Source organism: Rutidosis leptorrhynchoides, chromosome 5 (genome assembly GCF_046630445.1).
Source record: "Rutidosis leptorrhynchoides isolate AG116_Rl617_1_P2 chromosome 5, CSIRO_AGI_Rlap_v1, whole genome shotgun sequence".
NCBI lineage: Eukaryota > Viridiplantae > Streptophyta > Magnoliopsida > Asterales > Asteraceae > Rutidosis > Rutidosis leptorrhynchoides.
This window is the reverse complement of record NC_092337.1, coordinates 285,722,327-285,794,415: the sequence shown is the minus strand read 5'-3', so window position 1 is coordinate 285,794,415 and position 72,089 is coordinate 285,722,327. Positions and strand designations below refer to the sequence as shown.

At 34.2% G+C, this 72,089-nt stretch overlaps 1 non-coding gene across 1 annotated transcript; it reads right to left on the bottom strand.

The window, feature by feature from the left end:
* Positions 1-35,306: 35,306 nt before the first annotated feature.
* Positions 35,307-35,413, bottom strand: LOC139850771 (small nucleolar RNA R71). Its single transcript, XR_011760152.1, has one exon. It is a non-coding gene; the product is annotated as a small nucleolar RNA R71 (small nucleolar RNA).
* Positions 35,414-72,089: the final 36,676 nt, after the last annotated feature.

The window sequence follows — 72,089 nt, the reverse complement described above, 5'->3', positions numbered from 1 at the left end:
AGTACCGGATGCTTTAGTACTTTGAAATTTATATCATATCCGAAGGGTGTCCCGGAATGATGGGGATATTCTTATATATGCATCTTGTTAATGTCGGTTACCAGGTGTTCACCATATGAATGATTTTTATCTCTATGTATGGGATGTGTATTGAAATATGAAATCATGTGGTCTATTATTATGATTTGATATATATAGGTTAAACCTATAATTCACCAACATTTTTGTTGACGTTTTAAGCATGTTTATTCTCAGGTGATTATTAAGAGCTTCCGCTGTCGCATACTTAAATAAGGACGAGATTTGGAGTCCATGCTTGTATGATATTGTGTAAAAACTGCATTCAAGAAACTTATTTTGTTGTAACATATTTGTATTGTAAACCATTATATAATGGTCGTGTGTAAACAGGATATTTTAGATTATCATTATTTGATAATCTACGTAAAGCTTTTTAAACCTTTATTTATGAAATAAAGGTTATGGTTTGTTTTAAAATGAATGCAGTCTTTGAAAAACGTCTCATATAGAGGTCAAAACCTCGCAACGAAATCAATTAATATGGAACATTTTTAATCAATAAGAACGGGACATTTCAGTTGGTATCCGAGCGTTGGTCTTAGAGAACCATAATTTTGCATTAGTGTGTCTTATCGAGTTTGTTAGGATGCATTAGTGAGTCTGGACTTCGACCGTGTTTACTTGAAAAATGATTGCTTAACAAATTTTGTTGGAAACTATATATTTTTAACATGTGAATATTATGTGATATATTAATCTCTTAACGCGTTTGATATTATGTGATAGATGTCTACCTCTAGAACAAGTCCCATTGACTCACCTAATAATAATGAAGAGTCAAATGTAAATTGGAATGATTCGTGGACTGATTCACAAGTTCCCGAAGAGGAACCGGAAGAAGAGTCAGAACCGGAAGAAGAATCGGAACCGGAAGAAGAATCGGAACCGGATGAAGAAATAGAACCGGTGGGGGAAATAATAAAACGGTTAAGTAAAAGAAAATCCTCAACCAACCGACCAAGGTTAATTATGGTCAATGGTGTTTCCGCCAAGGAAGCAAAATATTGGGAGGATTACCAATTCTCCGATGAATCGGATTCCGACGAGAATTCCGATGATGTTATAGAAATTACCCCAACTGAATTTAAAAAGGCAAAAGAAAATAATAAGGGAAAGGGCATAAAAATAGAGAAATCTAATTCCAACCCCGATGAAATTTATATGTATCGTCAACCCCCGAAGTCCTTAAGTTGTAACAATGACCCGGGAACCTCTAAACCACCAGGTTTTTCTAAACCAATGTGGATAACGACGGCTCGTATTAGGGGAACATCATATATCCCTAGAAACTTGGCAAAACGAACCAAAACCGAAGAAGAAGAAACAAGCGAGTTGGAATAAGATAGTTGTATTCGTGTGGTGTAATATAAGTAATATAGTGTGCTTATGCTTTATGATATATGTAAAAATTGCTTGTATTAATAAGTATTTTTTTTATGAATCTAACTCTTGTCTATTTTACAGTATAAAAACACAAAATGGATAGACAACCCAATATTTTAAGAGACCTATCCGGAGACATGATTGATGAAATCTTGTCTAGAGTCGGTCAGAATTCTTCGGCACAACTATTTAAGGCGAGATCAGTTTGTAAGACATTCGAAGAACGTTCCAAGAATGCCTTGGTTTATAAAAGGCTTTCGTTCGAAAGATGGGGGATATCACATTGGGAAATCCATAAGTTACGATGTGTTTACTTTGACGCATATATTGCGGGGAACCCAAATGCTATTTTACGCAATGGGTTAAGAAATTATTTTGACTCAATATATCCGAATATTGGACTTCATGATTTAGAAAAAGCGGCTAACATGCAACATAAAGAAGCATGTTATGCTTACGGATTAGTAATGTTCGCTTCTCACCAAAGTGAGAACAAGAACATCGGGCTACAACTATTAAACAAAACTTTCCCACAAGTGACGGAGTCGGTAATTGGGGTAAGAAATGAGGTTTTTAGATTGTTACGGGACTGTTGGACATTACGTAACCCTCGTCCCTTTGACGACGTTACCACACGCTGTCTTATCAACGGCCATAACAGTTATGTTCCACAAGACCAAGGATGGGAAGTAATCCTAGTAAAACCAGAATGCATGACTTGTTTCTGGACGTATGAATTACGTGTCTTTATTGCCTTTGCTGAACGACTTGTGTACTAGCTAGAATTATCTTCACAACCATCTTGTATCAAATTTATTGTGTGCTATATTTCATGCTATATGTAAAATAAGCGGTATTGTAAGTTTGTAAAATATTGTGTAAAAGTTTGAACGCGAAATATTATTATAATCAGTTTTTCATATAGAATTGTAGTAGTTGAATTGTATATTAGCTACTAAGTATGAACTTAACGGGTAGGTACTACCCGAATTTAAACTTATAAAACGCTAATATGAAGAAAAAGCTTTTATAAATGAGTTCATATTATGCTACGAAATACTATTAACTACTCTTAATCTTCTGTATGATTAACTTGTTCCATTTGACTATTTTGAAGGAAATGGCACCGACTACTCGACACACCGTGAATATGAATGAAGAGGAATTCCGTACTTTTCTAGCTTCAAACATAGCCGCAGTACAGGCTGCGCTACATACCAACAATAACCTTGGATCTAGCAGTACAGGAAATCGTGTAGGATGCACCTACAAAGAATTCACTGCCTGCAAACCTTTGGAATTTGATGGAACCGAAGGACCGATCGGATTGAAACGGTGGACCGAGAAGGTCGAATCGGTGTTTGCCATAAGTAAGTGTACTGAAGAGAACAAAGTGAAGTACGCTACGCATACCTTCACAGGTTCTGCGTTAACATGGTGGAATACCTATCTAGAGCAAGTGGGACAAGATGATGCTTACGCACTACCGTGGTCAGCATTCAAGCACTTGATGAACGAGAAGTACCGTCCCAGAACCGAGGTCAATAAGCTCAAGACAGAACTTAGAGGGTTACGAACCCAAGGATTTGATATTACCACGTACGAAAGACGATTCACAGAATTATGCCTATTGTGTCCGGGAGCGTTCGAAGATGAGGAAGAGAAGATCGACGCGTTTGTGAAAGGATTACCGGAAAGAATCCAAGAAGATATAAGTTCACACGAGCCCGCCTCCATACAACAGGCATGTAGAATTGCTCACAAACTAGTGAACCAGATTGAAGAAAGAATTAAAGAACAGACTGCTGAAGAGGGCAATGTGAAGCAAGTCAAAAGAAAGTGGGACGAAAACGGTGACAAGAATCACCAATACAACAATAACAGCAATTACAACAATAATCGCAACAATTATCCCAACAATCGCAACATCAATCGCAACTACAACAAACGGCCCAACAACAACAACAACAACAACAACAACAACAACAACAACAACAACAACAGCAACTACAACAATCATCCCAACAACAATAACAACCGCAACAACAACATCAATCAGAAGCAGCTATGCCAAAGGTCTGAAAAGTATCACTCGGGGTTCTGCACCAAATTTTGCAACAAGTGTAAAAGAAATGGTCATAGCGCGGGGAAGTGTGAGGTCTACGGACCAGGGGTTAACAGAACAAAAGGAACAAATGGTGTCAGAACGAGTAATGGCGGAGCAAGTAGTGTCGGAGCAAGTTATGCCAATGTAGTTTGTTATAAATGTGGAAAACCGGGCCACATTATTAGAAATTGCCCGAACCAGGAGAACACGAATGGACAAGGCCGCGGAAGAGTTTTCAATATTAATGCGGCAGAGGCACAGGAAGACCCGGAGCTTGTTACGGGTACGTTTCTTATTGACAATAAATCTGGCTACGTTTTATTTGATTCGGGTGTGGATAGAAGCTATATGAGTAGAGATTTTTGTGCTAAATTAAGTTGTCCATTGACGCCTTTGGATAGTAAATTTTTACTCGAATTAGCAAATGGTAAATTAATTTCAGCAGATAATATATGTCGGAATCGAGAAATTAAACTGGTTAGCGAAACATTTAAGATTGATTTGATACCAGTAGAGTTAGGGAGTTTTGATGTGATAATCGGTATGGACTGGTTGAAAGAAGTGAAAGCAGAGATCGTTTGTTACAAAAATGCAATTCCCATTATACGAGAAAAAGGAAAACCCTTAATGGTGTACGGAGAAAAGGGCAACACGAAGCTACATCTTATTAGTAATTTGAAGGCACAAAAACTAATAAGAAAAGGTTGCTATGCTATTCTAGCACACGTCGAGAAAGTACAAACTGAAGAAAAGAGCATCAATGATGTTCCCATTGCAAAAGAATTTCCCGATGTATTTCCGAAAGAATTACCGGGATTACCCCCACATCGATCCGTTGAATTTCAAATAGATCTTGTACCAGGAGCTGCACCAATAGCTCGTGCTCCTTACAGACTCGCACCCAGCGAGATGAAAGAACTGCAAAGCCAATTACAAGAACTTTTAGAGCGTGGTTTCATTCGACCAAGCACATCACCGTGGGGAGCTCCTGTTTTGTTTGTCAAGAAGAAAGATGGTACATTCAGGTTGTGTATCGACTACCGAGAGTTGAACAAACTTACCATCAAGAACCGCTACCCACTACCGAGAATCGATGACTTATTTGATCAACTACAAGGCTCGTCTGTTTATTCAAAGATTGACTTACGTTCCGGGTATCATCAAATGCGGGTGAAAGAAGATGATATTCCAAAGACTGCTTTCAGGACACGTTACGGTCATTACGAGTTTATGGTCATGCCGTTTGGTTTAACTAATGCACCAGCTGTGTTCATGGACCTTATGAACCGAGTGTGTGGACCATACCTTGACAAGTTTGTCATTGTTTTCATTGATGACATACTTATTTACTCAAAGAATGACCAAGAAGACGGTGAACATTTGAGAAAGGTGTTAGAAGTATTGAGGAAGGAAGAATTGTACGCTAAGTTTTCAAAGTGTGCATTTTGGTTGGAAGAAGTTCAATTCCTCGGTCACATAGTGAACAAAGAAGGTATTAAGGTGGATCCGGCAAAGATTGAAACTGTTGAAAAGTGGGAAACCCCGAAAACTCCGAAACACATACGCCAGTTTTTAGGACTAGCTGGTTACTACAGAAGGTTCATCCAAGACTTTTCCAGAATAGCAAAACCCTTGACTGCATTAACGCATAAAGGGAAGAAATTTGAATGGAATGATGAACAAGAGAAAGCGTTTCAGTTATTGAAGAAAAAGCTAACTACGGCACCTATATTGTCATTGCCTGAAGGGAATGATGATTTTGTGATTTATTGTGACGCATCAAAGCAAGGTCTCGGTTGTGTATTAATGCAACGAACGAAGGTGATTGGTTATGCGTCTAGACAATTGAAGATTCACGAACAAAATTATACGACGCATGATTTGGAACTAGGCACGGTTGTTTTTGCATTAAAGACTTGGAGGCACTACTTATATGGGGTCAAAAGTATTATATATACCGACCACAAAAGTCTTCAACACATATTTAATCAGAAACAACTGAATATGAGGCAGCGTAGGTGGATTGAATTATTGAATGATTACGACTTTGAGATTCGTTACCACCCGGGGAAGGCAAATGTGGTAGCCGATGCCTTGAGCAGGAAGGACAGAGAACCCATTCGAGTAAAATCTATGAATATAATGATTCATAATAACCTTACTACTCAAATAAAGGAGGCGCAACAAGAAGTTTTAAAAGAGGGAAATTTAAAGGATGAAATACCCAAAGGATCAGAGAAGCATCTTAATATTCGGGAAGACGGAACCCGGTATAGGGCTGAAAGGATTTGGGTACCAAAATTTGGAGGTATGAGAGAAATGGTACTTAGAGAAGCTCATAAAACCAGATACTCAATACATCCTGGAACGGGGAAGATGTACAAGGATCTCAAGAAACATTTTTGGTGGCCGGGTATGAAAGCCGATGTTGCTAAATACGTAGGAGAATGTTTGACGTGTTCTAAGGTCAAAGCTGAGCATCAGAAACCATCAGGTCTACTTCAACAACCCAAAATCCCGGAATGGAAATGGGAAAACATTACCATGGATTTCATCACTAAATTGCCAAGGACTGCAAGTGGTTTTGATACTATTTGGGTAATAGTTGATCGTCTCACCAAATCAGCACACTTCCTGCCAATAAGAGAAGATGACAAGATGGAGAAGTTAGCACGACTGTATTTGAAGGAAGTCGTCTCCAGACATGGAATACCAATCTCCATTATCTCTGATAGGGATGGCAGATTTATTTCAAGATTCTGGCAGACATTACATCAAGCATTAGGAACTCGTCTAGACATGAGTACTGCCTATCATCCACAAACTGATGGGCAGAGCAAAAGGACGATACAAACGCTTGAAGACATGCTACGAGCATGTGTTATTGATTTCAGAAACAGTTGGGATCGACATCTACCGTTAGCAGAATTTTCCTACAACAACAGCTACCATTCAAGCATTGAGATGGCGCCGTTTGAAGCACTTTATGGTAGAAAGTGCAGGTCTCCGATTTGTTGGAGTGAAGTGGGGGATAGATAGATTACGGGTCCGGAGATTATACAAGAAACTACTGAGAAGATCATCCAAATTCAACAACGGTTGAAAACCGCCCAAAGTCGACAAAAGAGCTACGCTGACATTAAAAGAAAAGATATAGAATTTGAAATTGGAGAGATGGTCATGCTTAAAGTTGCACCTTGGAAAGGCGTTGTTCGATTTGGTAAACGAGGGAAATTAAATCCAAGGTATATTGGACCATTCAAGATTATTGATCGTGTCGGACCAGTAGCTTACCGACTTGAGTTACCTCAACAACTCGCGGCTGTACATAACACTTTCCACGTCTCGAATTTGAAGAAATGTTTTGCTAAAGAAGATCTCACTATTCCGTTAGATGAAATCCAAATCAACGAAAAACTCCAATTCATCGAAGAACCCGTCAAAATAATGGATCGTGAGGTTAAAAGACTTAAGCAAAAAAAGATACCAATTGTTAAGGTTCGATGGAATGCTCGTAGAGGACCCGAGTTCACCTGGGAGCGTGAAGATCAGATGAAGAAGAAATACCCGCATCTATTTCCAGAAGATTCGTCAACACCTTCAACAGCTTAAAATTTCGGGACGAAATTTATTTAACGGGTAGGTACTGTAGTGACCCGAACTTTTCCATGTTTATATATATTAATTGAGATTGATATTTACATGATTAAATGTTTCCAACATGTTAAGCAATCAAACTTGTTAAGACTTGATTAATTGAAATATGTTTCTTATAGACAATTGACCACCCAAGTTGACCGGTGATTCACGAATGTTAAAACTTGTAAAAACTATATGATGACATATATATGGATATATATATAGTTAACATGATACTATGATAAGTAATCATATCATTAAGTATATTAACAATGAACTACATATGTAAAAACAAGGCTACTAACTTAATGATTTTTTAAAAGAGACATATATGTAACGATTATCGTTGTAAAGACATTTAATGTATATATATCATATTAAGAGATATTCATACATGATAATATCATGATAATATAATAATTTAAAATCTCATTTGATATTATAAACATTGGGTTAACAACATTTAACAAGATCGTTAACCTAAAGGTTTCAAAACAACACTTACATGTAACGACTAACGATGACTTAACGACTCAGTTAAAATGTATATACATGTAGTGTTTTAATATGTATTTATACACTTTTGAAAGACTTCAATACACTTATCAAAATACTTCTACTTAACAAAAATGCTTAATATTACATCCTCGTTCAGTTTCATCAACAATTCTACTCGTATGCACCCGTATTCGTACTCGTACAATACACAGCTTTTAGATGTATGTACTATTGGTATATACACTCCAATGATCAACTCTTAGCAGCCCATGTGAGTTACCTAACACATGTGGGAACCATCATTTGGCAACTAGCATGAAATATCTCATAAAATTACAAAAATATGAGTAATCATTCATGACTTATTTACATGAAAACAAAATTACATATCCTTTATATCTAATCCATACACCAACGACCAAAAACACCTACAAACACTTTCATTCTTCAATTTTCTTCATCTAATTGATCTCTCTCAAGTTCTATCTTCAAGTTCTAAGTGTTCTTCATAAATTCTACAAGTTCTAGTTACATAAAATCAAGAATACTTTCAAGTTTGCTAGCTCACTTCCAATCTTGTAAGGTGATCATCCAATCTCAAGAAATATTTGTTTCTTACAGTAGGTTATCATTCTAATACAAGGTAATAATCATATTCAAACTTTGGTTCAACTTCTATAACTATAACAATCTTATTTCAAGTGATGATCTTACTTGAACTTGTTTTCGTGTCATGATTCTGCTTCAAGAACTTCGAGCCATCTAAGGATCCGTTGAAGCTAGATCCATTTTTCTATTTTCCAGTAGGTTTATCCAAGGAACTTAAGGTAGTAATGATGTTCATAACATCATTCGATTCATACATATAAAGCTATCTTATTCGAAGGTTTAAACTTGTAATCACTAGAACATAGTTTAGTTAATTCTAAACTTGTTCGCAAACAAAAGTTAATCCTTCTAACTTGACTTTTAAAATCAACTAAACACATGTTCTATATCTATATGATATGCTAACTTAATGATTTAAAACCTGGAAACACGAAAAACACCGTAAAACCGGATTTACGCCGTCGTAGTAACACCGCGGGCTGTTTTGGGTTAGTTAATTAAAAACTATGATAAACTTTGATTTAAAAGTTGTTATTCTGAGAAAATGATTTTTATTATGAACATGAAACTATATCCAAAAATTATGGTTAAACTCAAAGTGGAAGTATGTTTTCTAAAATGGTCATCTAGACGTCGTTCTTTCGACTGAAATGACTACCTTTACAAAAACGACTTGTAACTTATTTTTCCGACTATAAACCTATACTTTTTCTGTTTAGATTCATAAAATAGAGTTCAATATGAAACCATAGCAATTTGATTCACTCAAAACGGATTTAAAATGAAGAAGTTATGGGTAAAACAAGATTGGATAATTTTTCTCATTTTAGCTACGTGAAAATTGGTAACAAATCTATTCCAACCATAACTTAATCAACTTGTATTGTATATTATGTAATCTTGAGATACCATAGACACGTATACAATGTTTCGACCTATCATGTCGACACATCTATATATATTTCGAAACAACCATAGACACTCTATATGTGAATGTTGGAGTTAGCTATACTGGGTTGAGGTTGATTTCAAAATATATATAGTTTGAGTTGTGATCAATACTGAGATACGTATACACTGGGTCGTGGATTGATTCAAGATAATAGTTATCGATTTATTTCTGTACATCTAACTGTGGACAACTAGTTGTAGGTTACTAACGAGGACAGCTGACTTAATAAACTTAAAACATCAAAATATATTAAAAGTGTTGTAAATATATTTTGAACATACTTTGATATATATGTATATATTGTTATAGGTTCGTGAATCAACTAGTGGCCAAGTCTTACTTCTCGACAAAGTAAAAATCTGTGAAAGTGAGTTATAGTCCCACTTTTAAAATCTAATATTTTTGGGATGAGAATACATGCAGGTTTTATAAATGATTTACAAAATAGACACAAGTACGTGAAACTACATTCTATGGTTGAATTATCGAAATCGAATATGCCCCTTTTTATTAAGTCTGGTAATCTAAGAATTAGGGAACAGACACCCTAATTGACGCGAATCCTAAAGATAGATCTATTGTGCCTAACAAACCCCATCCAAAGTACAGGATGCTTTAGTACTTCAAAATTTATATCATATCCGAAGGGTGTCCCGGAATGATGGGGATATTCTTATATATGCATCTTGTTAATGTCGGTTACCAGGTGTTCACCATATGAATGATTTTTATCTCTATGTATGGGATGTGTATTGAAATATGAAATCTTGTGGTCTATTATTATGATTTGATATATATAGGTTAAACCTATAACTCACCAACATTTTTGTTGATGTTTTAAGCATGTTTATTCTCAGGTGATTATTAAGAGCTTCCGCTGTCGCATACTTAAATAAGGACGAGATTTGGAGTCCATGCTTGTATGATATTGTGTAAAAACTGCATTCAAGAAACTTATTTTGTTGTAACATATTTGTATTGTAAACCATTATGTAATGGTCGTGTGTAAACAGGATATTTTAGATTATCATTATTTGATAATCTACGTAAAGTTTTTTAAACCTTTATTTATGAAATAAAGGTTATGGTTTGTTTTAAAATGAATGCAGTCTTTGAAAAACGTCTCATATAGAGGTCAAAACCTCGCAACGAAATCAATTAATATGGAACGTTTTTAATCAATAAGAACGGGACATTTCACTATTCACATTATTACCATGGCTTCTGTGTCGAGTACTGGCCAAGAAAACGTTGAGGTTTCTACTTCAGAAACAACTGACCTCCCCGAGGTTAGCACGATAGCATCATCTATCTGAGAGTCACTTCGACGGTTTGAAGATTGCTTTTCATCATTTAAATCGATACAGCCCTATTCTTCCCACTACCAGTCAAAGGGCCAACAAACCTCCTGTTGGTAAAATTGCCTTATACGCTTTACAACTTACCCATGGTAATCTCCGTGTTCCTCTTACACGATTTCTTCTCCGCATCCTTAGATACTTTAGAGCCTGCCTGAGCCAAATCCATCCCCATGACCTTCAAAAAATTATTCTTTTTGAAATGTATTGCAATGCCTCCAATATAAAGCCACGCCTTAAAGTTTTTATTTCTCTTTCGAACAATTAGCCACTGCTGGCTCACCATTGACAACAAACCAAAAACACATTTCATAGGTATTAATAAAGTGTCAAACTTAAAAGGCTGGAAGAGTCCATTTTTCTTTGTTGATGAAATAATTATTCCGAAAGCGTATTCCGTTGTCCGGAAATGGAAGCCTATAGATGCCGGCGTAGGAAAGGCTGTTTCGGTAACCGCCGCAGAGAAGCGAATAGTGAATCATCTTAAAGATCTCCGCCTTCCGCCCAGATCATACGAGAAGTATGAGGGGATTCTTGTGTTGTGCAAAGTAAGCCAAGAATGGCCAAGTACTTCTGTGCCAGTACTCCGCCAGAAGAACCAGGGTAGGATGTGCTACGATCATCCTAATACATATATATGTCTATCTATGTTATATCATTATTGCTTATATTGCTATATTTGCCTTTGTTTAATATTGCAGAACAAACTGAGATGCTTGTCCGTTCTGCTATCATGTCCTTAGATCTTGAGGATGATGTTGAGGTCACTGCTCGTGACAAAACTCCTGCCGAGCTAGAGGCAGAAAGGGTTGATGCTGAAGCTAAGGCTGCTGCTGCTGCTGCCAATGCTAGAAAAGAAGGGGAAAGCAGCAGTAGTAGTGGCTCATAGAGTGAATCTGAATCTGAGCGTACGACGGATGACACCACTACTGAGCAAGAAACAACTGGCTCAGTTGATATTACTAGTGATACGGTCCCTAGCCCTCCGGTAACCAAAAAGACACCCAAGAAGGGTAAAGGCTCCAAGAGAGCAACAAATGTTGAGGGGAGCTCTAAGCCAAAACGCCGAAGATGTATGCCAACATTACCTTTTCTTGATATTGTATATATCTTTGTTTATAACTGTTATGTGTGTTCATAATGATAATTTATTTGTTATGTTAGTGCGTTTAACAGATTCAGATGACAACCAAGGAAAAACTGTTGAAGGTGGTGAACGGAGGATGGAAGAGATCCTCATAAGCGAAGAGGTGGAAATTCTAAAGACCCCTGACCGGAATTTCACTTCTTTTAATGAAACTGAATTTCATGAGCTGAGTGATTCTCAGAGGAGTCCTGAAAAGAGGCCGGAAGGTGACTCCTCTTATCATTCTCCGCCCCCACTACTATTATCCCCGCCATCACATCTACAAATGTTTCAGAACCACCAATCCCTGCTCATGTGAGCGCTCTGTAGGCGTTTATTGATAACCCTGCCACTAAGTGTGCAGATTTCTCGACACTTCTTCAGGTAGCAATGATAAAACAATTTGTATTTATGTGCTTGCACTTTATTTACATTAATTATTTATATTGATCATAACGTTCGTCCTTTGCAGGGTTGTGCTGTTCCCGAATTAAATCCTCACTTTGCTGCTCTCCGTTTTGAACAACTTAGGCAGTCAACCAATGTTGCTGCTGTGTTTTTGATGAACCACCTGAAAGCCTCTCTGCAACTGCAGAAGCATCAAGAGTCTATTCTTGAGATAGCCCGTTCTGAAAGGGCTGGAAGTGCAAATGCTCGCAAAAGAGCTACTGATGCTGAGCGTGCTTTGACCAAAACTCAAGAAGCTTTGAAGGCTAAAGAAGTTGAACTAAAGGGTGCTCAAGATGTTGCTGTGATCCTGCGAGAGGAGAAGGAGAGAATGGTGGAAGCTGAGAAGGAGAAGGTTGAGGAGGAGAAGTTTAAGGTTAGTGATTTGGAGAGTTAGCTGAATGCCTTGAAGTTAGATTTGAATGCTGAGAAAGAAAAGGCTGCTGAACTCCTCCGCAGGGCGGAGGCCGGTGAGAGTAATTTTGCTGAGCTGAAGAAAGGGATACCAGGCATAATAGCGAAGGTTCTTGGATCTCAACTTGTTGGGAATCCTTACAATGATTATGTTGACGCTATGGTCGCTCATTCCATTTCTGATGTTACTGACAAAGTAATCAAACGGCTTGTCCCAAACCAGCCTCTCCCTCCTGCTATTATTAACCTGATGCGTCCTGGAACCTTGGAGAGGGTTAATGAGACAATGGACAAACTGATAAACCTCAAGATTGACATCTTTGATGATGTGTGTAATAGGGAGGAATCGTCCGCCAAGGACGTTCTTGATGTTAATTTTTCATGAACTCTGTAATCAGCCTATAAACAATGTTTGTAATAAACTATTTGCTTTCTATGTTTCAAATGCATGCCATTCATATGATTATGCTTGTCTTTTATGCTCTCTTCAAATACTTGGATTTTTCTTGCTAAAAAATAAATCTGATGTACACCAAGCATATGATAAATTCTCTATGTACAATTGTGTATTGCATAACTTAATAAGACACACTGAAAAGTGTTTAATGTAATGCTTATGAAGATGCTTTCCACTGGTAACTTATTCTAAATTAACAGTATACAAAATATTGAAATCATGCTTTGCAAATATCATGCCTTTAAATAATTTGCAGAACATTAGAGTTCATCATATGATTTCTGTCATAGAATTAATGAAGAATAGTTATGAAGTATTTTTGAAGAGTGATTATGAATTAGTAACCTTTCCATCATACGCCTTCCATCATAAAGTTTATGAAGAAGAGTTGTGAAATATTTTTGCCTTCATATAGTATAGGAACTTTTTTTTTCATTTTGTGAAATAAGCCTTTATAATATTTGTCATGACAAATATCTAGTTTTTCATTTTGCCTCGGTGCGTTCTATTAAAACTTTAACGTTTTCTAGCCGATCCCTTGCGCCTTTCGCTGGCCGGCACAAAAGCATCCGCCATCGGAAGTATAAAAATACTCTCCTTCTGTGGGCAGGATATAAATGCAATGTTTTACATTTGTCACAGGCAGCACTTTGCATAAGAAAAATATAAAATTTTATTGATTGATAGTACGCATTACATAAACAATTCATTATGAATTTAGGTGGATCAGGCCTAATTAGTACATTATGAAAGTTTAATGCATGCAATTGTAAACATACGCATTGTAGCATAACTACAATGGTGTACAATAAAATGATAGAATTTGTTCTTCATAAAATGCTAAAATTTGCTCTTCATACGCCAAGCGCCTAGCGTTGTCCAGCCTGAATAGTTGATTACGGTATAAAAACTCTTGAACTTCATCATCTCTGAAAAAACCGATTATGCCTTTTCTGAGTTTCTCTTCCCTCTGGCATATTTGAAAATGTAGATCGTTCCCTAGTTGGCGCTATATACTGTGAATGTATGGCAGCCACTCCGTTAGGAGTTAGAAATCTAATCTCCGCATGAGCAGTAGATGTTATTTCTCCAAACTTTGCCAATGCTGTTCTTCCAAAAAGGACATTAAACCGAGAAGTACCTTCCAAAATAGTGAAATCATTTGTTTCAGTCCCCAGTAATGGGAATGTTCCCATAACAACCTCTAAACGGATTCGCCCCATTGCATTCACTGGTGTTCCTGTCAACCCTGAAACCTTCAAATTTATCCGCCTAGCCCTATCCTGTATGTGCGTTGGAAAAGTTCTCAAACAATGCCAATAGATAATGTCAGCTTCACTTCCTGTATCCGTGTAGATACGGCTAATGAACTTGTTTGCAATTTCTGCTGATATAACCTCTGGCTGGACGGATAAAGTCCAATTTTGAATTGGTTGAAAAATGATTAGAGCATGTCTCCAGCTTTCAACATTGTTGTCTGATTGCTCACCTTCTGTATAACGACTATCATTGAACCACACCATTTTGATTACCAAGCCCGGAGTTGGTTCACGCTCTGTTATCCGCTCTTAAAATTGATTTCTGTTGCCCCTTCCGCCATGCTCTTCCATTCTTCTATTCTCATCCCGATGTCCTCTTCTACCATCATTTTTCTGCCATGCGAATTTCTTTTTGGGATCATTTCTTCTATATTGCTTTCCTGGTAGCAAGTGATTCAGTTCTCCTGCCTTAATCTTTGCAATTATTTCCCTCATCAAAGACTTGCAATTATCGGTGTCATGACCCCATGCCTCATGAAAGTCACACCATAATTCGCTTTTTGGGCCATCTCTTTCCTCCATGGGCACTGGAGGATTAAAAGCAGACCGAATAGGTTCAGTGAAAAGAATCTCCTTAGGAGTTTTAATTAACGCCATTATCAACGGATGTCTGTCTAAGGGCCTTCTATTATGGTGAAAATCATTGGGATGATTGTTGCTTCTTCATCCGCCATTGGAATTGTCATTTCTCCTTTGATTTTGATCAAAGCACCGTCCTCCGTTGTGCTGTTTGGTACTGTTGTTACCATCAAACTTGCTTGGTCCTCGCTCGTCGGCCCAGACATGCTTTTGTGCAAATTCCAATGCTTGGTGAAGAGTTTTTGGTAGGTCATACCTTAACGCATGAACAAGTGCACTAAACCTTCGCCGATCCAAACAGAAAATAAAACCAGATACTAGTTGCGACTCTGGAAAATCAGGTATTTTTTGTGCTTCAAGCGTGTATCTCTTCATGAAATTACTCAAGGATTCATTATGATGCATCGTTATTTCATATGCATCAAGATGTGTCAAAGTGCAGCTGCGAAGATTTTGATACTGCATGACAAACTTTGCACGAAGGTCCAAATAACTTGTTATACTTCTTGACGGTAAACTAGCAAACCATTCCATTGCCATTTTCTGCAACACCATAGGAAACATATGACAAGCTACTTCATCATCCCAATGCTGCAACCTCATTTCACCTTCAAACATAGTGAGAAAATCTTCAGGATCTGTAGTACCATCATACACTCCAGTTGCCGGTATGCCAAGATTTATGGGTAACGGATAGTTAGCAATTCGATCAATGAAACACTGAGTAGATTCTGCCATAACTGGCGGCTTTTGTAGTGACCCGAACTTTTCCATGTTTATATATTAAATGAAAACTATATTTGTGTGATTTAAATGTTTCCAACATGTTAAGCAATCAAACTTGTTAAGACTTGACTAATTGAAATGAGTTTATGTAGTCAATTGATTACCCAAGTTGACCGGCGATTCACGAACGTTTAAAACTTGTAACAACTACATGATATATATGTATATATATATATATGTATATATATATATATGTATATATATATATATATATATATATATATATATATATATATATATATATATATATATATATATATATATATATATATATAGTTAACATGAGATTATGATAAGTAAATATCTCACTAAGTATATTAACAATGAGTTATATACATAAAAATGAGACTAGTGAATTCAGAAACTCGAAACGATATATATAACGATAATCGTTATAACAACGTCTTACTAAATACATATGAATCATATTAAGATATTGATACACTATGTTTAACATGATAAAATGATAATTAAATATATCATTAAGTGTGTTAATAATGAACTACATATGTAAAACAAGACTATTGAATTAAGTGTTTCGAAACGAGTTATAAATGTAACGATTATCGTTGTAATAGTATTTTACACATATATACATGATATTAAGATATATTAATACACCATGTTAACATGTTAACATAACAATTTAACATCTCATTTAAGTGTATTAACAATGGATCAATTACATTTAACAAGATCGTTAACCTAAAGGTTCCGAAACAACACTTACATGTAACGACTAACGATGAGTTAATGACTCAGTTAAAATGTATATACATGTAGTATTTTAAAATGTATTTATACACTTTTGAAAGACTTCAAGACATATTTCAAAGTACTTCTACTTAGCAAAAATGCTCACAAATACATTCTCATTCGTCTTCATCAACAATTTTACTCGTATGCACCCGTATTCGTACTCGTACAATACACAGCTTCTAGATGTATTTACTATTAGTATATACACTCCAATGATCAGCTCTTAGCAGCCCTTATGAGTCACCTAACCATGTGGGAGCCATCATTTGGTAACTAGTATGACTTATGAGTAAGGAAACAAAAATAAGAACTCATTTTAACCCCACTCACCACTCACCACTCACCATTCACTTCATTTCATTTCCAATTCTCTTTCTAATTCTCTCTCAACACACACACACACACACACTTATGAACGAATTTTTCTAGTAACTAATCATCATCTTCATCAAAAATTACTTCAAGAATCAAGCTATAATCATCATAGGAAGAACACTTCAAGAACACTTCGAAAATCCTTTCAAGTTTACTAGTTTACTTCCAATCTTGCTAATCCATTTCAAGTGATCATCCAACCTCAAGAAATCTTTGTTATTTACAGTAGGTTATCATTCTAATTCAAGGTAATATTCAAATTCAAACTTTGATTTGATTTCCATAACTTTAACTATATTAATTCGAGTAGAAATCTTACTTGAACTTGTTTTTGTGTCATGATTCTACTTCAAGAACTTCCAAGCCATCAAAGATCCATTCAAGCTCAAGATTATTTCTTGTCATTTCCAGTAGGTTTACCTACTATACTTGAGGTAGTAATGATGTTCAAAACATCATTCGATTCATATATATATAACCATCTTATTCGAAGATTTAAACTTGTAATCACTAGAACATAGTTTAGTTAATTCTAAACTTGTTCGCAAATAAAATTAATCCTTCTAACTTAACTTCTAAAATCATTTAAACACATGTTCCATATCTATATGATATGCTATCTTAATAATTCAAAACCTGAAAACACGAAGAACACCTTAAAACCGGACATACGCCGTTGTTGTAAAACCGGGTTAGATAATTAAAACCTATGATAAACTTTGATTTAAAAACTATACTTCTGGGAAAATGATTTTTCTTATGAACATGAAACTATATCTAAAAATCATGGTTAAACTCAAAGTGAAAGTATGTTTTTCAAAATGGTAATCAAGACGTCGTTCTTTCAACTGAAATGACTACCTCTACAAAAATGATTTGTTACCTGTAATTTCGACTATAAACCTATACTTTTTCTGTTCAGTTAAATAAACTAGAGTTATTACGATTTGATATATATAGGTTAAACCTCTAACTCACCAACATTTTTGTTGACGTTTAAAGCATGTTTATTCTCAGGTGATTATTAAGAAGCTTCCGCTGTCACATACTAAAGTAAGGACAAGATTTGGAGTCCATGCTTGTATGATATTTGTTTAAAAACTGCATTCGGAGTTTTATATCGATGTGCAATAGTATTGTAAACCATTATGTAATGGTCCTGTGTAAAACGTTATCTTTTAGATTATCATTACTTGATAATCTACGTTATGGTTTTAAACCTTTATTGATAAAATAAAGGTTATGTTTTTTTTTTAAAAATCGAATGCAGTCTTTGAAAAACGTCTCATATAGAGGTCAAAACCTCGCAACGAAATCAATTAATATGGAACGTTTATAATCAATATGAACAGGACATTTCAGTTGGTATCAGAGTGTTGGTCTTAAAGAACCAGAAATTTGCATTAGTGTGTGTCTAACCGAGTTTGTTAGGATGCATTAGTGAGTCTGGACTTCGACCGTGTTTTTTTAAAAATGATTGCTTAACATTTTTAGTTGGAAACTATATATTTTTACATGTAAATATTATGTGATATATTAATCTCTTAATGTGTTTGATATTGTGTGATAGATGTCAACCACTAGTACAAATCCCATCGACTCACCTAATAATAAGGAAGAGTCGAATATATATTGGGAAGATTCACAAGTTCCTGAAGAACCAGAAGAAGAGGAACCGGAAGAAGAGGAACCGGAAGAAGAAGAGGTTCCGGAGAAGGAAATATTAGGAACCACTGATAAACAGTTAAATAAAATAAAATCCTCAACCAACGGACCAAAGTTAATAATGGTCAATGGTGTTTCCGCCAAAAAAGCAAAATATTGGGAAGATTACCAATTTTTCGATGAATCGGATCCCGATAAGGATTCCGACGATGTTATAGAAATTACCTCGACCCAATTTAATAAAGCAAAAGAAAATAATAAGGGAAAAGGTATAAAAATAGAGAAACCTGATTCCAACCCCGATGAACTTTATATGTATCAGCAACATCCGTATTTCCTAAGTTGTAACAATAACTCGAGAACCTCTAAACCACCAGGTTTTTCTAAACCATTGTGGAAAACGACAGCTGGTATTAGGGGAACACCATATATCCCTAGAAAATTAGGAAAACGAACCAAGTCCGAAGAAGAAGAAACTAGTGATTCAGATTAGAGGGTTGTAATCATGTTGTGTAATATATGTATTAAAGTGTGCTTGTACTTTTATGTTCTATGTAAAAATTGCTTGTATTGTTTGTTAATTATTTTTTTTCCGAATCTAATCCTTGTCTATTTTACAGTATAAAAACACAAAATGGACGTTAAGGGTAGACAACTGAATATTTTAGAAGACCTATCAGAGGATATGATTGAGGAAAGTTTATCTAGAGTCGGTCAGAATTCATCAGCAGAATTAGTTATGGCGAAATTAACTTGTCAAACATTTGAAAGACTTTCCAGGAATGCCTTAGTTTATAAAAGGTTTTCCTTTGATAGATGGAAAATATCACATTGGGGAGACTTTAAGTTACGCCATGTCTTCTTTAAGGCATTGAATGCGGGGAACCCGATGTAATTTTACGCTACGGGCTGAGAACCTATTTTGACTCAACATATCCCAACATAGGACTTCGTGCATTAGAAAGAGCTTCTAACATGCAACATAAGGAAGCATGTTATGCTTACGGTTAGTAATGTTCGCTTCTCACCAAAGTGAGAAAAAGAGCATCGGATTACAACTGTTAAATAAAGCATTCCCACAAGTGACGGACTCAGTAGTTGGGGTGAGAAACAAGGTTTTTAGATTATTACGGGGCTGCTAGGCATTACGTAACCCCTGTCCTTTTGAAAACATTACAACACATTGTCTTGTCAACGGCCACAACGGTTACGTTCCACAAGACCAGGGGTGGGAGATTGTACTAATAAAACCAGAATGTGATAGTGCTCCAAATGAACATATATTTAGGCACAATATCCTTCCAATATGTAAAGCTTTTTGTTACTATTGTTCTATTTTTGTGTCATAATCGTTTAAATAAATAAGTAAGAAGACTGAAGACGCAAATGACGATTTGAAGACGCAACTGACCAAAAAGCTAAAAAGTACAAAGTACAATCTAAGTGGTTCAATTTATTGATGAGAAATGCCTAAAAATGACAAGAGTACAAGCCGCGAAACGCAAAGTACAAGATATCTAAGTGTACGAAAAGGCGTTCGAAATTTCAAAACTGAGACATAAACCGAGCATCAACGTACAACTCAACGGAGCTAAAATTACAAGTCAACTATGCACAAGAATATAATATAATATATATATATATATAATTATATAAAATTATATATTATTATATTATATATTATAATATTCAGCAGCCCACGTTTAACTCAATTTGTTGAGCTGGAATCCAAAGCTCCTAACTCGCGGAGCTGTAAGGCACAAAAGTACCGCACTCGCGGAGTTGTACAGTTCAAAGTGGGCATATAAAAGCTCACGCATTCTGCTCGAATTCTGCACCCTTTTCTAATCTATTTCTCAATCTATATTTATATTTATAATTTTAATTTTAATTAAAGATTAATAATAATAAGGTTATTTTTAGCGAATGTTTTAAGTTTGTAAGTCGAAACTCTATCCGTGTAACGCTACGCTATTAATACTCATTGTAAGTTATGTTTAAATTATTTTTATTAATGTCTCGTAGCTAAGTTATTATTATGCTTATTTAAATCGAAGTAATCATGATGTTCGGCTAAATATTAAGATTGGGTAATTGGGCTTTGTACCATAATTGAGGTTTGGACAAAAGACCGACACTTGTGGAAATTAGGCTATGGGCTATTAATGGGCTTTATATTAACTAAATGATACCTCGTTAATTTAATATATAGACTTATAATTTGACGTATTTATATTTAACCACATACGCTTGACTGGGTACGGTGGGCGGGATATCTATAAATACTGATAATTATTCATTTGACCGGACACGGGGATGAATTAATAGTCACTGGACTCATTAAAACAGGGGTGTATTACATTCAAGGGTAATTGGTGTAATTGTTAACAAAGTATTAAAACCTTGGATTATACGCAGTCGATAACCTGGTGTACTCATTAAACAAAGTATTAAGACCTTGTTACGGTTTAAATCCCCAATTAGTTTGAATATTTGACTTCGGGTATAAGGATAAATTGACGAAGAACATCGCATTTTATAATTATGACTGATGGACTATTATGGACAAAACCATATGGATATATCGAATAATCCAGGACAAAAGACAATTAACCCATGGTAATAAACTAAAATCAACACGTCAAACATCATGATTACGGAAGTTTAAATAAGCATAATTGTGACGACCCGGAAATTTTCGACCAAATTTAAACTTAATCTTACTATGATTCCGACACGATAAGCAAAGTTTGTAAAGTTGAGTCTCAAGAATTTTTGAACTATTTACATAGATTCAGTTAACCTTTAACTATTCCCGATGATTTACGAACAACTATTTGTAAATAGATCTGTGTGTGTATATATATATATATATAGATATAAATAATAATTGAAAATATAATTTGAAATATTATATGTTGTAAAATAAAAAAATATGATATTATAAAAATTATTATTTAAAACACATACATATAAATAAAATATATAGAATATATATATTTTGTGATTCCGAAGTTATTTAGTAAGCAACGGTAACACTCTATTGTCATATTGATTGATAATAAACGAGTTAAAAAGAAACTTATGTGATTTTAAAATAAACGGTGATCCAAAAATGAGTATTATCAATTATAGGCTCAACAATAATATACTTAGAAGTATTTGATAAATTTTAACAATAACTATATTTTACTTGGGGTTGAGAGTGAATAATTAATATAATTTTTATTTAATAAATTAATGATCAAATTTTTTACCATCATGACTGAAATAAATAAAGATGATTATTGTAAAAATTTTGGATTTTTTTTATATACTTTTATCCACCATTGATTAACCACGGAGCACGAAATAATACCCCTAAATATTATGTGGACAGAGTAATCAAATTATTGGACGGCGGCTATACTATTCTTAAAACACGTTTAAATTTCCTAACTACTTGCCAACTTGTAAGAATAAAATATATGTACTGTATATGTGACTTTATATATAGATGTGGGGAATTCTTTGATCACTAATTGATTTCTTTTCAACAAACTACATTCGTACATATATATAACATATACATAACACATACAATTACATATGCATATAGATCACCACATCCACCACCTTCACCTCCACCGGAGACCATCGTACCGCCACACCACGGACCACCACTCTCCCTCTACACTTGATCAAACAACCACCAAGACAATCACCATATCACCATCATCACGTTTATTTTTCTGTTTCCTGCTATGGTTCGAAAGCTCACAACCCACCATTCTTCTTCTTCTATCTTGATCGAAAATCACCCTGCAACCCACCTCCTAACACCTCAAGCATCATCTTGAAACACCACCGCACCTGCAACTCCACTGTTGCAGCTGGGTTACTTTTGATTAGCGAGAGTAATGATCATGAAGATGATGTTGAGCGTGTGGTGAAGAGTAATGATGTTTAACAATGATGAAGATGTTAGATGATGATGGCGATGATGATCACGAGAGTGATGATGATGATGACGAGTAAAGAAGATGATGAATAGTGATGGGTGTTGATGATGATACAAGAACGATGATGATGATTAAATGGGAGAATGATGATGAATGAAGATGATACGATGATATAATAAAGAAACGATCCATTATTTTTTTCCCTTCGTGTTCACTGTTACAGTTTCTGTAATTAATGATGAAGATGAACTGAAGCCTTGTTAATTAACTTGTTACTGCCATGTTTCTGCTGTTATATTCTTGCTGCAACAGTTCTTGCTGCAACAGCCGAACTTTGAAACCTGCAAACTAATGAAGATGATACATGAGGGAGACGATGATTAGTGTTACAATATAGTATGATGATAAGAGATAAAGATGATGGTATGTTGAATAGTTATAAAGATGAACGATAATGAATTGAGATCAAGAAGGATACGGCTGTAATGATTGGGTATCGACCGACACAATCTGTCATTTTCTTTTTCTTTATACAAGTTTTAAAATTTAATCATTGGGCTCATTTATAAATTGGACTAGGCTAGTAACAAAGGGCCGCATGTCACTAAAATTTTTTTTTTTTGCCAAAACCTTTTCTTTGCTCAAGAAGGTCGATGAGTTGTGTTTTGGGCTAAAAGTCCAGTTCATATTTTTCTATTGAGACGAATATAATTGGTAATGATGATGGTGAATGGCGATAGTAATGGTATTGATGATGTATAATGATATCGATAATGGAATGTATTATCATGATGACGAACGAATTTAATGATGATGATAACCGAAGTATGATGATGATCATGGAAGGTGATGTGCAGGATAAAAACGCTACATGATAATGATGTTTTCGGTTATGATAATGATGAGAGATGATCACGATGATGAGGATGATTCACGATGTTAAGATGAGGATGATTATGTTTATGATGATGATTTTATGAAGATGATGATTATGATTGAGAGTATGGATGTGAGATGACGATTCGGTAAAATGGAATTCGATGATGGTTATTAAATGATGATGATGATGATAACCTCCTGATGATGATGATGATGATGATGATGATGAAAACAATTCTATGATGTTTAAGAAAATGATCATGGTATAAATATTATTATTATTATTATTATTATTATTTTTATTATTATTATTATTATTATTATCATTATTATTATTATTATTATTATTATTATTATTATTATTATTATTATCATTATTATTATTATTATTATTATTATTATTATTATTATTATTATTATTATTATTGTCATAAAAATTATCATTTCCTATCAAAATTATCATTTTGTTAAAATCATTATTATTATTAACAATATCAATTTTTATTAAAATCATTAATTATTAAAGTTAACAATATTATTATTATTATTATTATTATTATTATTATTATTATTATTATTATTATTATTATTATTATTATTATTAATATCATAATTATTATTAAATTTACGGTTATTTTATCAATTTTAATATCAATATTAGTATTATTTTTAACACTATAATTATTATCATTATTAAATCGTATTATTATTAATATGATTATAATTACAATTAATATTAAGTATATTTACTATTATTATTATCATAAAATAATACAAATTTTATTTATTATCATTAATATTATCTTATCAAGTAACTACTAAGTTATATAAAACTTTATTTAATACCTAAAACATAAATATATTAATATTTTCTAATAAATATTAATTATCTATTTAATGTATATAAAAATAAATATATCTAAGTAAGTTATTAATGAAACATATAATTTATTAAAATAGCAATTATAACATTAATATGTAAAATTTGTTCGATTACAATTATATGTGTTAATATATATATATAACTGATATAGGTTCGTGAATCTGAGGCCAAACCTACCCTTGTTCAATGCCGTCATATGTATTTTTACTACAAAATACAGTATAGTGAGTTTCATTTGCTTCCTTTTTAAATGCTTTTGCAATATATATTTTTGGGACTGAGAATACATGCACTTCTTATATAAATGTTTGACGCAATAGACACATGTATTCAAAAATTACATTCTATGGTTGGATTATCGAAATCGAATATGCCCCTTTTTAGCTTGGTAGCCTAAGAATTAGGGAAATGGCCCCTAATTGACGCGAATCTTAAAGATAGATCTATGGACCTTGACAAGTCCCATTCGGGTTACGAATGCTTTAGTACTTCGATTATCATGTCCGATGAGAGTCCCGGAATGATGGGGATATTCTATATGCATCCTGTTAGTTCGGTTATCAAACGTTCACCATATGAATAATTTTTATCTCTATGCAGTTTGCGAAATGCCTGATACGAGATGTGTATTTATGGAATTAAAATCTTGTGGTCTATTAAAATTATGGAAATGATTGATTACGATAAACTAATGAACTCACCAACCTTTTGGTTGACACTTTAAAGCATGTTTATTCTCAGGTATTAAAGAAATCTTCCATTGTGCCTTTGCTCATTTTAGAGATATTACTTGGAGTCATTCATGACATATTTCAAAAGACGTTGCATTCGAGTCGTTGAGTTCATCAAGATTATTATTAAGTCAATTATAGTTGGATATATTATGAAATGGTATGCATGCCATCAACTGTCGATGTAATGAAAGTTTGTCTTTTAAAAACGAATGCAATGTTTGTAAAATGTATCATATAGAGGTCAAGTACCTCGCGATGTAACCAATTGTAATGTATTCGTCCTGATGGATTAGGACGGGTCGTTAGAGTTGGTATCAGAGCGGTGGTCTTAGCGAACCAGGTCTTGCATTAGTGTACCTAACTGATAGTTGTTTAGATGCATTACTGGGTCTGGACTTCGACCGTGTCTGCATGTTAAAAAGTTTTTTTTTATCATTTCTTGTCGGAAATTATCTGCTCATTATTCTTAGGGAATTATCTGCTTATCATTCTTAGTCTAGACACATCATAATGCAATGATTTCATGAATAGTGTATAGACAAAATTCATATCTTAGCGAATCTGCTAATTCATATCTTAGCGTATCTGTTATTGTTACCTTTGCCTGACATATTCCGTAGATTCCTCCGTAACTTATGAGATTTTAGTATTATATATGCATATGTAAATTGTGTATTGCAGGGTACTAATCTACATCCTATTCTATTTCTTATCGAAAATCCTTCATCTGATCGTACGAGATGAATCCCTCAACCAGTTCGAGTTCCTTAGATTCCGATAGCAATTCCGATAGTTATTCCGACAGCTATTCCGACATAGAGTTTCACTCGAGCTCCGAAAGCAGTGTCACCAGAATGAATCAACCAATCAGCCATCCCTAATTCATCTGATGGGTTCGTAGCCTACTCAATCATTGGAGACAATAAGAAGGTGATCCCTTCCATCCACCACATTGCCCTCTTGGCGAAGAACCTGAAGCACTTACCGGCGAACCTATCTGAAACACCATTTTCTCTCTCATTTCCAGGGTATCTCGACACGATTATATTCTATCCACAATTCTAAACCTTATTCATCCACTCGTTCCGACCAACAATCATCCCGGAATAATAGAAGAAGTCAACGAGCTTCGCGCTCGAGTAATCAATTTGGAAAACGTGGTGCAAAACCTACCAGCTTCAACAACAGCACCGGCAACACCAGTACCACCAACAACCCAAGTTTCAACATCACATGCCTCAACATCTCATTCTGTACCTCGAGTATAATCATCGTTCTATATGATGTTCTACATCATTGATCTTCGTTCGACATGATGATTATGTAATCTCTAATATTTTAGAGGTTATGTACTCTAAGTTTTAACCGCAAATCAGATGAGTTTAATATCATATTAACTCATTAAATCCATGATTACATCTGAAGAAAATATATATGTATATATGTTTTCATAAAGATTGTAATTAAAAATTCTTTTGTACAAACTGTTAATGGTGCAAATATTTTAACGGGTAGGTAATACCCGAGGAATATTTAGATTTCACCTTAATAAGTTACACTGTACATTCTTCGAAGCTGATTCAACAATCATTTACTATCCTACTTACAACCACCGAAATACGTATCCGTTCACCACAGAATAACTATTTACATTCAATTTCATATTTGGATTTTGACTTATCAGAATCCAACAAGTGGCACAATGAAGAAAACGTTGGACAAAATAAAATTTGTTAGAAACAAACAAATTAACTATGAGAAATTTTGTTAAGAATCCACGCTAACTGTTCCTAGCTAACTGATTACATTTTATTTATCGTAATTTAATTTATCACAATTTTAATTCTCGCAATTTTTTTTATTGTCATTTAATTTCTGTTATTTATTTTACGCACTTTATTTATCATTATTTACGCATTTAAATATCGGGATACGTACACAAGGTTTTGACATATCATATCGATGCATCTATATATATTATTTGGAATAACCATAGACACTCTATATGCAGTAATGCTGGAGTTAGCTATACAGGGTTGAGGTTGATTCTACAATAATATATATACTTTGAGTTGTGATCGAGTCTGAGACATGTACACGGGTCACGATACATAGTAATTAATTCGAATATTATATATTAAATTATATATGAATTATTGGACTGTTAACTGTGGACTATCGACTGTGGACTAATGACATTGGACAATTAAAATGAATTAAAATATTGATTATAACATATGAAACTAAACATCTCTTCAAGTTTGCCACTTGATTTCATCTTAAACCTCATTTGTATCTTGACGATTACAATCTGCGTTCAAACTTTTCATGATTCTTGAAAACACCTTAATCGGGAGAATGGACCAACTGCATCTCATCTATGGAAGGAAAGATTTATGCATATAGATATGCACCTGATAACACTCGGAATCTGAGTAAACGTTTAAAACGTATCTGTGCTAGCTCCTTTGGCATTGTTATTACCAAAAATAACTTTGCAATTTCTTTTCAAATTAGCCAATTTTATCACAGCTTCAGCAAATCAACTTCGACTTTTCATTCGATTAAGCTCTATTAGAACCTTGATATATAAGTTGCCTTTCATCATCGTTACCAGAGAACCTTTTATATTCCACCATATTACCATCAACGTTTAATCATCTAAAAACACAATTCTCTTGAAACCACCTCGGATTGATAACCGATGATTCAGATATGGTAGCATTAAATGCAGAGGAAATAGCAAAATTGTAGATGGTCTAAACGGCCAAAACTTTGATGATAAAGAAAGGAGTGTTAGGAACGCTCGATAGAAAATTTGGTACTGAAAAACAGATTGAACAAACCATAAAGGAGACCAAGGCCAAATACAAGGACCATACCATATATTCAAAGAATCCAGGTAATTCTGGATCCGATGAAACCTTCAACGAATATCTTGCTCCGTACTCATGTTAAAATCTTGCGAAATTTTTTTTTCATCAACCTTCGATCTTAGAAGTTCCAAAATATCGTCATAAATATCTTCGATATTTCTGAAAAAATTTTCATAACTATCCTTATCTGAAATCAGTTATCTTTTCACGTAATCTGTATTATATCATAAAAGGAAACTGTTTTAGTTTCTATATTTTGTTAACCTTCGAATTTAAAATATGAATGTTTATGAAGTAGTGTTGGGAACTGATGCATGAGTTAGTATAATATAATGACACTTGATCAACGTGATTATATTACAGTAAGTCATGTTGAGTTTCTAATGGAACGTGATGATTCACAGAATCATAACATCATCATGTACCATTCTACACGACTCTTACATTCTACCTAATCTCCAAACATATCAAGAACATATTTTCTTGATAGTTCTATCTTTTTTCTTGAATTCTGGTAATTTAACCAATCAAGATCATGCTATTACAATCTCTCTCTCTTAGAACATTAGTCATGTTCATTCAAAACTTTATACCTACAAATTCTGGACCATTTTTCGCTTGACTTAAAGTTGGAAAGAGAAAACAAAAAGGAATGGAACTCCAAAATATAAAAGGAAATGAAGAGGGTGGATTCATAGTGAAATATCTGACAGAACAATCGGGACAGATTATCACATTTAATTAGAGAGATCCTAATTTCCTTAATTACTGAAGATTCAAATCGTATTACGAAGATTTTCTCTAAATCCCTTGAATTCCGTAATTCAAACCTGACTACGTCAAAAGATAAGACGAATCCCTATTTTCTCATTTCACTCTTTTATGATAGCTTCACTCGTACTCTTCTAGTAATCGAATTGTAGTATTCATAATACTCAACAGTGATAAATCTCTATCTATCAACCCATATTTGTCATGAAAATATTTTTATTGTTAGCCATGACGACCTTAATCAAATTTCGGGACGAAATTTCTTTAAGAGGTAGCTATTGTGACGACTCAGAAATTTTTGACCAAATTTAAACTTAATCTTACTATGATTCCGACACGATAAGCAAAGTTTGTAAAGTTGAGTCTCAAGAATTTTTGAACTATTTACATAGATTCAGTTAACCTTTAACTATTCCCGATGATTCACGAACAACTATTTGTAAATAGATATGTGTGTGTATATACATATATATAGATATAAATAATAATTGAAAATATAATTTGAAATATTATATGTTGTAAAATAAAAAAAATATGATATTATAAAAATTATTATTTAAAACACATACATATAAATAAAATATATAGAATATATATATTTTGTGATTCCGAAGTTATTTAGTAAACAACGGTAACGCTTAATTGTCATATTGATTGATAATAAACGAGTTAAAAAGAAACTTATGTGATTTTAAAATAAACGGTGATCCAAAACTGAGTATTATCAATTATAGGCTCAACAATAATATACTTAGAAGTATTTGATAAATTTTAACAATAACTATATTTTACTTGGGGTTGGGAGTGAATAATTAATATAATTTTTATTTAATAAATTAATGATCAAATTTTATACCATCATGACTGAAATAAATAAAGATGATTATTGTAAAAATTTTGGATTTTTTTTATATACTTTTATCCACCATTGATTAACCACGGAGCACGAAATAATACCCCTAAATATTATGTGGACAGAGTAATCAAATTATTGGACGGCGGCTATACTATTCTTAAAACATGTTTAAATTTCCTAACTACTTGCCAACTTGTAAGAATAAAATATATGTACTGTATATGTGACTTTATATATAGATGTAGGGAATTCTTTGATCACTAATTGATTTCTTTTCATCAAACTGCATTCGTACATATATATAACATATACATAACACATACAATTACATATGCATATAGATCACCACATCCACCACCTTCACCTCCACCGGAGACCATCGTACCGCCACACCACGGCCCACCACTCTCCCTCTATACTTGATCAAACAACCACCAAGACAATCACCATATCACCATCATCACGTTTATTTTTCTGTTTCCTGTTATGGTTCAAAAGCTCACAACCCACCATTCTTCTTCTTCTATCTTGATCGAAAATAACCCTGCAACCCACCTCCTAACACCTCAAGCATCACCTCGAACCACCACCGCACCTGCAACTCCACTGTTGCAGCTGGGTTACTTTTGATTTGCGAGAGTAATGATCATGAAGATGATGTTGAGCGTGTGGTGAAGATTAATGATGTTTAACGATGATGAAGATGTTAGATGATGATGGCGATAATGACGAGTAAAGAAGATGATGAATAGTGATGGGTGTTGATGATGATACAAGAACGATGATGATGATTAAATGGGAGAATGATGATGAATGAAGATGATACGATGATATAATAAAGAAACGATCCAATTTTTTTTTCCCTTCGTGTTTACTGTTACAGTTTCTGTAATTAATGATGAAGATGAACCGAAGCCTTGTTAATTAACCTGTTACTGCCATGTTTCTGCTGTTATATTCGTGCTGCAGCAGCCGAACTTTGAAACCTGCAAACTAATGAAGATGATACATGAGGGAGACGATGATTAGTGTTAAGATATAGTATGATGATAAGAGATGAAGATGATGGTATGTTGAATAGTTATAAAGACGAACGATAATTAATTGAGATCAAGAAGGATACGGCTGCAATGATTGGGTATCGACCGACACAATCTGTCATTTTCTTTATACAAGTTTTAAAATTTAATCATTGGGCTCATTTATAAATTGGACTAGGCTAGTAACAAAGGGCCGCATGTCACTAATTTTTATTTTTTTTGCCAAAACCTTTTCTTTGCTCAAGAAGGTCGATGAGTTGTGTTTTGGGCCAAAAGTCCAGTTCATATTTTTCTATTGAGACGAATATAATTGGTAATGATGATGGTGAATGGCGATAGTAATGGTATTGATGATGTATAATGATATCAATAATGGAATGTATTATGATGATGACGAACGAATTTAATGATGATGATAACCGAAGTATGATGATGATCATGGAAGGTGATGTGTAGGATAAAAATGCTACATGATAATGATGTTTTCGGTTATGATAATGATGAGAGATGATCACGATGATGATGATGATTCACGATGTTAAGATGAGGATGATTATGTTTATGATGATGATTTTATGAAGATGATGATTATGATCGAGAGTATGGATGTGAGATGATGATTCGGTAAAATGGAATTCAATGATGGTTTTTAAATGATGATGATGATGATGATAACCTCCTGATGATGATGATGATGAAAATGATTCTATGATGTTTAAGAAAATGATCATGGTATAAATATTATAATTATTATTATTATTATTATTATTATTATTATTATTATTATTATTATTATCATAAAAATTATCATTTCCTATCAAAATTATCATTTTGTTAAAATCATTATTATTATTAACAATATCAATTTTTATTAAAATCATTAATTATTAAAGTTAACATTATTATTATTATTATTATTATTATTATTATTATTATTATTATTATTATTATTATTTTTATTATTACTATTATTAATATCATAATTATTATTAAAATTACGGTTATTTTATCAATTTTAATATCAATATTAGTATTATTTTTAACACTATAATTATTATCATTATTAAATCATATTATTATTAATATGATTATAATTACAATTAATATTAAGTATATTTACTATTATTATTATCATAAAATAATACAAATTTTATTTATTATCATTAATATTATCTTATCAAGTAACTACTAAGTTATATAAAACTTTATTTAATCCCTAAAACATAAATATATTAATATTTTGTAATAAATATTAATTATCTATTTAATGTATATAAAAATAAATATATCTAAATAAGTTATTAATGAAACATATAATTTATTAAATAACAATTATAACATTAATATGTAAAATTTGTTCGATTACAATTATATGTGTTAATATATATATATATATATATATATAACTGATATAGGTTCGTGAATCTGAGGCCAAACCTACACTTGTTCAATGCCGTCATATGTATTTTTACTACAAAATACAGTATAGTGAGTTTCATTTGCTCCCTTTTTAAATGCTTTTGCAATATATATTTTTGGAACTGAGAATACATACACTGCTTATATAAATGTTTTGAAGCAATAGACACAAGTATTCAAAAATTACATTCTATGGTTGGATTATCGAAATCGAATATGCCCCTTTTTAGCTTGGTAGCCTAAGAATTAGGGAAATGGCCCCTAATTGACGCGAATCCTAAAGATAGATCTATGGACCTTGACAAGTCCCATTCGGGTTACGAATGCTTTAGTACTTCGATTATCATGTCCGATGAGAGTCCCGGAATGATGGGGATATTCTATATGCATCCTGTTAGTTCGCTTATCAAGCGTTCACCATATGAATGATTTTTATCTCTATGCAGTTTGCGAAATGCCTGATACGAGATGTGTATTTATGGAATTAAAATCTTGTGGTCTATTAAAATTATGGAAACGATTGATTACAATAAACTAATGAACTCACCAACCTTTTGGTTGACACTTTAAAGCATGTTTATTCTCAGGTATTAAAGAAATCTTCCGCTGTGCCTTTGCTCATTTTAGAGATATTACTTGGAGTAATTCATGACCTATTTCAAAAGACGTTGCATTCGAGTCGTTGAGTTCATCAAGATTATTATTAAGTCAATTATAGTTGGATATATTATGAAATGGTATGCATGCCGTCAACTGTCGATGTAATGAAAGTTTGTCTTTTAAAAACGAAAACAATGTTTGTAAAATGTATCATATAGAGGTCAAGTACCTCGCGATGTAACCAATTGTAATGTATTCGTCATGATAGATTAGGACGGGTCGTTAGAATAATTCCTTTATTTATTATCTTATCGCAAACTTATTTATCGCACTTTTTATTATCGTACTTTTAATTATCATTATTTACACTTTAAATTTAGTTATATTTATTTTTAATATTTTGCATTAGGTTTTAATTGTGACTTAAGTTTAAAAATCGACAAACCGGTCACTAAATGGTAAAAACCCCCTTTTATAATAATAATTGTAATATATATATATATATATATATATATATATATATATATATATATATATATATATATATATATATATATATATATATATATATATTTATATTTTATACAAATATAGTTATATAAAAATATAGTACGTAATCACTAGCTCCCTGTGGAACGAACCGGACTTACTAAAAACTACACTACTCTACGATTAGGTACACTGCCTATAGTGTTGTAGCAATGTTCAGGTATTTTCCATCCGTAAATTAAATAAAACTTGTGTAATATTTCATCGTATTTCGTAGTTAACAATAATAGTATTTCGTACACCCACGCTGCACACATCAAGTTTTTGGCACCGCTGCCGGGGAGCAATGCCGAAGCAAAACGCTATAAAAAATATATTTATTTTTAATCTATTTTTGTAAAAATATAAGACGTTTAAATATATATATATATATATATATATATATATATATATATATATATATATATATATATATATATATATATATATATATATATATATATTTAAGTGTTTAAATTAAAAAAATATATATTTTTTTTAGTTACCAAAACTAATAAGTAATTTTTAAAATATAAGTTTTATTTAAATTATAATTTTCTATAAAATAATAATAGAAAATAAAAATCAGAAAAAGAAAAAAAATTAAAACTGCACCAGCGATTTTTGAACCTGCATACCATTTTGAACCTGCGTAACTCCTCACTCGCGGAGCTCTTTGGGCAGCGAACATCTGCACTTGCGGAGCTGCTCTGACAACTGCAACCTTGTATGCATTAATTACGAATTTAGGGTTTTAATTAATTATAATTATTATTATTCAACCTAATTAGGATTTTAATTTAATATATTTAGTTTAGTTTAATTATAATTTGTCATTATTAGTTTTAATTAGTTTTATAAATTAATACTTTTATAATATAATAATATAAAAATAATATTTTTATAAAAATAAGTAATTTTATCATTTTTTATCTCTTTTTATAAATTGTATATTTTTAATTATTTGTACATTTTTCGTTCGTATTTAGTATTAAACTTAGTTTTTGCTTCTAGATTTTTAAGACTTTACCGTAAAATCCCTTAAGTGCTTTTTCCTTTAGATTTAGAATTTAGACGCTTTAGAATTTTGTGACACAGTTTATAAATTTTAGTGCCTTTTAAGTTATTGCCGTTTTGGATATAGAATTCATTTTAAGCTTTAATTCCTTTAGGCGCAACTTTTTAGATTTAATTTTTAGACTTTTAAGTTTCGCCGTTTTTCAATCTTATTTTTAATTTTCAAAGTTTTTCGACGCGCTTCTTTTTCTTTTTCATTTTGACGCTCTAGTTTTTAGGACATAGAATTTTCTATTTCTTCTCTAAAATTTCAAACGAAAAATTATTTTAAGCGGTTAAATTAATAAACTTCCAAAATTTTCTGGTTCGTAGTAATAGTTGAATTTGTTAGTGACGAGTTGTGGGCTTCTGATTTAAAGGATCCTGGCTACCTGCTGCATCTATTGGCTATTCGAAATGTAGGCAAAATCAGAAAAGTCTATTAATTTGACAACTTATATAATTTTTATCTTTATAACTAATAGGATATTCAGTGAATGCACCGAGCAAAACGTTCACCACCTTTCATACGTTCACCACCTGTAACCTGATCAAGACATCTAGCCAATATTATCGCCATTGATTTTTCTTTAGAATCATCATCTAGTCGAATAAATACTCCAACTCAAATTTTCGATAATCCATTTTTTGAACCGGACTTCACAATTAAGAACCCGGAGGATATTTAAGGACAATTCCAAGATCCTGAACCACTAATCATTCCTCCTGAACCACAAACCATTAAATCAGAATCTTCTAGTGATTCGGATTCAACAAATTCAAATATGGAAATTACGGAACCTCAAAGTATGGAAGATCGAATGAGAGCCACACGCACTGGCCAAGGACATGCCATTACTCAACCAGACATTAATACGCCAGATTATGAAATCAAAGGACAAATCCTACACATGGTAACTAATCAATGCCAATTTAGTGGTACGCTAAAAGAAGATCTAAACGAACATCTTCGTACCTTTAATAGGATCTGTACTCTATTTAAAATCAGAGAAGTTTAGGATGAACAGATCTATCTCATATTGTTTCCCTGGACTTTAAAGGGAGAAGCCAAAGATTGGTTAGAATTGTTACCTGAAGGAGCGATTGACACATGGGATGTGTTAGTTGAAAAATTTCTTAAAAGATTCTCTCCGGCATCTAAAGCCGTGAGACTTCAAGGAGAAATTGTTACTTTCGCGCAAAAGCCAAATGAAACATTATATGAGGCGTGGACAAGATTCCGAAAGTTGTTGAGAGGATGTCCTCAGCACAGTTTAGACACTTATCAAATAGTACAAATATTTGATGTGGGTACAAAGATATGGCCGAAACGGACGATTTTATTTCTGCGGTGTCGTTAGGTCGCAGGACGTCTGAATCAGTCGATCAAGGTAGCACTCAGTAGTTTTGTTTATTTATATTTTGCGGGGCCTAAATTTACTTTACTTTCTAAGGTGTAGAAGGTGTAAGTTAACCTAGTGTCGAATTTTATGCTGATTAACGAATTGAAGATCAAGTGGATAATTGTCTTTTAGTTAAATTACCTGGATAAAAGATAGTAGTTGATTTTAGCTAAAGGTCCTAAATGGAGAAAAAAAAGGGTAAATAAAGTGGGAGGATATCTGGGGTATGCAGATCAAGGAAATGTTGACCAAGATATCAGTATTGGGTTAGGGAAAGGTAATTATGCTTATGTTAAGACTATGCTTGGATTGATGTTGATCTGGTTGGATGAGCCAATTACACAGACCTACTTATCTCTGAACTCTCAGAGTTCTCTTTGAGCAGTGAGAAGTATGTCACTTGGTCGTATAACTGAAGTGTAACAATACCTCGGAGGTTATCCTCAGTAGAGTACTAGGTTTATTAGTGAGTTAAGCTCTAATCCTAACCCTCGTTATCAATTTAGATAACTGAATAACAGCGTGCCTTGTTGATTGAACACTGATCACAAACGGAAGGAGTCCGTCGGTTTAAGTTGGCAAAACCTTAAATGAAAACTAACAACCATTTCATCATACTAGTGAGATCACAACAAATCAAACATTATACAGCATTACAGTTAATATACTGATAGTAAAGCAGATAGAAACCTAATAAGTACCTAAACAGTTGGCATGACTAAGACCTAGGGCAACAATCAAACAAGGACATGTAATAGGATTGGGTCATACAGTAGAGGCACTAACTAGATCTTAACAGCTCCTAAGAGGTCTCTTCGGAACACTCAATAGGCATACTAGGTCATTCATTTCTCAATTCCTAGGTTCCGTGTCCTAAAAGTGCATTAGATGCCTCTCGAGAACTCCGGCCATACCGAGTTCATAGAATCTTCAGATACAGTATAACCAGGGGTCTTAATCCTATGAAGTAGCTAATTTCATATAGGTGGACAAGTCCTGATCAAAACCTAAGTTGGTCAATCCTTAAGATGCTAGCATACAAATCTATCAGACTTCCTAATTCAGTATTATAATAGTAATCGTACTATATTAACATAATTACGCTAACCCAAACTTCTATCATGGCAATATACAGATAAATTAAGCTATCATGGCAATATCGGAATGCATTATTAAACATAAAAGATAAGAATACATGTTTAATACAAAAGACAAGCGTTTCGAGTAAAACCTGAAAAAGCCGAACTAATCTGCCCGGGAACGCAGGGACTCGCCGGGATATCCTCCGGAAAATAAAAGCTAAGCTAATACTACTAAAAACTACCTAAAAATATTGAAAATATAAATTGTATTTCAAGTTGAGTGTGTGTTGGAATGGATGGAGAAAGGCCCTTTAAATAGACTTGGAATTTGCCTGCATACGCCTAGCAGGGCGTATGGCAGCACGTTTTTGGCAGGCCGTATGCTTAGCAGGCCGCATGGTGGCTCGTGTGGTGGCACGTATTTGGCAGTCCGTTTCCATAGTGGCAGGCCGTATGGCTTGCTTGGTCAGGCATGATTCACTGGATCGTAACTTGATTTATTGTCTTTTACCGTTTTCGCTCTAGAATCTTCGTTTTAGCTCCGTTTTACTTGATTCTTTTTGCATCGCCTTTGTAATTACTTAATCAACAAAATTAACCAAAAAAGATAATTTTGCCGACAAAGTTTTAATCTTTATTGTTTTAGGGCCTGATTTAGGGGGTAAAAACGTGACTTTTTGCCCGATATCAATATTCTACCAAGGTGTCGACGTTGCTACACGAAAAGACATCGACACAACAGCTGGTGGTTCCATTATGAAGAACACTGCAACCGAAGCTCACAAAATTATTGATAACACAGCTTCCCACTCGCATGAGTGGCACCAAGAAAAAGATATGTATCGTTCATCTAAAGCGGCTAGAGCCAATTCTGGCCATGACTTTCATTCCGTTTTTGCAAAAATAGATGCTTTCGAGAGACGAATGGAAAAGATGACTAAAGATATTCACGCAATACGAATCAGTTGTGAGCTATGCGGTGGACCATACTTAACGAAAGATTGTCACATTGAACAAACCATGGAACAACGAGAGAATGTTTCCTACATGAACCAAAGGCCGGGAAATAATTATCAACCACCAAGGCCAAACTTTAATCGAAATCAAAACATTCTTTACAATCCAAATGGACCCAACAATAACTTGTATAACTAATAAGGTCCGAATAACCAACCAACTCAAAACACACTTTCAATCAACAAAGACCTGGCTTGTATAAACCACCACAACAAACCGAAGAGAAAAAGTCATACCTGGAAGAAATGATGGCAAAGCTAATGGAATCTCAAACACAATTTATTACATCTCAAACCCAAACAAATGAGAGGTTTGATTAGTCCTTAATAACTCAACAAGTTTCTATTTTGAATCTAGAAAAACACGTGGGGTACTCTTGCTAGCATGATGAGTGAGAGGGAACAAGGAAAGCTATCGAGTAATACTGAAGTAAATCCTCGGAATGAGAATGTTAATATGGTGTCAACAAATTCTGAAAAACCAGCACTCGAAGATGGGAAGGTTTTAGATATGAGTAACAATGAAGAAGTTACACCACCACCACCACCACCCGAGTATGTAAAGCCAGTGGTGGCACTATACAGACCACTCATCCCGTTTCCAAGAAAAGGAGTTGAGTATGAGCAAGTGATAGGTAATAAAGTTTGTGATACCTTTGGAAAGAAGAAGAAGAAGAATAAGAAAGTACAAGAAACAAAAACCGTAGAAGTAAACCCGGTAAAGGCAGTTCCACCAAAACCTCCACCCAGGTTGGGTGATCCGGGTGAATTTATTGTTCCTTGTCTACTTAGTGATTGTGTCATGTATGATGCACTAGCAGATTTAGGTGCGAGTGTGAGTGTTATGCCTCTTTCATTATATAAGAGATTAGGAGTAGGTTAGTTAAGTCCAACAAAAATGAGTGTTCGACTCTTTGATCAAACCATTAAACACCCAGTTAGATATGCTGACAACCTACCCGTTCAAGTAGGTAATTTAACCTTTCTAGTCGAATTTATTGTCATTGACATAGAAGAGGACTCAAACATCCTCTAATTTTAGGTCTACCATTCTTAGCGTCCACCGAGGTGTTATTTGATGTAAGAAAGGGTAGAATGACACTTAGTGATGGTGACAGATCAGTCACCTTTGTGATTCGAAAGTCTAAATCTCCACCAACAAAAACCGTTGAACCAAAAATGATTGGTAAAAACCATATTGTTTTACCAACTCCAACGGTAGTGCTTAACAATAATAAAATGCTTAAGTGTGGGGAAGATGATATAACACCTAATGATGACTTGATAACAAAGAACCCCATTGTTGATACGAAATTAAATGACCCCATTATTAATAGTTCAATGAAGAAACTTATCAAACGGATTCGCGATGCTAGAATTAAGGGGAACTTTAAGTTATGTAACCGGTTAGTATCCAATCTATCGCCTAAAGAAAAGGCGAAACTAGTTGAATTTGTGGATATTACACAAGAATCCGACCAATGGCTTAAAGCAAAAGTCACAGATATGCAAGTTGATTATGGTCCAAGAGAAATTGATGATGAAGTTAATCACAATTTCGACACCACAGCTACCTAAGTGTGGGGAGATTTTCAAATGTTCTAAAAAGAAAATGATGTCTAGAGTTAGTTGTTCTGTTCTCATGTAGTTCCGATAATTGAATCCGATTGGTCTTTTCCACTAGCAGACACTAAAGGACTAGTTTTCTCCTCCCATTCTAGAATTTATTTTGTTTTGTAGGTTTTGTATGAAATTAATACGCTTTTTAAATTTAAGTTTTGTGTGAATTTAAAAACAAAATTTACTTTATTTCATTAAGTTTAAAAAAATGATTCCTAAAATTCATCGTTAGTTAAAGACTAGGTCATGGAACCGAAATTGCTTTACCCGAGGACGGGGCGAAAAATTTTGTTATCATTATTTTTAATATTATTGATCTAAAGTATGCCAAAAAATTAAAAAACCTAAAAATATTTGCTTTTAAAACAATCGCTTTAAAAACGAAAAATTTTAATTATTCATTTAAATTGTTATAATAAATAAAGGTTTTAAAAAAAATAAAAAAAAATTATGTATATATATGTTTGTAGTTTATCTTATGTACAAAACAGGGTAAAACAGTGCATTTTCAAAAACTAGCATTAAGTTCAGCAAAAGCTACAAATTTTGACGACAAGACGAAAAACATGTGTGATAAAACAACAAAAGGAATGAACGATGAGGCGCGCCATCTATCATTCGACGAGCTTTGTAATTTACAAATTGGGTATTTTTAATCACTTTTCTACACTAATCACCCTCATGAATTTATAATTATTGTCTGATTTCATGCAAATGAGGGCATTGTATGATCTCAAGTGTGGGGAAGGGTTATAAATTCTCTCGGATTTACACTTGGTTTATTTGCCAAATTTTGTGAAAATTTGAAAAATTTTCAACTAAATGAACTCAAAATTATGTTTATACATATTTATGAAAGATAAAACTAGGTGATAATACCGAAATTATTGTTACCTCGAAAAGGACATAAATTAAGAAACAACCCAAAACATTTGAATTCATTTAAAATGGAAAAGAGGAGAATAAAAAGGCAAAGAAAGAGATAAATAAAAGCCAAATGTGGGGAGAATGTACCAAGTTATTCAATTAAAAACTATTTATTACATGTTTCTGTGAAGTTATTGCAGGTGCTTTGTTTTGGACTAAATTAACAGTTTTACCCAATTTACTGTAATATATTTGAAAGAAAGATGGATCTACACGATGAATCAATTCGATCATTAAAAGGAAGTAAAGTCTTCCAAAAAAGATACGCGCTTCTTGACTTAGGTCAAGAAGTTGTCGTCCAGACCAGCTGTAGGTTGACGAAAAATCTAGAAAAGTCATCTCTAAAATCAGCAGGAAATCCACGGACCTCAGCATCAAACAGGGTCGCCAAGTGGTCAGACTTATCTTATCCATGAGAGGATCTATCTTGTAAAATGGGGAGGGCGCCATGAAAATTAGCTTGATAAGACAAATGAATCAGACCCCCAGAAAGGATAATCTCCTTAAAGATTAAAAATCAGCTTTTAATCCTGATATTACTCAATCTTTGAGATTGACCTTAAAGATTGAGAATTCAAACTCATGGAATTCGATGATATCTAAAATCGAGCTTGAACGAGAAAATATTTTGATCAAAATAAAACCAATTTGTTTTCTGAAAACCCATTTTTAATGCGTTCATTACCATTGAATGTAAAATCCTAGGAATTCACCTAGAATTCATTAGGTCACCTGAACCAAATCGGGTGTCAACCGTAAGAATGGTGGTTGCATAGCATGGTCAAAGACAGGACCTTGTGTCAGACCGAAAAATTTATAGGGTGATCTTTACTATTTCTCCGACAAAGGATAGTAATTGCATCCTACACGTTGTGGACCATGAACATCTGTATGTCATTAGACATTGCCTTAACAGTTGCTTGTTCATCGCTTTCCTTTACAACTGGAAGGTAGTTTACCGAAAGGTAATATACGGAGCAAGTATACTGGACGTGTTACTTTCCTAATACAATGATTAGCAAGTGGGTGACACAAAACCATAAGTTTTGAGCTAAAATTTTCAAATCTGAAACCCACAAAACCTGCAAAAATATTTTGTAAACACCGGTGAAGGGTTATTTCGAAAAACTTATCTAGGGTAAAAGCTAGAATGAATTTTCAAAAGATCAAATGTTTTCATAAAGATCTAATTTCTTAAAGGATCTAAATTTTCATAGTCATGTGGGACTGTAAACCACATTGTTACTATCATTGTTTATACCGCCGTATCAAAATCACTGATGTATAAAGTGTGAGAATAAAAAAGTGATTCGAGTGATGTGTGATTTAATTTCAAGTTCTATATTGCTTGAGGACAAGCAACGCTCAAGTGTGGGGATATTTGATAGTACTCCAAATGAACATATATTTACGCACAATATCGTTCCAATATGTAAAGCTTTTTGTTACTATTGTTCTATTTTTATGTAATAATCGTTTAAATAAATAAGTGCGAAGACTGAAGACGCAAACAACGATTTGAAGACGCAAATGACCAAAAAGCTAAAAAGTACAAAGTACAATCCAAGTGGTTCAATTTATTGATGAGAAACGCCTAAAAATGACAAGAGTACAAGCCGCGAAACGCAAAGTACAAGATATCTAAGCGTACGAAAAGGCGTTCGAAATTTCAGAACTGAGACATAAACTGAGCATCAATGTATAACTCAATGGAGCTAAAATTACAAGTCAACTATGCACAAGAATATAATATAATATATATATAATTGTATAAAATTATATATTATTATATTATATATTATAATATTCAGCAGCCCACGTTTAACTCAATTTGGTGAGCTGGAATCCGAAGCTCCGCACTTGCGGAGCTGTAACGCACAAAAGTACCGCATTCACGGAGCTGTACAGTTCAAAGTGGGCCTATAAAAGCTCACGCATTCTGCTCGAATTCTGCACCCTTTTCTAATCTATATCTCAATCTATATTTATATTTATATTTATATTTATAATTTTAATTTTAATTAAAGATTAATAATAATAAGGTTATTTTAGCGAATGTTTTAAGTTTGTAAGTTGAAACTCTGTCCGTGTAACACTACGCTATTAATACTCATTGTAAGTTATGTTTAAATTATTTTTATTAATGTCTCGTAGCTAAGTTATTATTATGCTTATTTAAATCGAAGTAATCATGATGTTGGGCTAAATATTAAGATTGGGTAATTGGGCTTTGTACCATAATTAGGGTTTGGACAAAAGACCAACACTTGTGGAAATTAGGCTATGGGCTATTAATGGGCTTTATATTAACTAAATGATACCTCATTAATTTAATATATAGACTTATAATTTGACGTATTTATATATAACCACATACGCTTGACTGGGTACGGTGTGCGGGATATTTCATGACCCGTCCTAATCCATCTGGATGAATACATTACATTTGGTTACATCGCGAGGTACTTGACCTATATATGATACATTTTACAAACATTGCATTTGTTTTTAAAAGACCATGATTCATTACATTGAAAGTTGACGGCATGCATACCACTTCATAATATATCCAACTATAACTGACTTAATAATAATCCTGATGAACTCAATGACTCGAATGCAACGTCTTTTGAAATATGTCATGTATGATTCCAAGTAATATCTCTAAAATGAGCAAATGCACAGCGGATGATTTCTTTAATACCTGAGAATAAACATGCTTTCAAGTGTCAACCAAAAAGCTGGTGAGTTCATTAGTTTTTCATAATCAATCATTTCCAATAATATAATAGACCACAAGATACTCATAATTAGAAAACAATCTGTGAAGGTCTACTCCTGCTGTAAAATCATTCATATGAAGAACACCGGAACCTTTCAAACAACTCACCAACGGTATCTAATGCGTAGTGCAATGACAAAATCATCTCACCGTGGTAGTTAATACAATATAATTCTTACAACGGGGGCTAATGCATACGCACTGCAAAATCATCCCTCCAAGGGTAGCTGAAACGGGGGCTAATGCGTACGCAATGCAAAATCATCCCTCCGTTACCAACTACAAAGTCGACTATAATACAATACAATACAATACATCAGTAGCTAACGCGTAGTGTAATGACGAAATCATCTCACCGATGGTAGTTAAAATGGTAGCTAACGCGTAGTGCAATGGCGAAATCATCTCACCATTACTAACTAATAAATCGAACCTCTGAATCCAAATAATTCTATCATAGAATGTAGTTTTGAATATTTGTGTCTATTTCGTCAATCATTTATTAAAGCAGTTCATATATTCTCAGTTCAAAAATATATCTCAAAAGCATTTAGGAAACAGTTATAAAAACAGCGCATGTATTCTCAGTCCCAAAAATGTAAAGAGTAAAAGGGAATCAAATGAAACTCACAATACTGTATTTTGTAGTAAAAATACATATGACGACACTGAACAATGCAGGGTTGGCCTTGGATTCACGAACCGATATTAATTGCATTTCTTAAAACATATAATAGAAATATCATAATTTCATTTATTAATATTTATTATTTATATATATTTTTTATAGTTATATAAGATTTATACTAGATTTCATTTAAAAACATATACTTTATGTTATATCTTAAATTATATGTTTTATTATTTATCTTGTATATGTATTTAAAGTGATTTATATAGTTATATTACTATCTATATATATTTAGGATTATATAAAAAAAATACTAAATTTGTTGTATGTAAGTTTTTGTATAAGTAATGTTAATATGATTTATATATAGTTATATGAAATATTAATATATTTGTAGCATATGTATTAAGTATGCGTTATGTACAAAAATATTTATTTGTTTAAAAAATGATAGTTTTGATATTAATGACTTACTAATAATAAAAATAATAACTTTATAAAAAATTTATTTTAATAATAATAATAATAATACTAGTAGTTACAAAAGTGATACTAATACTAATATTAATGATATATAATAATAATAATAATAATAATAATAATAATAATAATAATAATAATAATAATAATAATAATAATAATAATAATAATAATAATAATAATAATAATAATAATAATAATAAAGATACTACCTTTAATAATAATACTAGTAGTTACAAAAGTGATAATAATAATAATAATAAAGATACTACCTTTAAAGGATTATATAAGCTTTCCAAAAGAAAAATGCCTCTACCCGGGCTCGAACCCAAGACCTCTAGATTAAACCGTAACACCTCAAACCACTCGACCATTCATGCTTTTTTGTTTTATATCCACTCTGAATAATTATAACACGCAAATTCTTATGTTCATCTTTTTCACTTAGCATCATCATCATTGTGATCATCATTATGATCACCTTTCCATCATCATCTAATCATCATCATCACAAATACGCCTAGCATCATCACTTAATATCGTAATTGTCAGCATATTATGAATCATCATCGTTGTCAATTGTTTGAACAAAACAGAAAAGAAACACAACACTATTAATATCACCTCAAATATTCGCTAATCATCATCACTAAACCGTAGTATCATCATAAAATTATATCACCATCGCCTATCTTAATCACTCTCGGTCCTCAACTTCATCATCATTTAAAACGTCTTCGTGATACTATCCTCATCTTCAACACGTAACAACATGCCCGCACCAACATCATAATTTCATCATCAAGTTCATTATATAACATCATCATTTCATACTCTATTCGTCACCATCCTTTTCGAATCATTTTCATTTATAGTCCTAATAGAAACAGAAATGGATCTAGAACATGAACATGGCCCAATAGGTAAATTAGCCCAGCCAACTCAGATAAGGATTGGGCCTTACACAGCCCAATAATTATTAGGAAAAATACTGTATAATCATATATTCGATGATCAATTTATTTCAGTTTTAGAAGTCTAGGTTCATACGTAAATAGTGTAACTTCTATCATGAATCTTTATGTCAAATACCAGCTGTCCTATTTGAACCCTTACACTCATTTTATTTATTTATTCTCGATCATTGAAACAGTAACAAACACACAAGTGGGTTTTTGTTTAAATTATTTCAATAATTGTTGCATAAAATAATGATAGTTGGGGTTTTGAATAAAGCAAGAAAGACTTCTTTTTACCTTATCTCTTTATCATCTATTATGTATCAACTTTATCGTGTAATATCACCATCAAACGTCATCAGTTATCCTCATCATCTTAATCATTTCAGAAAAAGAGAAGCAATGAAACAGCTATAGTGTATAGTTCAAAATGGTTTGTGGGCTTTGTTTTAGATGGAAAACATAAACATAAATACACTGTAACAGTAACTGTAGCAGGCGGCAATGGGTGGTGGTTCTTGGGTTGTTTACCTGTAGCAATTAAAGGAAAGTTGCAGGTTGTTCTTCTTTTTCATGATGGTGACTGGGTTTGATCGAAGGACCAAAAAAAAAAAATAGAAGTGGATGTAGTAGTAGCTCAAAGGGTTTGGGCTTGACGATTTGCATCTGCACTATGGACCCAATTAGCAGTAGTTTAGTTCTATGGTGTTGGTTCGATGGTGGTGATGGTGAGATGAAAGTGGTGGTTTGAGAGGTGGTTGTGAGGTGGCAGTTCTTGATGGATGTCAATGTGGTGATGACTTGCGGTGGTGAGCTGTGGTGGTGTCGTTGGTTTTCTAACATCATAGAAGAGAGGGATAGATATCGTAGTGGTTTGCGGTGTTTCTAGGCTGCTCAAACAAAAAGAAAAATAGTAGCACTGGTGGTGATGCTTTTCTTTCGAATTAAAACAGAATGCAAATAGCAAAAGTGGTTAACATGATTTTGAGTTCTTGAGTTGGTGATGGTCATCGGCTGTTAATAGTAGCTAACAAGTGGTGATCGAAAGAAAACAAAAAAATATATATAAACAGAAGAAGAAAACTTGAAATGGGTTTCGGTTTTGAATTTGTTCTTCGATGGTGGTGACACACGATGGTGGAAATGATGTTCGCAGGTGGTTGTGATGGTTGAGTGGCGATGGTTGCAGCCTGTAAGGGTGAAGGTGATATGGAGGTGGTGGTTGATCATGATGATCGAAGAAATAGATGTGGAAATAGGAGATGGAGTGTATTTTCTTTCATTCTGCATTATGTATGTATACCATATATAACCATATCAAGTTGTAAAGAAAAACAAAAAGCAAGCATACTATATCACAAACAATTATATGTTGATTCACGGATGTATATTCAACAGAATATATATAATATATTAATTATAATATGATATCGATAAAACATGTGAATCTTAAGAACACAGTAAAGCAGTCGAATTATTGGGTTGTTTCTACCGACAGTTTTCACGGAATATTATTTCGTACACCGTTGTTACTCAGTGACGGATAAAAAGTGTTCAGAAAATTCCCATATTTTTAAATTATCTATATTTATTTATTTTGGTCATTATGGTATAAAATTCGATCATTAACTATTAAATAAAAATTACATTAATTATTCACTCCCAACCCCAAGTAAAATATAAAAAGTTTTAAAATTCAACAAATAGTTCCTAAATACATTTTTAATAAGTCTATAATTTGTAAAACTCATTTTCGGATCGTTGTTTATTTTAAAATCACATAAGTTCGAATTTAACTTCTTTAATATCGATCGAATTACAATAGAGCATTACAGTCGATTACAAAATAAATTCAAAAATATATTTACATATTCAATATACTTCATTTACATATATAGATACCTTTTAAATAATAGTTATTATATATTATTTTATTTTACATTATTAGTTCTAACAATTACGTCATATAATATTTCAATTTATATTTCAAATTCATATATTTAAATATATATGTATTTATTTACAAATAGTGGTTCGTGAATCGTCGAGAGCAGTCGAAGGTCAATGAATTCATGAAAACGGTTCAAAAATTTTTGAGACTCAACATTACAGACTTTGCTTATCTTGTCGAAATCATATAAAGATTAAGTTTAAATTTGGTCAAAAATTTCCGGGTTGTCACAACAAAAAGAATTTAACATGCGCCAGAGAAGGTGGCAAGAGTTGATCAAAGATTATGATTGCGAGATTCGTTACCATCCTGGTAAGGCGAATGTTTTCACTGATGCTTTAAGTCGTAAGGGATCCGTTGACACTGTTAAAATTCATGCGAATTGAGATTGTCTCGGATTTGATTGACCAACTGAAAATCTCGCAACTTAAAGCTTTAAAAGATGAAAACTTAAAATCTAAATTAATGGTGAAATGAAAAGCGGACTTGACTAATGATTCTCGAGTATTGAAAACCTACCATGACAGGATTTGGGTGCCAATGATTGGAGGTTTGAGGGATTTAATCCTAATAGAAGCTCATAAATCAAAGTTATCGATTCACCCTGGCAGCACAAAGATGTATAATGATCTGAAAAAGTTATATTGGTGGCCTACGATGAAAACTGATGTCGCTCATTTCGTAGAGACGTGTCAGATATGTGCTCAAGTGAAAGCTGAACACCATAAACCATATGGGTCGTTGCATCAATTAGAGATCCCTGAATGGAGTGGGAGCATATCACCATGGATTTTGTGACGAAGTTACCCCGAAACCAGAAAGGGAACGACATGATCTGGGTAATAGTCGACCGACTAACCAAGAGCACTCATTTCTTGGACGCTAGTGAAACAACTTCTTTGAGTAAATTGGCATAAATGTATCTGAATGAGGTAGTATCACGTCATGGGATCCCTTTATCTATCGTGTCTGATTGAGATTCAAGGTTTGTATCGAACCTTTAGAATAGTTTACAGCAGAGTCTGAGAACTCGTGTGAATCTGAGTATGGCATATCATCCTCAGACTGACGGTCAAAGTGAACGAACCATTCCGAAAATTTAGGACATGTTAGGAGCTTGTGTTTTGGAATATGGCGGTTCTTGGGATACTCATCTGCCGTTAGTTTGATTTGCATATAACAACTCTTATCATTCAAGTATCGGGATGCCACCCTATGAAATGTTATATGGTAGACGGTGCCGAACTCCAACATGTTGGTTAGAGGCAGGAGAAAAAAGTTTGCCGGACCAGAAATAGTTCAACAGACAGCCGAGAAAGTAGAAATTGCTCGAGAAATGCTAAAAGCTGTAAGAGATAGACAGAAAATGTATGCTGATCCGCGTCGATGACCAGTAACTTTTCTTGAGGGTGAACTAGTGTATTTAAAAGTTTCACTGTGGAAAGAGGTAATTCATTTTGGTAAACGTGGAAAGTTAGCACCTCGCTATATTGGGCCTTTTCGTATTAGGAAAGTAGTAAACTACCAAACTATTATGTTAGATCTCCCATCAGAATTATCAGGTATTCATGATACCTTCAACGTGTGCTACCTTTGCAAGAGTAAGGTAGATGACGAAAGTCGGATTCTTCCTTTACAAGACCTAAAAGTGGATATGAATCAAAATAGTTGAGGAACCAGTTAAAATATTAGATAGAAAAGTCACCAAGCTTCGAAAGAAACAAATTCCTATGGTGTTGGCAGAATGGAAACACATTCTGGGTGGAAACTTGACGTAGGAAACAGATGAGTTAATGAAATCCAGATACCCTCATTTGTTCGGCCATAACCAGATTTCGAGGATGGAATCTTTTTAACAGGTGTAGATTTATAACACCTGGATTATTGGCCCAGATAAAATAGGTAACTTTATATTATTTTATAATAATTTAAATATGATATTTATATTATGGTTAATTGATAGTAATTGATTAGAAATGTGAAATAATATTATGTGATTATAATTTAGTAAGTGGCTAAATGAATTCATTTTATGATGATGGTCACAAGAAAAATATATGTTTGACTGAACTGGGCTTCATTACGATTGCCTAATGTAAGCATCATGTTTTAGATTACGGATGAACTATAATATACAGAAGTAGAATAATTTTTTATGTGACTTGTAGGTTACACGTTGGTAACTTAAATTATTTTAATATCCTAAAATATTATAAAGCATATCTATTATAATTAGTATATACGGAGTACTAATTATTTAAATTAGTAAGATTAAATTAGAAAGTTAAAATGTGTGGCTCCATGTCTTTAACCGTTTACTGTACGTATGTTGTTTATGATTGTGAGTCTATCTGTTAGGACCCCGATGTTGTATAGTGTTAATGTCAAATAAGCTTAATTGATGGTTCCTTAAAAGAGGGCTATATAAGGAACCTAAGTAGTCCTAATTAGATAGCCATTGCATGGTAACTGAGTTCTAGAAGCTGTGGAATGTAAATCTTGTTAATTCTCTCTAATACTGAATCTCCTTCACACTTACCGAATCTCATTCTAACTTGTCTTTTCTTCTAATCTCAACATGATATGACCTATCATTTGGTATCAGAGCTTCCAGGGAGTGATATTACATCACTAGATCGATCCAGAGATTGAAGATTACAGCATCTGAACACTCTCGGTATATTGAATCAAATTCGGTATAATCGAATCTGATAATCTGACGTTCAGATTCCTGTGATAAGTTCAGCGAAGTTGTATTAGGTTGATTAGAAAGAGTTTTAATCATCATTACAGCTTTTTAACATCAATTATGGAGAATCAAGTTGATTTTTAGAGTTCGTGGCTAAAACTCTCGGTATTCATCAATTACAACTTGATTCTGTAGTTAAGTAAAGATTTGAGGTTTCAGTTGTGATCGTGAGGTGTTTAATCACATTTCTGACGGTTTAATTTCATTAATTCTTCAAGTTTTGAAGATTTGATACACATTCGGTATCGTAACTGCCATACCGAATCTGCTTCAAAGCTATTAATTATCAATCAGTGTTGCAGATTGTGGTGTGTTTATGATTCTATCACATTCGGTTTGGTCATATGTAGCTAATTGGTGTGATTTGAGAAAGGATTCTTTTGAATTCTAAGTTTTCATACTTAGAATCGGTATTGTCAACTGCTACAGTTGACATTCGGTATCTTTGATATTTTGTGTGATACTAACTTGTTTCCCTGTGCAGTAAGGTTACAGAATCTAATTCAAAGGAATTGAATTGTGTTTGAATTCAAATTCATACAGAATCTGACTACCAAGTCATATACCGAATCAGGATCTCGGTATCACTTAATTCATTGGTTTTAAGTGTTCTTGGGTTACAAATCTTGTGGTTACCAAATCTATACTGAATCTGGGTGTGTTACTTGTATTTCTGATCAGTTTCTGATACAGAATCTGGTTTACCGAATCTGCTACAGTACAGAATCTGTACTGAATGTGCTACAGTACCGAATCAGTTACCGAATCTGACATTTGTGTTAGATTGTTGTGATTTTTCATCTTAGATTTGATTAATACCGAATCTTTACCGAATCTACCTCATTTTCAAGATGTCTACTCAAGATACTTTGATCATTAGATCAGATTCCCGTCCTCCAGTGTTGTTTGATGGCAAGTACACTCAGTGGCTTCACCGTATCACTCAGTACATAGACTACAAGGGTGAGAAAGCAAAGTACATATGGGCTTCTCTGAGAGATGGTCCAGTTGTAGATTATCATCCGGATACTGGTATGCCAATTCCAGTCTATGAACTTTCTGGTGATAAACGTGAGAGAGCTCAGGGTGACATAGAGGCAAAGAACATTGTTATGCAAGCTATCCCGTATGAGTTGTTTGAAAATGTTGATAGCAACACAACAACAAAAGATATATGGGATGAGATTAAATGACAGCAAGAAGGTTATGACATGTCAGATGTTACTAAATTAAATAAGGCTCTGGGATTTTATGAAGATTTCAAGCAGGAACCTGATGAACCACTCAAGGATACCTACCGTCGTTTCAATGGTGTTCTCAATGAGTTGAAAAGGTGCAAGATCATAAAAGTAAATGCTGAAGTCAACATGAAATTTCTCAAAAAGCTCAATGTTGATTGGCTTCCTTATGGAACCATTGTTCGATCAACCAAAGAGATTGACAAGTTGACTATTCATGAGCTTGTTGGAGTTCTTATGCATTACCAACCTGAAGTGTCTAAACTTCAATAAGGAAGGAAAGAGTCATCTCCAAGTGCTCCTCTTGCTCTCATTGCCAAAAAGAAGAGCAAATCATTTACGACTTCCAAAAGCTTGTCCAAGAAAGTGCTTGTTGAAAAATCAACTGATTCTGAAGAGTTAAATCTATCTGATGTTGATGATTCTCACCTTGAATTAGTCAATATGGCAGCCATGTTCACAAAAGCCTTGAACAAATACAAGTTAAAAGGCAAATCAAGCAATCAACGCAAGAATTCATCATCTTCCTCGTACTACAAGAAAACTGATCAATCAAAACGACAACAACATGCTGATGATTCTAAGAAGGATGATTCAATCTGTTTCAATTATGGCAAAGCTGGTCATTACTCTCGTGAGTGCAAGATGCCTAAGAAGAAGGATGCAGCTTACTACAAGAAGAAAATGTTGATGACTAAGATTGTAGAAACTGGGGGAGAGCTGAAACCGGTTGATGATACTTGGTTTAACTGGACTGACGATTCAGATTCAGAGGTTGAACATGCAAATGTTTGCAAGGTGACTAAGCTCATCAAAGCTACGGAAGCAATGGAGAATTCTGACTCAGCTTCTGATGATGATGAGGTACAATCATATGAAATTCCACCTGATTTTATCAAAGTGCAAAATGACATGATGAAGAATTTGGTCTCAATGTCGAAAGAAGTCAAAGGTTTAAAATCTGAAAACAAGGTTTTAAAAAACAAAATTAAACTTTTTGAGACCAAACCATCTTCATCTAAATTACAATCGGAATTGCAAAGATTGACTGTCCAACTCAGCTCCAAGGAAACTGAGTTGGACGATCTTAAAAAATCAGTTCATCCGATTAAGGTCGAAAGGACAGATTATCGTCTAAAATTGGAACGACTTGCAGAAAAAGTTCAATTTCTAGAAAAAGAACTTTCTGATTTGAAAATTCAACATGAACCCACACTTTCAAAGCTAAACAAGAAAATTATTCAATTGAAAAACACCATAATTGAAAAGAACTCTGAAATCCCTTCGTTGTCAAAAGAGACTTTTCAAATGAAAGCACAACTTGCTCGATATGAGGAAAAACTCTATCGAACAGATCAATCCAAAGCTATCATGAATATGGAACTTTCAAAACAAACGATTTTCATGAATAGAACAAAAACAATTCATGGTGACAAGTGAGAGTTGGGTTATGAAGATCCTAAGATCTTAGAAAATGCTTCCAAAAAGATTCCAGGATTATATCATTCTGATTATTTTCAAGCTGGTTTACCATATCATTTTGTGCATGCTTCTGATGCTGATTTTTATGATATTATTGTTAATCGCAAATCTAGGAAATACTATCAAATTAGCTTAATGTATGAGAAAATCAATGCTAAAATGGGTAAATCAAATCCTGATTTCTTGAAGGAACTTGTTGAAACTGAAAAGAATATCCAACGTGAAAATTATGTGCCTAAGCGTAGACTGGTTTATATCGCAACACTCATGCTAGAGAAATATATTTTAATGCTTGAGAATGAAGTGTTTAACAAACCTAGTTCTAGCATTATTGCCATAGATGAGGTGTTTGATGAACCAACTTTTGATGTGAAATCAATTCTACCAGCTTTGCCTGCATGTTCTGATAATGTTTTCTGTGAAGACCTAGCACATGAACTAACTATCTTCTTTGAGACAGAATCCCTAGGTCAACCTGATTTAGATGTAAAGGTAGAACCTCGAGATGAACCAAATGTTGAAAACATGGTAGAATTTGACAAAACAATTAATGAATTTTATGAAAACATACCTGTTGTACGAAACTTGAAACGTATATTAGGTATAGTTGAAAAGGAAAATATTGATTTGCAACTTAAGTGTCAATCATTAGAACAAATGCTTACTTTGTGTGATAAACTGCCTCCACTTCCTAAGAAAAAATGTACTTATGATTTTACGGATGGTGAAGTGCTTGTTTCTGCAGAGGAATTATGTCTGGAAATTGAGAGCTTAAAACAAAAAATAATTCAACTGAAATAGGCTAACACACTTAATCAATCATCTACTGTTGAAACCAATGTGTCTGAATGTGTTGGTGGAATTTATAAGAAGGGGAAGGGAACAACAACATCTACTGATGCAAAACCCATTACTATTCTTAAAAACCCATTACGTTCTCAATTTGGTAAATGTTTTTCAAAAGTTGCACCTTCAACACAATTTGTTGTCAAGAAAGTTCATTCTCAAAATGGTTATGTGTTAACTGAAAAGATTCCTATGATTCTAATGTCAAATCAATGAAAGGAAAGTTTTTTTACCGAAATCAGTCAAGTCAACACAACACAAGAGTCCAAAACCTTATTTGAGTGAGTATGATGCAAAGGAACGTAAAATCAAATTGGAAATTTTATAAAATCAATCATCTCATGTGTCAACTGAAAAGTTTGGACGTCTAACTAACAGAGGTGTTTTTCGTGTCACAGGTTATAATCCAAATTTGACTTACAAGTCTGTATGGGTTCCTAAGTCCACGACTAAGAAAGTAGCAACTAATCCAAAGAAATCTACTAGTCGACCTAGGAAATCATCTCATGTTTTTTTATTTTCGTCTGTGAAAAAAACATCTACTTGGAATAAGTTGTGTGTTAAGACTTCTGATAACGATGTAAAACTTGATATTACGTATGATGCTTCATGTAATGTGGTTTTAAATGATGCTTTATTGTCTAAATTGCATGATGCTTTACGTGATTATCTCATTGTTGATCCAAAGTTTGTTGTTGGTACTAACCGTAAAGGACCCAAGAAACTTTGGGTACCTAAACTCTAGGAAATTAACGTTTACATTGTTTCGACGTCTGTGTTTGAAATATCGATTCCGGTTGCTCTCGACACATGACGGGCGATAAATCCTTGCTTGTCAATTTCGTTGACAAATTCCTAGGAACGATTACTTTTGGAAATGATGAGATTGCAGCAATAACGGGTTATGGAGATTTTGTGAAAAATGGCATAACAATCAAACGGGTCTCATATGTTGAGGGTTTGGGGTGCAGTTTATTTAGTGTCAGCCAATTTTGCAACGGAGATCTCAAGGTTTTGTTTGAACGTCGTCAATGCTCGGTGCAATCCACCGATGGAAACGATCTCCTTGTTGGTAAACGTTGTGCTTCACTTTATACTATTGACCTCCATGATGCACCATCACATGGAACCATGTGTTTGGTAACTCGTTCAACAAAGGAAAATTCATGGTTATGGCATCACCGGATGTCTCACCTGAATTACAAGGGTATTAATCGACTCATCTCTAAAGACTTAGTTGATGGTATTCCAAGCTTTCAATATGATAAGCATCATGTGTGTCCATCATGTGCTATAGGTAAGCTGAAACGGACTAATCATCCGCTTAAGAAACACCCTAGTACTTCATCGTCCTTGCAATTATTGCATATGGACTTATATGGACCCATGAGGATTTCTAGTCTTGGTGGACGGAAACATGTGCTTGTAATTGTTGATGATTTTACCCGATTTACATGGATTTTCCTTCTACGAACAAAGTCAGAAACCCCGCCATTATCATTGAGTTCATTAAAAAGACTCAACGCTCTTTTAACAAACATGTTAAGAGTATTCGAACTGATAATGGGACGGAATTTAAGAATGACTGCTTGATAGTTATTTGAAAGACCAAGGCATTGAACATCAGTTATCTGCTGCACGAACACCTCAACAGAATGAAGCAGCTCGAACGAAGCTTGCTTACTCCAAACTACCTCCGAAAATGTGGGGGGAAGCCATTTCTACTGCATGTTATACCCAAAATCACTGCATCATTAATAAACGTTTTGATAAAACTCCTTATGATTTACTATATGGTAGACGCCCGAATGTCAAATATTTCCGTGTCTTTGGTTGTATATGCTATGTGCTTAACGATTTTGACAGCCTCGGAAAGTTTGATCCTCATGGCGATCAGGCCATATTTCTTGGTTATTCTTCGAACAAAGTTGCCTATCGTGTTTATCACAAACGGACAAAGACGATCAAGGAAAGCATTAATGTAAGGTTCGATGAATTACCGGGAATGGCTGTTGAACAACTCAGTTCAAAACCCGATCCTAACCTGTCTATTACTTCTTCCACTCAAAACTCAATTTTCTTGAAGAAGGGTGTTCCTACGGTAACAACAGAGGAACTGGATGTCTTATTTGATAGTCTTTATGCTCCTCAACGGAATACAAATGTTCAAACCGTACCAGTTACATCATCACAGTCAACTACTGTGGAGACTAAATCAAGTCTTTTTGATGAAGATACAACACCAACTGATTCACCCATTGCTTCTTCATCCTCCCTTCCTCCTCCAGATACAGATAATCTTGAACCAATTCAAGATTCATCAGCTGATACAACTCTAGTATTTTCTCCAGCTACTCAATTGAATCCATTAGATGGTGTTACATCAGATCAAACGAATCAAGGATTAACACCAAAACGGTTGATGTTTCAATGGATACCACTGATGTACAACCTCTTCCACATAACAATCGATGGACTAAAAGTCATCTAATTGATCTTATCATTGGTGATGCATCTGCTCCAGTCTCAACTCGAAGGGCGACTCGGAATATGTGTTTATACACTGCATTTGTTAGTAAGATTGAACCAACAATGGTTGCTCAAGCTTTACAAGATTCAAACTAGGTAGTAGTAATGCAAGAAGAGATTAGTCAATTTGATCGTTTGAAAGTATGGCGATTAGTTCCAAGACCAACGGGTCAACGACCAATAGGGGTTAAGTGGATTTTTAAGAACAAGAAGGATTCTGATGGAATTGTGGTTCGAAACAAGGCATGTCTTGTGGCCAAGGGATATCGACAACAAGAGGGTATTGATTATGATGAAACGTTTGCTCCAGTTGCTAGGATTGAGGCTATTCGTCTTTTCCTTGCATTTGCTTCTCATATGAAGTTCACGGTGTTTCAAATGGATGTCAAAACTGCTTTTCTGAACGGTCTTCTTCAAGAGGAAGTTTATGTTGATCAACCAGAAGGCTTTGTCGATCCCATTCATCTAAATCACGTCTACTACTTGAAGAAAGCTTTATATGGTCTGAAGCAAGCACCACGTGCATGGTACGAGACCTTAACGAAGTATTTGCTGGACAATGGCTTCTCTCGTGGAACGATTGATACAACGCTATTCATCCGTAAAAACCACGGTCACATTCTCTTAGTTCAAATTTACGTTGATGATATTATTTTTGGTGCCACATCCCCGGCCTTATGCAAAGAAATTGGTAACCTTATGGCCAACAAATTCAAAATGAGCATGCTTGACCAGTTAAATTTCATCTTGGGGTTACAAGTAAAACAATTACCAAATGGGATTTTTATTAGTCAAACAAAGTATATCAATGATATACTAAAACGTTTTAAAATGACTGATTTAAAACCAATGACAACCCCAATGAGGAATTTACTGGATACTGATGCTAATGGGGAACCCTTTGACGTTACGCTTTATCGAAGCATGGTTGGTTCTTTAATATATCTGAATGCAAGTCGACCAGACATTACACTTGCTGTAACTATCTGTGCCCGCTTTCAGTCCAACCCTAAGAAATCTCACTCCAAATCGGTTGTTAGGATTTTTCAGTACTTAAAGGTACACCTAACCTTGGGATCTGGTATCATCATGGATCCGATTTCAATCTCACTGCTTATACTGATGCAGATCATGGTAGTTGCCATGTTGATAGAAAAAGCACATCTGGATCAATTCAGATGTTGGGGAATAGGCTAGTTGGTTGGTCTTCCAAAAAGCAGAACTATGTGTCTTTATCAACAGCTGAGTCTGAGTACATTGCTGCAGCTCACTGTTGTTCACAAGTTTTGTGGATGCAAACTCAACTTTTGGACTATGGCTTTAAGATTTCTAAGACCCTAATTTACTGTGATTCACAAAGTGCTATTGCAATTACGAGCAACCCGGTCCAGCATTCTAAGACTAAACACATTGATATTCGATATCATTTCATTAAGGACCATGTAGAAAAAGGGGATGTAGAGTTATACTTTGTGCCTACCAAAGTCCAATTAGCTGACATGTTCACTAAGCCCTTAGATGAACTTAGGCTAAAGTTCTTGATCAAAGAGATTGGCATGGTAGAGTATAGTGCTTAACATTCCTTAGATCTGTTGGGACTTATACTTAGGATCTTGTGTTTAGGGGGAGTAGATACACTCTAGGGGGAGCAACTACTTCTTATGCTTTAGATAACATCTTTCAAGGGAGAGCCTTACTTTTAGAATTTTGTTAACTTCCTGGGATTAAATTTCAATGGTTACGAAAGGGGGAGGTACATCATTGATGTCATATTTCAAGGGAGAGTTAACTCATTTTCTTAGGAATATATCAAAATGGTGATTTACTTTCTTGTACATCACATTTTGAGGGGGAGAAAATGAAAAGAAAACTGTTTTTCAAAAGTAAATTTCATAAATTCCTTATTTTTATCTGAAATAATTCACTAAGGCTTGTATACATCTCAGTATGCAACCCGTTTTAGCAATTGGTATCACTGAAGATTTGTACTTTGTACATAATTCAAAATTTTCTAAGTACAAATCTTGTTTTGATAAAATTCATAAAAATTGGAAAAGATAAAATCCAAAAAGATTTGAATTTAATTGAATAAATGCTAACTTTAGCATTATACCGAATCTGACAACCAACAGTACAGATTCGGTAAGTTCAAAATTTTCAACAATTGTCTCAAAAATGTTTTTCATCAAAAATGTGATAATCTTGAATGATTTTTGATAAAGATTTGTAAAAGTTTGAAGTGCAATGTGTCTAAAAATGAAAATGGACTGCATTCGGTACTTAAGGCTCATTCGGTAAAGCCCATGTCTTCAAAACATTCGGTGTCTATAAATAGCAGGGTCAAAGTCAAACTTTCTTTTACTTTTACCTAATTGCATACCGAATCTGATCTAAACTACCGAGTCTGCGTAATCTAATTCGTCTCTCTGTATCTTCAAATCTTTGGTATATTCTTGTTTTAATTGAATTTAAGTATCAATTGTTGTAGATCTGAGATAATTGAACATTTATAAACCAGAAAATCAAGCAAATAACATGATTGTGACACTTAATTTTGAAAAATGTTGCTTATACCGAATCTGATTCGTATTTCTTAATTCTTTGATTAAAATTATCTGATTTGGTTGATTAACATGAAATCTTGTCAAATCCATGTTAAATTAGTTAATTTATCAATTGACCGAGTATGATTACATGTTTAATTGAGTATTTGATAGATTCTGTACATTCCAAATGTGTTCTTGCTACAGCACCGAGTCTGTTCAAGTCATTAACATGTTTTTCTGATTTGTTTGAGTTGTTAATTGATTGTGACTATGTTTTTGCATGATATAAGACTGAATATGCATGTTTGGGTGATAATATGTGATTTTTGAAGATACCGAATCTGTTCTTTGCATTATACCGAGTCTGCTATTTGGTACTTTCAAAATTTGAGATTTTCAACTTGATAAATCTTGCATGCTTTATTTAAGACTTTGGTATGAAAACTCAAGCTTATTTAGTTACAGAATCTCAAGTTTTCATGACAACCGAATCTGCTTGATTTGTGTTTAAAATTGACTAAGTGTTGTTCTGATTCTTTGTGTTATATAATTGACTTTGCATGATGACTTTATACTGTGATGAATATCATATGAATGTCATGTTTGTTAATTACTTGTTCATATTTGGAATAAATGATGTTTTTAACTTAGAAAAACCATAAAAATTTTAAAATTTTAAAAATACAAAGGATTTCAAAGGCAAATAAGAATAGAGATATGTGCTTTATGTTGAATATCTTGTGGTCTTCTATTTCTTATTCATACAGCTAAATGGCGAATAATCACTTCATCAACTCTGAAACCAACATTCTGTGACAACCCGGAAATTCCCGACCAAATTTAAACTTAAATCTTTATATGTTTCCGACACGATAAGCAAAGTCTGTAATGTTGGGTCTCAAAAAGTTTGAACAGTTTCGTATATACATTTGACCTTTGACTAATTTCGACGATTCATGAACAGTAGTTTACGATTAGATAAGCATATATACATATAACAAATTGCAAAACAATTACAAAGCATTAATTATTATACTATGAGATAATTGTATCAATACATGATTAATATATTTAACTACTCGATATTTAAAACATAATTATAAATCTATATTAGTTTAATTATATATATATATATATATATATATATATATATATATATATATATATATATATATATATATATATATATATGATTTCTGAAAATGATTATTGACTATTTTATAAAATGTATAAATATTAATATAGAAGATATCTTATTATGTGATATATAAGTAGCAATATATAATGTTAATACATTAAATTTAAGTATGAATTAAAATATAGTTGTCTTATTAACTATAATATCATCATATTTATATTATTATCAATATTAGTATTATTGATATATTTATTACAAATATAGATATTAAAAATTCTAATAAAAGTTATGATAATAATGTAAGATCCTGTTTTCTTTTTTGGGTTTGGACGCCGTCCAAACATTTGGGACGCCGTCCCAGTTTGAATACCTGGACGCCGTCCAACATTTTGGACGCCGTCCAGAATGGCTGGCAGGCATGTCTTTTTGCTATTAATTATTTTAGATGGGAATTTTGGTAATTTCACTTCTTGGACGAATTTTAAAGCCCTAGATCAGTTTTGGGAGTCTCATTACTCCATTCACAACCACCAAACATCATCTACTTTAATTCTAGAGAGAGAGTGCTCTTAAGTGTGAGAAAGCTCAAATAGGAGAGGAAGAAGCTTGTTTCGGGTTCTAGCTCGAGCATTGAAGTTGTTCATCTCCTCGTTATCTTTGTTTTGATTGTGGTGGTAAGCCCTAAAATTGATTTCTCTAGTTAATATGTTTAAGGGTTTGGGTTAAAGTTGTACATAAAACCCATGTATGAGTGATTTGGGGGTTTTGGGTAAGTTTGGGTCATGAAGACCCAAATTGTGACTAAATTAGGGTTTTGAAATGTTGAAATGTGTAAATGGGTCTTAAAGGCCTAATAGATCACTAGTACACCTATAGTTAGTGTTAGTGGGAGTCATTTGGGTTGTGGGTGACCTAAATGGGTATGTTGACCTTGAAATGGGTCAAATGGGTCTTTGATGACCTAGGTTGTCTTGCATGCGTGAAAATGAGTCAACTTGGTGTTTAAATGCGTGTTAAGACCTTAAATGGCTAGAACTAGGGTTTTTGGTGAAGTTAACCCATTATTAGGGTTAAAGGTGCAAAATGGGTCGGGATTGCACTTAGGGTCAAAAGACTCTAGATTGTTAAGTGAGTTGCTTGACCGACTTGAGTTGTGAATTGATTATGTGCTAAAATGTAATAGGTACGTTACATTGACGTTGCAAGTTCGGTTATCTTACACGAAGACTTTGAGGTGAGTGGAATAATTATATGCGTATGTATATAATGTATCTATTTGTTGTAGCGTGAAAGGTGTAGTGTCGAGGTGTTAAGACACCACGTTTCATGTGAAGAGTGTAGCATTGAGGTGTTAAGATGCCACTCGAGTGTAGCATCGAGGTGTTAAGATGCCACCTAGGAGTGTAGTGTCGAGGTGTTAAGACACCACTCCGTAAAATAATGAGTGTTGCATCGAGGTGTTAAGATGCCACTCGGGGTGATGTGCCGAGGTGTTAAGGTACCACCCTAGGGGTTAGTGGTGCGAGGTGTTAAGTGCCCTAACGGATGTTATGAACACCGATGGCGTTTTTGCGAGCGCCGTTCCCTTGTACTATTGGTTAACCATGGTTATTTGTGTTGTAAGCATATTATATTATTCGAGTTATATTTATATGCGGATGTTATGCTAGCTTGGGGGTATTGGTGTATTATAGCTTGTTATTGCGACGATAAGCTAATGTTGTTAGCTAGCATGTTTGCGGTTGTGTAACTGTATGCAAGTAGGTATAATTATATATGTATTCGTATAATTATTGCATTCACTAAGCTTTGCTTACCCTCTCGTTGTTTACCTTTTTTTTATAGGCTCGGGCGTTGACAAGGGTAAGAGCGTTCAATTGGATTAGTGATCTCCCGCTTGTTTTGTTAGGGGATGCTTTTGGGTGTTAGCTTTTGGAGTTCGACCGAGATTGGGTAGTTTAACCCCAAACACCATGCTCTAGTGTCGTTTGGAACTTAAACTTATATTTGGTCGAAACTTTTATTTTAGAACGAAACTCGTAAAATGGGCGATGTGGGCCCGTTGATGTAAAACTTGATTTGATGATGAAAATCTCTTAGTTTCACTTATATTGACTTGTGGTAAAAAGGTTTTCGTTTGAAAGTGTCGGGAAGCGGGTTCTCCGCTCGTGTGAGTTGGACCCGTGATCAGTAGCTGGAAGGCCATTGGGACGCCGTCCCAATTGATTGGACGCCGTCCCAGTTGTGTTGAGCTGGACGCCGTCCCAAAACTTTGGACGCCGTCCCATATTACTGAGCTGGACGCCGTCCAGGATTCTGGACGCCGTCCAGATGCCTTGCCATAAAATTTTTTTTTGGTACGCGTTTTTGGATTTATGAAGTCGGGTCGTTACAAGTGGTATCAGAGCATGGTCTAAGGGATTTAGGCGACTTGAGATAGGTGCCTAGACTTAGACTTTATTGTGTGAGCGCCTTATGCGGGACTTGTAGGACTTTGGGTCTAATCGGGAATTGTTAGTGCTTTGGTTTATGAGAATTAACCTTGTGCTAATTGTTTTGTGTTGTGTTTAGAAATCATCAAGCAAGACGGACGTTGTACTAGCAAGTGAATGCGACGTGCTCGCGTAACAACGAGTAGCTACCGTTGTTACGGGTGCAAATCATGTTAAACAAGCAATGTACGACGATTGTTGAGCGAGATGGAGTAGTGTGGCATATATGTATATACATATGTAATTTGTCCTTTCGTTTTTGTGGTTTAACCTATTTCGTTTTATAGAATGAAGACGAGAAACGGTCCCGATCATGATAACGGAAGTACAAGCTAGGACGCCGAGTTTTCGGCCAAGGTTGAGGCCGTCTTTAAAAAGTTAAAAGCGGATTTTCTTGCGGATGTTCGAAAGGTCTTCCAAGATTCGGTTGATGAGCAAATAACCGATCTAATTAATGAACGAATGAAGGCCACTATCGAAGAGGCCCTTGACGCTAGGAATATCTACCCTCGCGGTGAAGGAGGTGAAGGAAGGCGGGACTTCCACTAAAAGAACTTCAAGGATGCTCAACCCCCGATGTTTAATGGGGTGCGGGATCCTTTAAAAAGTACATGTTGGATCTCCGATATTGAGGGAGCTTTCCGTACCACGGAATGTCCTCCCGAAAGGAAGACGAGGTATGGTTCTAGCATGCTACGAGAAGAGGCTAAGTTATGGTGGGATGATAAAATCAACTTGTATGGTGAGGAACAATGTATGGGCTTGACGTGGGAAGAGTTTAAGAAGGAGTTTTTCAAGGAATACCGAACTTCTTCCGATCTCGATAGAATCCAGGACGAGTTGCACCATTTGCAACAAGGTTCCATAGATTTGGTTACCCTCAAGTCTACATTCTTGGCAAAGACTCGTTTTTTCCCGGAATATGTGGGTGATGATCATAAGCTCATGAAGGATTTCTACCGTACTTTGAATGATGAGTACAAGGGGAAGATTAGTCGGGGTATGGCTAAGTCTTTTGATGAATTGTTCGAGTTGGCTCGGGGTTTTGAGCCGGAGGTCCCAAGAAAGAGTGATTTCATGTTTTCCAAAAGAAAGTTTGAAGGTTCTAGTTACTCTAACACCTCAAGCAAGAAGAGCAAGAGCAAGAAGGGGGCCGAAAGTGTCAATAGTGCGAAGAAGGGCACTACCGGTGGGTTTTCTTATACGTGCTACAATTGTGGGCAACCTGGTCACATGGCTCGTGAGTGTCCGAAACCACGTTCCGGAAACAAAATCACTTGTTTTAATTGCGGCAAAGAGGGGCATAAGAAGCCGGAGTGTCCCGATTTGCGAAATGATAATGTGAAGCGGTTAGAGAAGGCGGCGGGTATGGCTAGGGGTCGCAACTATTTGATGACCAATGATGAATCCAAACAATCGCACGAAGTTGTCTCAGGTACTTACATGGTTAATTCTAATCCGGCAAGGATTCTTTTCGATAGCGGTGCAAATTTGTCGTTTGTGTCTCCTAAATTTGTGCCTAAACTTAATAGACCGTTAGCTAAGTTAAGTCGTCCGATATAAGTCGAAATAGCGGATGGCAAGACGGTGCTAGTGGTTGATGTGTGTGAAAATTATGATGTTGTTTTTGGTGCCGAAACCTTTAAAATTGATCTTATTCCAATGACCTTGGGCGACTTTGATATTGTCATTGGTATGGATTGGCTCGATCGTTATAGAGCCGATATTGCATGCCATGATAAGTTTATTCGTGTGAAGACCCTAAGTGGGGGAGAGTTAATTATTCATGGTGATAAGCGAAGGAGACCGGTACCGATATGCACTTTTGCACGGGCACTTCGTTTTGTTGTTACCGGTGGCATGGATTTCCTTGCTCATGTTGTTGATACTCGCAATGAGCCACCACCCATTCATGAAATTCCGGTGATTAGTGAATTCAAAGACGTTTTTCTGGATGAATTACCGGGTGTTCCGGCGGAAAGACAAGTTGAATTTCGCATCGAGTTGGTTTCGGGGGCTACCCCCATTGCTAAAACTCCTTATCGTTTAGCTCCAACGGAGATGCAAGAGTTGTTAAATAAAATTCAAGAATTTCTCGAGAAGGGTTTTATTCGACCGAATGCTTCACCGTGGGGCGCTCCGGTGTTATTTGTGAAGAAGAAAGATGGTAGTATGCGTATGTGCATTGATTACCGTGAGTTGAATAAAGTGACGATCAAGAATCGTTATCCATTACCTAGGATTGACGATTTATTTGATATACTTCAAGGTGCAACGTATTTCTCTAAGATCGACCTACGGTCCGGCTATCACCAAATGCGGGTCCGTGAGGAAGATATTGAGAAAACGGCTTTTAGAACGCGGTATGGGCATTTTGAGTTTGTGGTGATGCCTTTTGGCCTTACGAATGCTCCGGCGGCATTCATGGATCTTATGAACTGAGTGTGCCAACCTATGTTGGACAAGTCGGTAATAGTGTTCATTGACGACATACTAGTCTACTTGAAAAGTATGAACGAGCATGAACGTCATTTGCGTGAAGTATTGAAGACGCTACGAAAGGAGAAGTTGTATGCTAAGTTCTCCAAATGTGAATTTTGGCTAAGGGAAGTCCAATTCCTTGGTCATATTGTGAACAAAGACGGTATTCAAGTAGATCCGAGGAAGATAGAGACGGTGAAGAGTTGGGGACGACCGACTACACCCACGGAAATCCGAAGTTTTCTCGGATTGGCCGGTTATTATCGTCGGTTTATCCAAGACTTTTCTAAGATTGATTCTCCATTAACGAAGTTGATGAGGAAGAATGCTAAGTTTATTTGGGAGAACGAACAAGAAATTGCTTTTCAATTGTTAAAAGTGAAGTTGTGTCAAGCTCCGGTGTTAGTATTACCGGAAGGTGTGGAAGATATGACGGTTTATTGTGATGCTTCGCTAAATGGGCTCGGGTGTGTTCTAATGCAAAGAGGTAAAGTCATCGCTTATACCTCTCAACAATTAAAGGAACATGAAACGAGGTATCCGACTCATGATCTTGAGTTGGCGGCGGTAGTGCATGCGTTGAAAATTTGGCCCCATTACTTGTATGGTGTCAAGTGTACGATTTATTCGGATCATAAGAGTTTGAAACATCTCTTTAATCAACGAGATTTGAATTATCGCCAACGTAGGTGGATGGATGTGGTGAAAGACTACGATTGTGATTACTTTATCATCCGGGTAAGGCGAATGTTGTCGCGGATGCGTTGAGTCGAAAGAGTCAACATCTGGCGATAAAAGTGGGGTCATTACGTTTGATTATTTCCAACGATTTTCTTGAGAAGCTTGGCGAGATTCAAATAGAGGCTTACGTTCACAATAAGCATGTGGAACGAATCATAGGCCAATCGGAGTTCATTACTATGGGCCCGCGTGGTTTGTTGTCTTTTCAAGGAAGGGTGTGGGTGCCTAAGATGGGTGATTATCGACGGGTGCTACTTGATGAAGCACATAAGTCAAAATATTCCATTCATCCGGGCGCGACAAAAATGTATCATGACTTGAAGAAAGATTATTGGTGGCCGGGCATGAAACGTGATGTTGTGAAGTATGTTGAGCAATGTGTCACGTGTTTACAAGTAAAAGCCGAACACCAAAAGCCGTATGGTAAGTTGCAACCGTTAGAAATCCCGAAATGGAAATGGGAGCACATTACCATGGATTTCATTACAAAGTTACCTAAAACGGCGAGAACCCAATTCGATTCGATTTGGGTTATAGTTGACCGATTGACAAAAAGCGCTTCGTTTCTTCCCATTAAAGAAGCGATATCGTCGGAGGCCTTGGCTAAGTTATTTATCAAGGAAGTGGTCTCGCGACATGGGGTTCCTATATCTATTATTTCGGATCGAGATACCCGTTTTACATCTCGGTTTTGGGAAAAGTTTCATGAAGATATGGGTACGCAATTGAAGTTGAGCACGGCGTATCATCCTCAAACGGACGGTCAAACCGAACGTACGAATCAAACTTTGGAAGATATGTTACGGGCGTGCATCATTGACTTTGGTGGTAGTTGAGATGAGCATTTGCCTTTGGTGGAATTCTCGTACAATAATAGGTATCATACTAGTATCGAGATGCCACCTTACGAAATGCTTTATGGGCGTAGGTGTCGAACTCCCGTTTGTTGGGGAGAAGTGGGTCAAAGAGAGATCGGGAGTACCGATTTGGTTTTAGAGACAAATAGCAAGATCGATTTGATTTGGGAACATTTGAAGAAGGCTCAAGATAGGCAAAAGTCATATGCCGATAGACGTAGGCGATTGATTGAGTTCCAAGAAGGCGATATGGTGATGCTTAAGGTTTCGCCATGGAAGGGTATTATTCGATTTCGAAAACGGGGAAAGTTAGCTCCTCGGTTTATTGGGCCGTTCAAGGTTTCAGCTCGTGTTGGTGAAGTTGCATATCGATTGGAATTACCCGAAGAGCTTGCGGGGATCCATAATACATTTCATGTTTCCCACCTCCGTAAGTGTCTTGCGGATGATTCCTCATGGATGCCTTTAGACGAGATCGAGCTAAACAACAAGTTAGAATATGTCGAGGAACCGATTGCTATCCTTGACGAGAAGGTGAAAATGTTGAGGAATAAAGAGGTGAGAACTTTCAAGGTTCAATGGCGGCGAAGTAAAGCTTCCGAGTTCACTTGGGAGCCCGAAGAGTTCGTGTTAGTTTATCTTCCCTCGTGTCATGCGGCTTGGATTGTGAGGTCGCAATCCGGTTCAAGTGGGGGAGAGTTGTAAGATCCTGTTTTCTTTTTTGGGTTTGGACGCCGTCCAAACATTTGGGACGCCGTCCCAGTTTGAAGACCTGGACGCCGTCCAACATTTTGGACGCCGTCCGGAATGGCTGGCAGGCATGTCTTTTTGCTATTAATTATTTTAGATGGGTATTTTGGTAATTTCACTTCTTGGATGAATTTTAAAGCCCTAGATCAGTTTTGGGAGTCTCATTACTCCATTCACAACCACCAAACATCATCTACTTTAATTCTAGAGAGAGAGTGCTCTTAAGTGTGAGAAAGCTCAAATAGGAGAGGAAGAAGCTTATTTCGGGTTCTAGCTCGAGCATTGAAGTTGTTCATCTCCTCGTTAGCTTCATTTTGATTGTGGTGGTAAGCCCTAAAATTGATTTCTCTAGTTAATATGTTTAAGGGTTAGGGTTTGGGTTAAAGTTGTACATAAAACCCATGTATGAGTGATTTTGGGGTTTTGGGTAAGTTTGGATCATGAAGACCCAAATGGTGACTAACTTAGGGGTTTGAAATGTTGAAATGTGTAAATGGGTCTTAAAGGCCTAATAGATCACTAGTACACCTATAGTTAGTGTTAGTGGGAGTCATTTGGGTTGTGGGTGACCTAAATGGGTATGTTGATCTTGAAATGGGTCAAATGGGTCTTTGATGACCTAGGTTGTCTTGCATGCATGAAAATGAGTCAACTTGGTGTTTAAATGCGTGTTAAGACCTTAAATGACTAGAACTAGGGTTTTTGGTGAAGTTAACCCATTATTAGGGTTAAAGGTGCAAAATGGGTCGGGATTGCACTTAGGGTCAAAAGACTCTAGATTGTTAAGTGAGTTGCTTGACCGACTTGAGTTATGAATTGATTATGTGCTAAAATGTAATAGGTACGTTACATTGATGTTGCAAGTTCGGTTATCTTACACGAAGACTTTGAGGTGAGTGGAATAATTATATGCGTATGTATATAATGTATCTATTTGTTGTAGCGTGAAAGGTGTAGTGTCGAGGTGTTAAGACACCACGTTTCACGTGAAGAGTGTAGCATCGAGGTGTTAAGATGCCACTCGGGTGTAGCATCGAGGTGTTAAGATGCCACCTAGGAGTGTAGTGTCGAGGTGTTAAGACACCACTCCGTAAAATAATGAGTGTTGCATCGAGGTGTTAAGATGCCACTAGGGTTGATGTGCCGAGGTGTTAAGGTGCCACCCTAGGGGTTAGTGGTGCGAGGTGTTAAGTGCCCTAACAGATGTTATGAACACCGATGGCGTTTTCGCGAGCGTCGTTCCCTTGTACTATTGGTTAACCATGGTTATTTGTGTTGTAAGCATATTATATTATTCGAGTTATATTTATATGCGGATGTTATGCTAGCTTGGGGGTATTGGTGTATTATAGCTTGTTATTGCGACGATAAGCTAATGTTGTTTGCTAGCATGTTTGTGGTTGTGTAAGTGTATGCAAGTAGGTATAATTATATATGTATTCGTATAATTATTGCATTCACTAAGCTTTGCTTACCCTCTCGTTGTTTACCTTTTTTTTTATAGGCTCGGGCGTTGACAAGGGTAAGAGCGTTCAATTGGATTAGTGATCTCCCGCTTGTTTTGTTAGGGGATGCTTTTGGGTGTTAGCTTTTGGAGTTCGACCGAGATTGGGTAGTTTAACCCCAAACACCATGCTCTAGTGTCGTTTGGAACTTAAACTTATATTTGGTCGAAACTTTTATTTTAGAACGAAACTCGTAAAATGGGCGATGTGGGCTCGTTGATGTAAAACTTGATTTGATGATGAAAATCTCTTAGTTTCACTTATATTGACTTGTGGTAAAAAGGTTTTCGTTTGAAAGTGTCGGGAAGCGAGTTCTCCGCTCGTGTGAGTTGGACCCGTGATCAGTAGCTGGAAGGCCATTGGGACGCCGTCCCAATTGATTGGACGCCGTCCCAGTTGTGTTGAGCTGGACGCCGTCCCAAAACTTTGGACGCCGTCCCATGTTACTGAGCTGGACGCCGTCCAGGATTCTGGACGCCGTCCAGATGCCCTGCCATAAAATTTTTTTTTGGTACGCGTTTTTGGGTTTATGAAGTCGGGTCGTTACAAATAAAAATAATAATTTTAGATATAAATATTATTAGGAGAATAATTAAAACTATAATTTACATTTAAAATAAATTATCTACCATTAGTAAGACTTATCATATTATTTTTTCATTATCATTAGAAAATAATACATTTTATCATTTTTATCATTAATAATATTATTATTATCAAATTCACCAAAATTATTATTATTGTAACTTATTATTACTATTACTCTTATTATTATTATTATTATTATTAATTATTAATATTAATATTAATATTATTATTATTATTATTATTATTATTATTATTATTATTATTATTATTATTATTATTATTATTAGTATTTAAATATAATTATAATTAATTATTAAAATTATGTGATATAAATCGTAAATATAGGATTGGGAATCATTCAGGTTGCTTTCAAACTGTAATTGATTTACAAAATTCGTACGAATCAATGCTTAATCAATAGAACAAGTCCAAATTATGTTATCAATCTAAGTCGACTTTTAATTTTTTTATATATATTTCTGTATCTGATTAAAAATCCTGTCCACGCTAAATCCTTATTTAATCCATTCAATTCTAATTGTTTAACGAAACCAATTGACTTAGTTTATCATCTATCAGTCCCAATTATCTTTTACAACTTTCAAATAAATGAATTTAATCAAACAAAATGAAGAAACAGACGTTTACGCTGTTCTTACTTTTATTTTTCAAACAATTTGATTTCTCAATGAATTTAAAAAAGTAATAATGGAATCTTGCTGGAAATATCCTACTCAAACTATCTGTAAAATTTTACGTCTCAATTTTCTATATTGAAATCAAATTTGAGAGTCAAACTTATTATTCGAAAAGTCAAACTGTCTGATCTTTTTTAAATTCGAATTTGTTTTTATGTTATAAGTTAAATTGTGGTGTGAGAAAGTTTACAGGAGTGATTTAGAACCAACTTCATTCAGGAAATAGGAGCTGAAACGTTTTAAAAATTCAAAATCGATTTCAAGTTCATACGTATTCTTGTTTATCTGTTACAGCTCGATTCCATTTATTTTGTTTAAAATAATTTAATCAACCATTATGAGTCATTTCTGTTTGTTAACAAGGTTTAATTATACTCAGTAATTCGTTGATACAAATGGTTTTACCTTAGATCGAGTTTAGGGGGTGAAGAAAGTGAAACAGATAGAATTATCAATATATAAATATAGGACGGGTTTAAAACAGAAAAAAACTGTATGGTCGGATGGTTAAGGATGTTTGCAAGGAGTGGGATGTCTCGGGTTCGAGTCCCGTCAGTGGCGTATTATTTTTTAGGCTCTTCTTCAAAGGTTGTAAATCCTTATTATTTTTATTATTAATATTATTATTATTATTATTTCTATATTTATCATTTTTATTGTTATTGTTATTATTAATGAGTGTTATTGTTATTAATACAAGTATTATAATTATTATTATTATTATTATTACTAAAATAAGTATTAGTTATCATTTATTATTATTATTATCACCATTATAATCGCAAATATGATTAGTATTGTTATTGTTGTTACTAATATTATTATCATTATTTAAAATATGATTATATCATTTTTAAGTATTATTAATATTATTATGATTATGATTATTATATTATTATTAGTATTATAAAAGTAATAAAATTTATTATTACTTTCATTAAAATTAGTATTAGTATCATTTTATAAACATTAGTATTATTATTAACATAGTTATAACCATATTTACCATTATTATCATTATAAATCGTATTATAAATATTATTATTATTAATATCATTATTATTGTTATGATTAGTAAAAGTATTATTACTATAGATGTTATAGTTATTATATTTACTATTATTAATTATTATTAATTATTATTACTAGAATTATAACTATTATTATTATCATAATTATCATTATAAGTACCATAATCATTATTATAATTATTATCGTTATAAGTATTATCAGTATTATTATGTAATTACTAAAACCATTATCATAACTATCAATAACAATAAAATTAATATTTTTACGTTTATTATCATTAATATCATTAATAATTATTAACAATATTATCTTATTAAAAATATTAAATATTATAGTTATTATCATTTTTACTACTATTAATATTATCTTGGTATCATCATAACTACTATTGTTAATATACAAGTGATATGTTTAATACATATAACATAACAAAAATTAATATTTTTATATATGAAATGAATATATGAAACACACATATATATATATATATATATATATATATATATATATTACTAATATAAAAGGATATAACTAATAAAGTTATATATATATATATATATATATATATATATATATATATATATATATATATATATATATATATATATATATCTGTTCGATTACAATTATGTATATTAATAAATATACAAATGATATAGGTTCATGAATTCGAGGCCAACCCTGCATTGTTCAATATCGTCATATGTATTTTACTACAAAATACAGTATTGTGAGTTTCATTTGCTCCCTTTTTAAATGCTTTTGCAATATATATTTTTGGGACTGAGAATTCATGCGCTTTTATAAATGCTTTACGAAATAGACACAAGTAATCGAAACTACATTCTATGGTTGAATTGTTATACCGGATATCGCCCTCGTTGAACTTGGTAACCTAAGAATTGGTGTTTATTATAATTGCCACCAATTGACGCGAATCCTAAAGATAGATCTATGGGCTTTGACACGCCCCAGTCAGAGAATTTGAACTGCTTTAGTACTTCGATGATTATATATGGGGATATTCTAGATGCATTTTGTTAATGTCGGTTACCATGTGTTCAATCCATATGAATGAATTTTAAACACTTACGAGTGTATGATTATTGAATAAATGAAATCTTGTGGTCTATTAAAATTATGGAAATGATCGATTATGATAAACTAATGAACTCATCAACCTTTTGGTTGACACTTTAAAGCTTGTTTATTCTCAGGTTTGAAAGAAATCTTCCGCTGTGCATTTGCTCATTTTAAAGATATTACTTGGAGTCATCCATGGCATATTTCAAAAGACGTTGCATTCAAGTCGTTGAGTTCAATAGAGATTATTATTAAGTAAATGACAGATTAGGTCATTTATAAGTTGAATATTATGAAATGGTATGCATGCCTGTCAACTTTCGATGAAATGAAAGGTTGTCTTTTA